The sequence below is a fragment of the Homo sapiens genome, chromosome 3, assembly GCF_000001405.40.
Source record: "Homo sapiens chromosome 3, GRCh38.p14 Primary Assembly".
In the NCBI taxonomy this organism is placed as follows: Eukaryota; Metazoa; Chordata; class Mammalia; order Primates; family Hominidae; genus Homo; species Homo sapiens.
In genome coordinates this window covers 148,685,094-148,757,182 of record NC_000003.12, presented here as the reverse complement: position 1 = coordinate 148,757,182, position 72,089 = coordinate 148,685,094, and the positions used below count along the sequence as shown (strand labels likewise).

The 72,089-nt window shown below is 37.9% G+C and overlaps 1 protein-coding gene and 1 pseudogene across 7 annotated transcripts, besides 1 other annotated feature; one reads left to right on the top strand and one right to left on the bottom strand.

The window, feature by feature from the left end:
• Nucleotides 1,618–2,119: an enhancer, noted in NCBI's record as "NANOG hESC enhancer chr3:148472851-148473352 (GRCh37/hg19 assembly coordinates)". NCBI's record gives its function as "activates a minimal SCP1, AML or CMV promoter by ChIP-STARR-seq in naive H9 embryonic stem cells {active_cell/tissue: H9 hESC(naive)}" and the evidence as "EXISTENCE:reporter gene assay evidence [ECO:0000049][PMID:30033119]".
• AGTR1 (angiotensin II receptor type 1) lies at nt 14,180–59,280 on the bottom strand. Of its 7 annotated transcripts, none has more exons than NM_031850.4 (4): nt 59,056–59,280; nt 49,156–49,239; nt 26,946–27,003; nt 14,180–16,194 (listed from the first exon to the last, which is right to left on the bottom strand). In NM_031850.4, exon 4 carries the CDS (start codon nt 16,145–16,147, stop codon nt 15,068–15,070), a length of 1,080 nt encoding a protein of 359 aa, NP_114038.5. In that variant the 5' UTR covers nt 16,148–16,194; nt 26,946–27,003; nt 49,156–49,239; nt 59,056–59,280; the 3' UTR covers nt 14,180–15,067. The 7 variants fall into 7 exon arrangements, with proteins under 7 accessions (NP_114038.5, NP_114438.3, NP_001369666.1 ...); NM_032049.4 differs by lacking the exon at nt 49,156–49,239 and adding an exon at nt 17,227–17,383; NM_001382737.1 differs by lacking the exon at nt 26,946–27,003 and having other exon boundaries at nt 59,034–59,280.
• Nucleotides 60,935–61,228, top strand: RPL38P1 (RPL38 pseudogene 1; annotated as a pseudogene).

Sequence of the window (72,089 nt, the reverse complement as noted above, 5' to 3'; positions counted from 1 at the left end):
GTAACCCCTGGGGGCAAGTAGGCATTGTCACTGTGAAGAATTAAATAGGACAAGCTGCTATTGAGCTGGGATGGCTTATTACAGCGGCTTCTGCATGAACCTTTAAGCCTCTCCTTCCTAATTACTTGCAAATCTACCTTCCCCTTTTCCCCTTTTTCAGATCCCCTGGGTGGGGGTGATTTGTCATTTTTTTTAATTGCCTTTTTCTATTCTCAGGGCTGGCCTAAGGTGTGATTTTAAGAGCCCTAGAAATATCTTCTGCTCCAAAGTTCTCTCCTCTCTGTCTGATATTTAAGAGTTGGGATTCTATTTCTAAAGGTCTGTTGCTCTTAAAGCGTTGTCCTGTGTTAAAGCAGAAAACCTTCCTCTATGCCTGGGCTCACCTACTGGGGACTTGGTGTCTTATTGGACTTATTTTACTTCATCTGTAAAATAAGGGGGTTGGAGAAGACCTTACCCAGGACTTTTCTTTTCCTAAAATTTATAACATATGAAGGTTTATTTGAGCCTTTTGACGTAACTGAAATCTGACTTGATAAGAGACGGGGGGAAGATTTATGAAATTAAGTTTTATGGTAAGTAAGAGACGGGGGGGAAGATTTATGAAATTAAGTTTTGTGGTAAGTAAGAGATTAGCCAAGAGTTACCTCTTTGGTTAGTGAAGAGATGTGGGGAAAGAGGCCACAGGAAGGAAGGCCAGGAGCCCAATGCAGAGGCAGGCAGTAGGCTGACACCAACAGCAACTGTCATGACTTTCCCATTGTGTCCAGAATGCACTCTCATCATTATCATTTTTTAACTTGTCCTTTCCTTCTTGGTAACAAATGTGTTTTGGAGAGCTCGTTTGTTATTTTTTGGTTGCCCAGCAGCTGAACATGGAATTGGTGCTGCAAAAAAGCCAGCAGGTTTTGGGGAAAATTCTGGGGCTGTCACCATAAACCTACCCTCAGGTCTCTCGGTCCAGCAGTGTCAGTGAGGGCAGGGGATGAGGGAAGAACTCAGTGTCGAGTGCCAACAGTCTGGGTGGCACTTGAGTCAACCATTGATGGCAGGAGTGTCTTCACCAGGCTGTTTAGTCAGGGAGGGTTTAAGCTACATACCTTTTCTTCCTTCCTTAGTGTTGGTACTCACCTACATCAGGTAAACAGGAGACAGAAGAGGTACAAAACAAGGGGAGATGTGAGTGGGCTGAATGTTGGCAGAAATCCGGAATAGTGTAGTATCCATGAAGGCTAGGGAGGAGAGAGTTTTAAGAGAGCCAGTTGTGTCAATACAGAAGACAGATAGATGGATCTTCCTTTTGTTCAGGTTTGTACATAGAAAGTTAAAATGAATGATCTGAGTATGTATTTAGGTCAGGATAACTTCATGACAAGTTTGGTCATGAAACAATACTGATTGTGTGCTTATGTTTTCATGACTTGACAATTTTTCACAATAGGAAAAAAGAATTGCTTGGGGCCTCAAAAAATATTTGGATTATGATTATTTGAAGCCCCCTGTCTCTTTTTTCAATCTATAGGAAACAGGAATATCACTCCAGCACTTTAAATTTCAAGTGTTTTCTATGAAAGGTGAATTCTTTTATAGGAAAGTCTTGTGTTCTTTTTCTTGTGGGCTATGTAGGTTTTCAGGATTTGGAAAAAAAATCTGGGGAAAGCCAACTCATTTTTTCACCTTGCTTAAGAAGAAATTTGGAGATTCTTCCAGCATCCAGAATGGAGAGGAGGAATAGAAAGGAGGAGGGGAAGAGTATGATGCTAGGGAAACGAGAGAGGGCTCCACACTCCAGGATGCGGCACACCTTCCTCCCCTTTTGAGGAGATTGAATGAAACACAAAAGCACTTGATGTGAGTGGGTTTCTTAGGCACAGTGAAGAAAGAGCTGTGTTTTGCCCCAGGGCGATGTGGTGTAGAATGGAAGCAGTTTGTGCTAAAGGAGGAGCCCATGGGGGAGCAGGAGAAGAAAGGAGAAGGGGAAAAAGAGGAGGTGGCGGAGGAGCTAAGCGCTCCTCCAGGCTGTGGGGTGGACACCACAGGGCTCTGCCCAGATCCTTTTTTCAGTGCTGAGACACTCATCCCTCAGGGGCTGGGAGGATTTGTGGCCCACAGCTGAGAGCCCAGTTTCCTTATCAGGACAGTTGTCCTCTGCTGGAGAGAGCTATCTTGGTGGAATGCGTTCCTGAGGGCAGACCACATCCACAGACTGGTCAATGTGGGGGTAGAAAGATCAGCTCTATTATAAAGGTATAGTGGTTACACCCCAACCTGGTGTAACTGTGCACGGCCATTCCGCCCCAGAACTCCCTGTGGGATTGTCTCAGACCTGCGTTGAGATCATCTCCTCGCAGGCCAAAGTCATCCTCTTCCCAGTCCCGTTTCCTTTATTCTCCCCCAGATGTTGATCCTGGGAGCATCAAGGGGAACTCCATCTGTGAAACCTGGAGGTCCCCTCAGGATTTGCAGAGATCTAGGGGAAAAGACCCAGACTTTTTTTTTTTTTTTGAGACGGAGTCTCACTCTGTCGCCCAGGCTGGAGTGCAGTGGTGCGATCTCGGCTTACTGCAAGCTCCGCCTCCTGGGTTCACGCCATTCTCCTGCCTCAGCCTCCCGAGTAGCTGGGACTACAGGCGCCTGCTACCACGCCCGGCTAATTTTTTTGTATTTCTTTAGTAGATACGGGGTTTCACCGTGTTAGCCAGGATGGTCTCGATCTCCTGACCTCATGATCCACCCGCCTCGGCCTCCCAAAGTGCTGGGAATTACAGGTGTGAGCCACCGCGCCCGGCCAGACCTTTATGGATTTTAGGGTTGATGAGGTGGAGTCACAGCAGTTTTACCTGGATCTAATGAGAGTGGCAGAAGACTCCAGGTGTTAGTTATTTACATAATTCTAACCTGGTGTTTTTCTCCAGGCAACCTTTGGAATGAGCCCCAAATGCGTGTAGGTAGTATATCCTATACTTACTCCTGAATTTGCTTAGAGCAATATTCCAGAATCCTTCCCAATATAGTCACCAGATCATGGTGCTGGGTTCAGGTAAAAAAAAAAAAAAAAAATTACAGATCTCTTTTCTTGAAGTAGAACACCTTGGGTTTATATCTTGAATAAGAAAATAACAAGGACTTTTTGGAAAAAGGATTCAGAGAATAATTTCAAATTTAATTTGGAGTCATAACTTTTCTGGAAGGCATTGAATACGGAGAGGGAAAATAAGGGGGAGCAATACTGGGTTCTCTCATCTAAAGAGCGGGTTCTGGGCTCTCATCAGAAAAATATACTTTTTGATGCAAGTTTTTGATATTCTTAAGTAAAAAAAAATCTAGATAAGCACAGGGTGTGGATTGCATCCTTTACATTATTGCTTCTAACAACATCTGGATATGGCTGTTACTATTAGAAGTTATAAAAATAACATATACGTTAAATATGAATTCTGAATTTCTCTTCAAAGAATTAATATGTCAGTATGTTCAATTCTTTGCCTTCTACTTTTAAACTTAACTTCCTCGTAAAGTAACCTTTTTCTATTACCTACTCCACCCTGATTCATTCCGATTACCTACTCCACCCTGACTCATTCCAATCACCTGCTCCACCCAGACTCATTCCAATCACCTGCTCCACCCTGACTCATTATTCTCCACCCTGCATAACCATTTTTTTCCTGCCAAAGCACTCACCCCATCACTCTCTTTAAATTAGCTAATCGGAATTAGTTTAGCCTGTGCAGTCTAACCCTAGCCAACAGGGGAACAACACAGCAGCAGGGGCCATGTGCGTCAGGGATAAGAATCCCTTTTCCTCCCTTGTCCAGATGTGCGCTCACCATTGCTCCATCTGTAAGGGCTCACCCTTCTATAGAAGTAACTTGCCTTGCTGAGAATTAAAAAGAAAATTTTATATTCAAGTGCTATTTCTTTGGTGGCACCGAAATTTTATACATAACATATAGTTCAAAGGAACAAAAGTTAATTTTTAATATCTGTAAAATTAGTCACCTACCCCCAGTAGTTTTAAAAAATGCGTGGTTATATGAATAACATTGACAATTTTTACGCCTGTATGTGTAAATAGAGAAAGTGGTTATTTAGAATGTGTAATTATATGTATTAAGCACATAATGATTTACATTTTACAATGAAGATATTGTTTTAAATTTTACAAAATCTGTGGATATGAGAACATAAAAACTAAGTCCAGTGATGTGTTAATTGAATTTGATAAGAAAAAAGTTGAGAAGGTTGTTGGACTTAAAAACATCCATTGGATGAGCCCCATGAGCATGCCTTCAGGGTGAATGCTCACACAGGGCACAGGGGCCCTGCCACACGTGAACCATTGGGTCGTCCCTGTCAAATAGAAGCAGCAGGAGGTGATGCATCAGATAGGCAGGAAAACATGGGGTTTGATGGAGCAAGGATTCTTAATAAATCAAAATATGAAGACACTTCATTCCTTGAGGAATTTTTTGCTTCCCACCATTAGCACTGGGTACTACTATTTGAGAACCATTGGATTGATAGTGACGAGGTGAAGAATTCATTATCTGCATAGTGTGGCCTGGAATTTCTCTAAGAAAATATCCTGAAAGTCTGTTTGTGGGAGAAGAGGAAACTTTGCAGGAAAGAAAGGATGTGTGACATTCAGAAGGGAGTAGTTAATGAGACGAATGGCTAGGGTGCTAGGGGTGAGGAAATACAAAGTGGATTTACTTCTTCAAGGGAGTTGGTGATAAAAAAGGAAAGGATGCAGAGAAGGAAGGGAATGATCTGTGAGATGGAGTGAAGTCTGGGACTGCATGGAGTCCAGAGGAGAAATGTTCCAAGGGACAAAGGACTTTTTGAATCAAAGGTAATCCCTAATGACATAGCATGTTAGTGTGCTGTTGAGTGTGTGTGTGTGTGTGTGTGTGTGTAATTGGAGCTGTTTCACATGGAATACGGCATCTTACAGCCATGGAATAATATGGCATCTTACAGTGTGGAGTAGTGAGATCATAATCTCTAAACTGAACTGGAAAAGCAGATGGCAAAAACTAAAGGAGACCACGAACACATAAGCTCCTCAGGCTTCTGTGGAAATTTCTGGAGATCTTGCACTGTTTCAGGGAGTCTAAGCCTATCTTATCTAAGGTTTCAGTGGACCCAGAGGTCCCCATTGACATCATAAGGACATTGCTGTGCCTGTCAAGTACACCATTGGGTGACTCTTATCTCACAGTGCTGGATACCCTTACATCACCAAGCTTCATTGAATTGGTGTCATGCTCTTGGGTTTTAAGAAGAACATTCCGAGAACAACCAACTAAGAATCAGGCTGAAATAAAAAATGATGCTTACAAACGATCCCTCTGTGACTCTATGTCTCTATCCACAGTCCAACGTGAGAAATTTCCTTAGGAATTCAATGTCGAAAAGACTGCTCCATATGGGGACCTGTTCTGCACTTGTTTTGATAAAAAGAACTGGAGTTTTAGTGATGCCTTTTCAACCTGGCTGCAAGAAGTTGTGAACCCAATATTCTTATCTGTCACAACACCTTTTTGTCTGTACAGTCAATGGTTTTGCTTCTTCCTTTTTGTGATTCATCTGTCTGGTTTCTTTTATATTACCCTGTTTTAATGTGCTTTTCATTGAAAGCCACTCAAATCCCCTATGGAAATATTTAGAGTAAAAATAAAATACACCTTTGATTTTGTTCAATAAAAATTTTCATCAGACTCATAGCAAATGCTAAGATACTGTAGAGTGTCCTGGTGGAGCAGCCAGCAGCACCACATGCTTACATGTTTTATTTCTGCACTTAGTGTCTTCTCTGAGGATTAGTTTCCCACTGGAACCCACACCTTCATTTTGTCTCCCATGGAAGTGGGTTATAACCCTTTAGGTTTATCCCATGCTACCAGCTGCCTTTGTTCCTAACGTTAATGAGTGAATAAACTTTTTTTTTTTTTTTTTGCAGAAGCTTAATAGACTTGTCTACTTAGCCCCAGAAATGACACTGCCTGCCCCCCCAATTTTTTTTAACACAATTTCCCCATGAATTAGGTCATTTGGATGAAGTTCACATGTAATGCAATCTGAGAAAGTGAGTGTGAGCACAGGAAAAAGAGAGAGGGAGAGACACTTTAGAGGTTATAAGAACTGGGAGACTGGCACTTCATTATTTAGCACAATTTACTGCAGCATTCACATGGTGCTCTTCCCTTCCTCATCTACCCCAGGGACCTCAGCCTTGGCACAATTGATATTTTGTACCAGATAGTTCTTTGTTGTGTGGGACTGTTCTGTGCATTGCAGGATGTTTGGCAGCATCCCTGGCCTCTACCTACTAAGTGCCAGTGGCACTCTCCTCTTTCAAGTTGCGACAACCAAAAGTGATTCCAGACATGGCCAAATGTCCCCTGGGGATTTGGCCAATCACACTTGGTTGGTTTTCCATTTTTGGGGTTTTTTTTTTTTTTTTTTTTTTTTTGAGACTGAGTCTTGGTCTGTCGCCCAGGCTGGAGTGCAGTGGCACAGTCTTGGCTAACTGCAACCTCCATCTAACAGGTTCAAGTGATTCTCCTGCCTCAGCCTCATGAGTAGCTGGGATTACAGGCGTGAGCCACCACTCCTGGCCCACACTTGGTTGGAAAACACTGATCTATGTCTATGCCCAGCTTTCCTATCATGATAGGCTACATAGCTACTTTCTGATTCATCTTGGCTGCTGGAACTTCCATCATGTTATGATCATTTCCTCAGCCTTTAGCCTAATTGCTTTTTTTTTTTTTTTAACGTTTTGGGTGTAATTGCTCCTTTCTACTTGTTCTGCAGCCAGAAGCAAAAGGTGAAGCAGTAAGCATATTTTATCTTTTCTGTTGCAACTCTCTCCTTACCTCTCAAGGTCTTAAATAGCATCCATGTTGAGGTAGTTTTCAATGATGCTGCTACAACTGTCCTTAGGACTCATGGTATGATCATAACATCTTTATCCTCTGGGTCTCTGTGCACAGTTGAAATAAGTCATACTTTTAATTATTCCAGTTCTATTCTTCACCAAAATCTGTTGCCAAACCTGTACTGCACACCTTAAAAGGAAATTTTTCTCAGAATATAATGTAGTTTCTTTAAAACATATATATTTTAAAGAACATCATTCTGTTAGGCTGTAAGAAGTTAAAACTTTGATATGAAAATAAATTTAGGAATTTCCTTTCCCCTCCCATTTAGTAAGTGCTATCTAAATTCCTGGCTGCAGAAAGGACCAGAGCATTTAACTAATTACTATGACAGTTAACAGTTGTAGCCTGTTTATTTGCTAGACCCAATATAAGCTCATCCAAAATCACATTACAATAAATGTAAAATCCAGTGTTATGCTTTTTAAGGTCAATTAGTGCTTTCCATTAGTGAGCCCAATTTTCAAGGACAAAGACTATTAAAATTCTATCTTGAAATCCAGTGAGATCGGTTTCAGACAAAGTAAAATATTACTGTATTGATTTTGAATAAATAGGCTTGGATAATATATTGGAAAGTACCTACATGACTCATATTTTGTAATGCCATTTTTGGGGGGTCAGGGGAGAGGTGAGGAGCAGAGGAAAGCAACATAGCTTAGCAAATAAGAGCACAGATTCTGGAGTCAGAATGCCTGATTTCAAATGTCAACACCAACATTTACCAGTCATGTTACATTGGACTGATTATGTAAAATCTGTGTTTTTTTTTTTTGTCTCATAGGATAATAACAGAAATAGCATGACTGGGTGTTGTGAGGATTAAATAATATAATGCATATAAGCAGAGAATTCTATGCCTGTCCTATAATCAGAACTCAATAAATGATAACTATAATAATTTTGCAGAAGATTAAATTCTCGTGGATAATTTTGACAGAAAACCCATCCCCAACTGCTTAAGATAGGGAGATCTGGAGGACAGTGCAAATTTCTAGCACAAAAAGTCAACTCTCCAATGATGTCATAAGGACTTGATTCATTTCCATTCTTTGTCCAGTCTTTCACTATGTTGGCTCCATACTTATGGTATAAGTACACACTGTGACAACTTCTGGAAACACCACCTCTCCTTTGGAGTGACAAATGGCTACAACAACTCCTCACATCCACTATAGAGTGGGAAAGAACAAGCTTTTTGTCTGATAGCTCCTGGCAAAACCAGGAAATTCACCATAATTGTGTTCATTTAGGTTATGTGCCCAACTCATTGCAGCCAGAGGAATGTGATGGATTGATTTGCTGAAGTCTTCTCACATCCATGGTCCAAATCATATAGTTGGCAATAATGAGAGTTGAGCCCCTATACAAATTCTGCAGCAAGAGTGGGCATGCAAATTGTAATAGGGGACTATTTCTTGAAGAAGGTGGAAAAGATAGGGAGACTCAAGAAATAGCTATAAAGGTGATATCATCAGTGGAAAGGTATTTTTTTTTTCCTCCTACCATCCACTTACTACAAGAATTACTGAGAATAATGATTGCTTATTTGAAGAATTGCCTATATAGCCTCTACTTAGTTTTGTGTGCATTGAGTACTGCTTAGAAACTTCTCTGTAACAGCAATGGCCAGAAGAAAGCCACCAGTCAGGACGAATCCGCATCTGTGGGTTCTTGTGTCACATGGCGCTGGCTGATTCTCAGCAGATCTGCTGTGGCATCTGCAGACATGATGCTCTCCTCTCTGTGGTGAGCTCTAGGAGGCTTATCTCTGTTGAGTAACACCAGCTGCTTTCTATCTGCCATTTTGGAGAATTGAAGCTTATTTTTGGAAAATTATCATTTAGCAACTGTACATGTCCATATGGCACAGCAGAACTTCATCAAGCTTGGGAAAAAGTTCCATGAGATAAATCCCAACTCACTGGGAGGTTGAGCCAGGATCCCTATTTCTCATCTTGTTCAATTTTTCTAAAGAATCTTTATAGGACGTGGAATGAATCAAGAACTGGGCTCAGGGGCATATTTGGCTCATCATCATTTGGATACTTGAAGCAAAATAATCATAATAGCAAACTGGCTTTTAATAGTTTTAAAATTAACATCATTTTTTCATCAAATTTACGTCTCTTGTGCATATAGATAAATATTTTCCTATTACACTGCTTGAAGGGTAAATCTCATGGTCTTTAAACTCTTAAAGGATTATTATACAAAGCTTCCTAGTATAGGAATGATTTAGAATTAAATATTACTAAAGCTAACTTCTCTTATTCTCAGCTTCTGGAAAAAAAAAACAGTCTGATTTCTAATTCTGGCTCTTCCTGATTGCTGAAATGCATCTTTTCAACTTCAGTTATATAATTTCTCATGTAAGTTGTGTTAGCTTGGTAAATGAAGGCCTTTTCCATTGGATTTCGGCAGGTTTGGATGCTGTGCTCACTGGCTCTATGATACCCAGAGAACTCCCAGGTCACTGTCAAGTAAAGAGAGCCCAGGCAACATGCAAGCCATGCATTTGGGCCCTCAAGTGGTGAGGAGCACTAATTTCCTCTCTCTGCTTATGATTTCATGGTCTAAATCATATTTTTTATAATTGCTCATGCAACAGAAGTGTATTTTACCCCTGTGCCATCTCAGGGAGAGACTTCAGTTTACAATAATTTGCAATAGTAGATAGTGTAGTAGCCTCAGCCCCCTCTCACTATTGGTACGTCTATATCTCCACACCTCTTCCCCCTTAACACACACTATTGAATGTCCTGGCTGTTACCATCTCACAAGGAGACATATGGAAGTGGGGTAGCACTTGTGACCCCTTATTAAGATAGGGACCAATAAGTTTTGGGATGTAGACGGTATCACTTCTGCTGGGTGGCCAATGGATGATGTGCTGGACACTACAAAAGGGAAATTCTTATTGATCATAAGCGGGAAGAAACACTTGCAGATCTTAGCTATAGATCACTGTATTCTGGTCCCTTGATTAGAGAGGAGTGGGCAGGGATTTAGCTGGACATAAGACGCAGGTAGAATCAAGGACTCAAGCACCTTCAGGGCTCTCTTGCCTTTTCTGTTTACTTCACTCTGTTGCAGACTAGCTTCTTCCACGTGGTGAGAGATGTGGCTGGTGTTGAGCTTACGTCTCAGAAATGCCAACACTGGGGCCAGCTCTTCATCAGCGCCTGTTTGAAAAATCCTCATGAAAAACTGTGATTGGTCCACTTCAAGCCTGGACCAATTAACTGTGGCCTGGGGATGGAGTTAGGTAGGAAAATGGTTCATTCTGAGGTGGTGCTGTCCCTGAGTGGGGCAGAACTATTCCTGCGATGAGGGGAGAATGGACACTGTTCAGATGGTTCCATGAGTGTTCACTACACAAGTAGACAAGACTGGATATAGTTACAGATGTCATATGTTAACTGACTCAGTCAAGATTTTGAATTTGGAAAATTTGACTCTCTGATTAGCTCCAATATACAGTCATACAGCCTGAACTATATAAAATCCATATGGTTAAGGGCTTGCCCCATACCATTCTGTCTACTGTTTATGACTTGCTTCCCACCCTAATATTTGGGTTCCCTCTTCCTCTGGTTGGTCTGGGTCCAGTGGATCCAACATGGTCCTGGGGCCCTGACTGTATGTATCTCTCCTGTGAGGTCTGAACCCTGGCCTTGGGGGCAGTGTGTGACTGCTTCCAGCCTCCTGTCCACTCAGTCTCTCTGTATCTCTCTTACTCTTGATTTACTTTCTTTACCCTCAGATATCTCACTCTTCATACCAAGTATCCGAAATTCCTTGAAACTTGTTTTCTTCATTCACACTTTTGTGACCTGCTTCAATCTATTTTCTCTTCTTGGGCTTCCTAGATTGGCACATATTGTTGGAAAAAAATGCACCAGTATACAGAGTTATGAAACTGAAAAACCTGTGGTATCAAAACTCTGAGAGCCTTTCTGTGATTTGCAATCAAGCTGCTTCTCACTTGGCTCTCCTTCACACTGCTCACAGCAGCTGAGCAACAAGTTTATCCTACATGCTAAGCTGCTATATGTTACACAGCACTTGTTACCCAGCACAGAGTAGGGAAACAATACAACACTTATTAAATCCATGAATGAGTGAATTATTAACTAAATAGAAGCCTTCACGCTGGGCGCGGTGGCTCACGCCTATAATCCCGGCACTTTGGGAGGCCGAGGCAGATGGATCACCTGAGGTCAGGAGTTCGAGACCAGCCTGGCCAATATGATGAAACCCTCTCTACTAAAAATACAAAAAGTTAGCTGGGTGTGGTGGCAGGCACCTGTAATCCCAGCTACATGGGAGGCTGAAGCAGGAGAATTGCTTGAACCCAGGAGGTGGAGGTTGCAGTGAGCCTAGATCATGCCATTGCACTCCAGCCTGGGCAACAAGAGTGAAACTCCATCTCAAAAATAAAATAAAATAAAATAAAATATAAAATATAAAAGCCTTCTTTCACCAAGCCAACTCACCATACTTGAAAAATGATGTAACTGATGTCCAAAAAGATGAATTTCCACAATGAGAAAGAGCCAGCATTAGAAATGACTAGCCTTTTTTTCCCCAAAAGCTTAGAATGAGGTAAATTTTAATATTGTGTATATTGAAATTTACACCTCAGAAATGGGTGTAAATGGGTGTATATTGAAATATATATTTCAATATAAATGTAGCTTTTGCATTCTGTTGGGCACCTAGATCTCTATGGTAAATATTCTTTTCTGTATGTATTTTTTAAATGTACCAAAAATAAGGAGTCTACCTAACCTGTAAATATTTTCATGAAGAATACATAATGGCATCCTATCCTAACATTTTGGTAAGTAGGGTCTCAACTCCAAGATTATGTTGATCTCACTGAAAAAGAAAGAATAATCATCAAGGTTAGTAACATCTATTTCACAAGTGAGATGGGGTAAAATCCCAATATAATTTGATGAATGGAACATGTTATTAACACCATTAATAAATACATGATATAGGGGATATCTAAATACAATTATCTATCAGAAATCTTGCCAACTATAACCTATGAAATAGTTCAGCAAGTTTAAAATGCTTACAATCACTTGGATTAAAATGACTATTGAGTAGGGCATGGTGGCTCACACCTGTAATCCCAGCATTTTGGGAGGCTGAGGCGGGCAGATCACCTGAAGTCAGGAGTTTAAGACCAGCCTGGCCAACCTAGTGAAAACCCATCTCTACTAAAAATACAAAATTAGCCAGGTGTGGTGATGCGTGCCTGTAATCCCAGTTACTTGGGAGGCTGAGGCAGGAAAATCGCTTGAACCTGGGAGGCGGAGGTTGCAGTGGACTGAGATCACACTACTGCACTCCAGACTGGGCAACAGAACGAGACTCTGTCTCAAAAAACAAAACAAAACAAAACAGAACAGAACAGAACAGAACAAAACAACAACAAAAACAAACACACACAAAAAATCCTCAACTACTGAAAAAAAAAAAAAACAGTTATAAAGCTGACCTGGAGGCCTGGAGGGATTTTATATAGGATATTTATGCTATCACTTGGGATAAGGTAAAATTTATTTTTTTGAGGTGATCCTTTGTGAAAATAGTAGAAGACCTTTGGGGTGAGTGGCTGGCATTACATTAATGAAATTAAAAATAATATAAAAATAATATAAATATTATAAGGCATATGGAACCATATTTGTTCACAAAAACTTTATATTTGGGAATGTGAAGGTAATATAGTCTGCTTTGTGGAAATTCTGCCCAGTGGCCAAGGCCTCTCTCTGAGATGACACCCCCTTGCCCACAGCAACCATCAATTATTTTACGCATAACTCCAACCCTTTGGCCACAGTTTATTTGACCAGAATGAGCACTTCGGTCTGCCCTGTATGAACTTCAGAAGCACTGAAATCCTTTAAATAGAAGAATGAAGCAACTGTCCGATGGGAGCAGAAATGTTAAAAGTACAATTTTCAGGCACAGTTGCATCCTGGCCCTTGCATGTGGCAGCTGGATCCTTACGGTAAATCTTTCTTTTCTGCTTAAATTTAGGCTGGGTGTGGTGGCTCATGCCTGTAATTCCAGCATTTTAGGAGGCCAAGGTGGGAAGAACACTTGAGGCCAGGAGTTTTGAGACCAGCTTAGGGAGTATAGTGAGACCTCCATCTCTGTAAAAAAGTAAAAAATATTAGCCAAGAGTGGTGGAGCAGGCCTGTAGTCCCAGCTATTCAGGAGGCTGAGGTGGGAGGATTGCCTGAATCTAGCAGTGGGAGGTTGCAGTGAGCCGAGATCACACCACTGCACTCCAGCCTGGGGGACAGAGTGAGACCCTGTCTGAAAAAAAAAAAATTTAGTAAATACCCCATTCTGAGGTTATGGTGATATATATTCATACCTAGTTGGTGGTATTGTAAATTGTTATGTTTTCTGGGAAATATTTGATAACAGGTAGTTAGACTATTAAAAAATGTTCATACGTGTATTTCAGTTGCACCACTTCTAGGAGTATGGGAAATTTCTCAGATTCACATACTTGAATGCTCATCTCAGTGTAATTTATGATACTAAAAAAATCAGAAAAAGCTCAATTTTCCAATTTGGTGACTAGTTAACTATATCAGCGTATGTCCATATTTTGTAGTATTATACAAATATTAAAATGTTTTAGAAAAATATTTAATTGGGTAGGAAACTACTATGCTATGACATTAAGTGAAAGATCTGTATACAAAGTACTATACACATCATGACTTCAGTATCAGGATTGACACATATATGTGTGTATAATGAATGAAAAAAGTAGAAAATAAAGTTCCCAAATGTTAAAATAATGATTTTTGACCGGGGAAGCTAAACATGACTTTTATTTTTATGTTATTCTATATCTTCTAACTTTCCTACAATGATAATGTATACAATTAGAAAAATTCTGTTATTAAATTACTTGTAAAATAATGTATTATTCTAGCATTATAGCAAGAGTTAATTTTTTTCTTTGTTATGTGAAAAACTGAAAAATTCAAAACGATGTGTTTATTCCATGACATGCAGTAGAACAAAATGTTTTTTCTTTAACTTTTCAATGTCAGGATAAAAAATCTATAACCAATAGTATTAAACTATCAGTTGTATCAAAATTTAAATAAAAATATATTCATACTCATTCAAGGTAGTCTTATTTTAAAATAAATTAGCATCTATTTTAAGTAATGAAGATAAATACATTGCAATAAAATTATTTTATTTTAAAGTAAATATAACTTTGCCAGATTTTAATCAATTAACAGCAGTTTAGAGATATAGATATACATATACATATATGTGTAGAATATATACTTTTTTTAAACAGGAAGGCATACTTTATGATATATAATCTTTTTACCACAAACTATATACACTTCTCAGATATTAAATCAAACTAATATACTAGGAAGACACTACTACTTGGGACCAGTGCAGCACCTTTACAAGTAGTTTAACTTTTATATGTGACTTTAGTAACACCATTATACAAATAAGCCATCTTACGGGCATTGTTTTGGCAGTGGAAACCTATAAGACACAGGTTGAATTTCACAAAAAGATCTGCAACTTGACGACTACTGCTTAGCATATCTTTGTACAAAATGTGCAGTACCAGGTGCAAGTGTAGCACAGTTGCTAATAGCTGAAAACCGGCACGAAAACTTTACTGCCCTTTGGAAACTGGACAGAACAATCTGGAACTCTCATCTCCTGTTGCTCCTCTAACGATTTAATATATTCTAAATACCTTTATGTGGAAATAAAAAATAACAGGACAAAAGCAGGCTAGGGAGATTGCATTTCTGTCAGTAAAATTTCTCAAATCAACACATTCATCGAGTTTCTGACATTGTTCTTCGAGCAGCCGTCATCTGTCTAATGCAAAATGTGGCTTTGCTTTGTCTTGTTGCAAAAGGAAAGAAAAGCTTTTGTTCAGAGCTTTAGAAAAGTCGGTTCAGTCCACATAATGCATTTTCTCCTTCAATTCTGAAAAGTAGCTAATGCTCATTTGGTAGTGAAGTGCTGCAGAGGAATGTTCTCTTGCTCCTTCTTTCACAAAATTACTTTATGGACAGGTTTCGAACATGTCACTCAACCTCAAAACATGGTGCAGGCTTCTTGGTGGATGAGCTTACATTATCTGAGGGGCGGTAGGAAAGCGTGCTCATTTTTGTTGAAAGGTTTGAGTGGGATTTGGCTTTTGGGGGAATATATTTTAGAAGCTGGAGAAAATATCTTTTAAATTTTTTCCCCAGAAAGCCATAAAAAAGAGGATTCAGGCAATTGTTAAAATAAGCTATACAAATGGTGATAGGCATGGCCGTGTCCACAATATCTGCAATTCTACAGTCACGTATGATGCCTAGTTGAATCAATACATCCAGAAAAGTGAATATTTGGTGGGGAATCCAGGAAAAGAAAAAGAAAAGCACAATTGCCATAATTATCTTAAAAATATCATCATTTCTTGGTTTGTTCTTCTGAATTTCATAAGCCTTCTTTAGGGCCTTCCAAATAAGAGTATAACTTGTAAGAATGATCAGAAAAGGAAACAGGAAACCCAGTATATTTTTGGTCAGGCCCAGCCCTATCGGGAGGGTTGAATTTTGGGACTCATAATGGAAAGCACAAACTGTAATATTGGTGTTCTCAATGAAAAATACATTTCGATGGATTATAGCTGGCAAACTGGCCAAGCCTGCCAGCAGCCAAATGATGATGCAGGTGACTTTGGCTACAAGCATTGTGCGTCGAAGGCGGGACTTCATTGGGTGAACAATAGCCAGGTATCGATCAATGCTGAGACACGTGAGTAGAAACACACTAGCGTACAGGTTGAAACTGACGCTGGCTGAAGCAATCTTACATAGGTAATTGCCAAAGGGCCAGCGGTATTCCATAGCTGTGTAGACAGCCCATAGTGGCAAAGTCAGTAAAAAGCATAAGTCAGCCAGTGCTAAATTCAAAAGAAAAACACTGGCCACAGTCTTCAGCTTCATATAAAAGTAAATGACTATCACCACCAAGCTGTTTCCAAATATTCCCACCACAAAGATGATACTGTATAAAGTAGGAATCATGACAAATATGTAATTATGCCTTCCAGCTTTGGGACAATCATCTTGGATTCTTTTAATACCATCTTCAGTAGAAGAGTTGAGAATCATTTTGATCACCTGGGTCGAATTTGTTGCAAACACTATATCAAATACACCTGGGGAAAATAAAAATAAAATGGTAAAGAAAAAATTCTTATTGTAAACAAACAAACTAACAAACATTCATTTCTCAGTCATAAACGTAGTAACTCAACTTTAGTCTTAGGAAAAAATACTGGATCATATTTCTTAAGGAAACACTGTGAACTGATAAAGCCTAAGAAAGCACACTTAAATTTTAGAACATAATTGCTTTTGTAGAAAATGGTATCATCCAGAGAAGTGAAATTGGGATTCTATGTGAATAAACCTATCTAGGTCCTTTTCCTTTTTTTCTATAAGTAAATCTTGGTTTCCAAATTGATTAAAAACATAACCTAAATCTTAGAAAATACTACTGAATTAAATTAGTTTTTCAGAAAGACTTGAAAGTTTTTCCTGAGGTAAGCAGGACCAATTCATTTATCATTAACCTCAGAAGTGTGACACATTCATATTCTTTAAACCATTTCTTTCCTCTCACAATCTTTACTTAGGTATAAAGATTATAAGTATTCTCCCTTAAGTGGTCAGGATAGCTGCCTTTAGGTGACTGACAAATTGGTCACTGTGGCAATTGATTTAAGAGGCGTAGGAGGTAGGGCTCGACTTTGAGGAATAGGATTTTTTCCATGGTTTTCCAGGCCTCTGCAGTCAGTAACTACTTACTCTTTAACTTCCAATTCAGTCTAGCAAAAGTGCATGAATCTTCTAACCTTCATACCTGCCAGCCATTTCTGAAGTTAACTCTGTGGTTAACCATTTGTGTAACAAAGATGTCAAATGAATAGGTTTGGCTAGGATTATCAAGAAAGCATGTCTTTACTGAGGGCTTGAGAAAGCAGCAGGTTTTTTAGAATTCTGGGGAGAATCAGATGCTCAAGAATGGGCTGCACAAAGCCATGCAAATATTTGCTCTGATTTTCTACATAATCAACAGTCAAGCTATTCATTTATGTGATTTAGAAAATCAACACATTCTGCCCTGGATAACAGTCCATCAGGAAGTCCCAGGAAGGAGGCTGAAGGTTCAGTGAGAGTGACATCACCGAATGTGGTACAGCCACACTCTGAGGTGAAGGTCAGCATTGGGCACAGGCCAGGACAGCTAGGTGGGCAGTGGTGCTGGGCACACAGATCCTATTGCTCTACCAGGAGCAGGTCCCCAGATGAACATGGCTGAGCATTCTCTTGCAATGGCATGCCCTGGGGAAAAAGAGGAGCAGAAATAAGACACCACTGCCATGCCAAGCATGGTTGTGCTTGGCATTCAGGAGAGCTGAACACATGTTCTTAGAGTAGTGTTCACTTTGGTGCAAAGGGATGCTGTGCAAGGGATACAACTCCAGTAGTCAGCTTTTAAGACATAACACATGTGAAGGAGTTCTTAAGTGGTCTCTTTGCCTTCCCTGAGTAAGTAAAGTTGTTCTCCCTATGTAAGTTTTTGGTTGCATGTCCTCATTATTGTTCCTTTTTGCATCCAGCTTATATAATGTACATCCTTTTCTTCTTTGACTCACCAGGACATTAGTATCCACAAACAGGTGTTATCTACCCTAAATGTCACATCTTTGGTGAAGCCTTCCCAACTTTTTTGAGCACTTTGACATTTTGGATGTAGGTTTGACACTTTTTTTTTTTTTTTCTGAGACAGAGTGTCACTGTATTGCCCAGGCTGGAGTGCAGTGGTGCGATCTTGGCTCACTGCGATCTCTACCTCCCAGGTTCAAGTGATTCTCATGCCTCAGCTTCCCTAGTAGCTGGGACTACCAGTGTGTACCATCATGCCCAGCTAATTTTTTTATTTTTAGTAGAGACGGGGTTTTGCCATGTTGGCCAGGCTGCTCTTGAACTCCTGACTTCGGGTGATCCACCCGCCTTGGCCTCCCAAAATGTTGGAATTACAGGCGTGAGCCACCGCACCCGGCCTTGAAACTTTATTGTAATCATCTGTTGACATATCTGTCTTCTCCACTGGTCTGTCAGTTGCTTGTGGGGAGAGCCTGTTTAAAGTTTACTAGTGTTTACTTGTTTCCTTGTTTTCTGGTGTAGGCCCTGGTATGTTCCAGGAGGCAGATGATAAATGTCTCATGAATGAGTGACTGAATGGACAAATGAATGGGTGAGCAGCATAGAACTTACAGCCATGAATATAGTGTATCGAGACTAATTTCTGTGAAATCACATGTTGCTCCTTGCAGAGTTTCACAGAGAATACTCAGTGTCAACTTGGGCCTCACCTTGGACAAAAAAACAGAAACAAAAACAAAACGAAATAAACAGGTAGAAAATTCCTTGGTGCTTTTAGAAACTTGTGGTTTAGAAAACAGAAGATGAAAAGAAGAAATAATGTAACAGAAACTAGGGCTAGGCTTTTAGGGAGGTATGACTAGTTCTTCCTCACCCAGAGGATTTCCCTATACCTTGTAGATTTTCCAGTTCATCTTACTATTTTTTCTGAACTTATGCCAACTTAGAAGTATAAATTCATTTATATAGACACATATTCTTTATTAAAAATTAATTAGTCATTAAAGGGTTAGGGCTAGCAGTCATTTGTGGCTTAATGTGGATTAATTTACCTATTTACTATCCTTTTAACCATCTAGTAGAGATCAGCTGGATTTTGCTTAGAAAAAGAATTAATAATGTAAAGGTTAAGGAACCTCGAAGGTTGAAAAGGGCCTGAGTGAACTCCATAACTGAAAATGAGGGCAGAGGTAAATATTTGGTTCAGCTTGGGAATAAGGGCAGTAAAAAATAGAAGGGAGTACACTTTACGCTCTAGAATCCCTTGGGTGCCCTGAGCTATGAGAACAGGGAGGAAATTTTCTTCTCCTTCTCTCTCCTCTTGACTCGACTTTGACAGCACACAACTCATGTGGGTTCCATTAATCCTATGTTTGGAGTGAGTAGAATTTTATTAACTAGTCTCAAACTATAACTAGCATTCATAATACAATTTCTGTGGGAAAAAGTCTGCCTTTGTGAGGATCAATTTATAGGCATAGTTTTGTACTCCAACTCCTTCACAAGCTATCAGCCTTTTTTTCAGTTACCATTGATTCATATTGACTGGTATTTAATATATAAAAGGTAGCTTTGAACAGCTAGGGGATCATCCCTGGAAACTTCGGTGAGGTATTATTACCTTAATGAGAATTCGCTTGAAAGAATCTGGACATAGCATGGAATATGCCAATTAGAAGAACATTTTACATAAATGTATAATGACCAGAACTCCCTGCCCAATAAAGAAACAAATTTTTTCCTACTCGAGGGTGGAGGAAAAAGGGAGAAGAATTTTAGGCGATAGAAACAGTGGAAGGAAGCACAAGGAAGTAGCAATGCAAATAGCACATTCAGTGGGTATTCACCAACTCATCACATATTCACTGAACACCTACCATGTGTGGGTGTCCAGGATGCAAGGGGAATAAAGTCACAGTTCTCCTCCTCTACACAGTTTAAGTCTAGCCAGGGGGACAGGAGCCTTAAAGGCAGTATTATCTTTAGTGTGTCGAATGTTACATCATATCAGAGGCATGTGGAATACTCTGTGTTTATCACTGACCCAGATTGGTGGGGAGTGTGGGGTTTGGGGGAAGGATGGTGAGAGGGCAGTGGGGGTGGGGAGAGGGATCAGGAGATGGCACCTGGAAACCAGCCAGGTGGAGTAGAGATGGTGTCATCACTTGAACTTTGCCCTCCTTACTAATGCCTGCAGCATCATCTATGGGAAACAGCTCTCATAAATTAACAGATATTGCACAACGCTCTTGGGGGTGTGGGATCTGGATGTGCACTGGGCATTTCTAGATGGGAGGGTGACATAGGCCATTTCCCAGTCTGCACTTCTGCTACTGATAAGCTTCCCTAGAGAAATTTGTTTCTAAGGAAAGAAATAAAGATGGGACTTTTGTGATTGGCAGTTACTTTAGATTGATGATAAATGAGTGGGAAACAGTAGGGCTCTTTTTTCTTTGAAGCTGAACGGATGCTGGTTTGGTGAGAAGCCGAAGGAGAGAGAGATGTGATTGACTAGAAAAGCCAGATTTGTGAGATCTAGAAAGCAGCTATGTTTCAGTCACATCCTGCTTCTTTTCCCAGAAGAGTTACAGGTAGATAGAACCCTGATTAAAAACATAGGAGGATCCACCTCTTCCTACTTTTCCTATTTTTGGTCTTACTATTCCTTTTATCCAAGCTCTGTGGCTTACATGAATTCCATAGCACCATTTCCCCTTAGAGAAAGGAAGATGAATTTGGGGTTGAAAGACTTGAAATGGAATCCTCCTTTGCCACGTACAAATCTGTGTGGCTCTGGGTAAGTCATCCAATTTCTCTGAACATGACCCTCAGTTTTTTTTCATCTGTAGGAAACATGAACAGTGATATTTATTGCACATGATCTTTGTAGGAATAAAGTGAGATAATGTTAAAGCACTTGGTATATCTTTCAAATAGTGCTTAATGAATATGTTTTACTTGAATCTTTACTATTATTTTTTGAATGCAAGGCAAACATTGACTCAGAACAGCCATGGGTTAAGAAAGCGTGAGAGTAAAGAAAAATGTTTATCATAGGTAAGTTCCTTCCATTGCCATTAAAAGTCTAAAAATTCCAGGCTGTTGTTCTTTCGAAGTATGAGTAAAAAATAATCTTAAGCAGCTGAATAAATTTGCCATGAGTGAGGTGGGAATCTAAGTCTGTGGCAAACATAGGTGTTGGCTCATTGTGGCCAAACCACGTTTATTTTACAATTGCTTTTGTAAGAGTTACCTTATATCCTTTGACAGCTTTCCTGGTTCTTAAAGCATAAGAATGAAGATTTTCTTTCCTTTTTTTATTCTAAGAATGCTTTCCCAAGACTTTTGATTAGAATATTAATACCTTCTTAAGCTTTTAGGCAAGCCAAAACCAATCTAATTAAATTGTTCATTACAAGCTCTTTTTAAAACTAGTTTGCAATCTAAAGAAAAAAAAATTCCCCATAGTTTCCTATGATAATAAAGAGAGAACTAAATGACCAAGTAATTATATTTTGGAATAATCTTCTATCAAAGTATCTCTCTCAAGCATCAAAAAGAGTAGGAAAATGTTTGTAAGCCATTTGCTTATAGTGCTGGACAGCTCAATAAACCATCCTGTTCAATAAACTGTTGTCTTTATTGTTCCTATTTTATAAGTCAGACTTAGAAAGGAACTGTTTCTGCTCCTATGTTGCTTCCCCCACCTCTCTCTGCCAAGTAAGGCCACAGGAAATAACTGTTAGCTATTCACTTGTGAAATCATTGACCCATAGAAATTGGCACTAATATTTCTAGGCTTTTTACTCGTTTCTTTTTCAGATCTACTTGTTCTTATTTCTTAGCCCTCTGTTCCTATTTTACGAAGTCTACTTCTTCTTTTATTTTCCTTAACATTTTGAATATCTGTCTGTTAAGAGCCCCTACCCAATTGCTTTACTATTTATAGTTCCTCAGGTATAAATTATATTTATTGCACTTGTGGACACTGTTTCTTGATAATGGACTTCTGCTTAGGTTTTGTAATCTTTGACTGTGTTCATTTTTGGTGGGAATTAACTTGCTTGGGAAGACTGAGTGCCTGGATGATGGTAGCCTATGAAACCTCAGCTTGGGGGTACAGCACTCCCTTGATCTGGAAAAGTTTTTAATGCTCATTTCTGAGCTTAGTTTTCAACCTTATATATATATTTGCAGATACTATATATTTGCAGTATTTAGTAGATTAGTAACTATACCACTCTGAAACTCTGTCTGGTCTTCAGAAGTTTTCTAGTCTTTCATCATGAATAGGTAGTGATTTTTCAGTCCCTGGCTTTAATCAGGAAACACAGCTTAAATTGCCTTCAGTATATGTGCCTACTGGTCCTGACTTTCACACTGCCAAAGTCACTGGAACTTTATCTCAGCTGTGTATCTAGTGTTAGTCCTGATCTGGCCCAATGTGGTCTTAACTTTTATTCAGAGCTGTGATCTGGCATTCTGTATTTAAGGCAGGAAGGGCAGTTTCCATGCCTGCTTCGTCCATTTCATCTCTACTGAGGTTGCCCTACATGTTATTTGAAGGTGATAATTTCCAAATAAGTTGCTTAAACCTAATAGCTTTGGATTATAGTCATGGCTTTTGATGAAGCGTTTGAGCCTTTACAGGTTGTATTTGCCTCTATACCGGGAATCCTGGCAGCCACGAAGAGGGAAGCATGGCAGACCACCTGGCACCATGGGGCAAGAGACAAGTATTGCTTTTAAGTCAGATACATGGGAGAATGCCATGCTCTTGGTTGGTAATCCTAGACTAACTTCATGTTAAATGATTTCTTTGGAGATGATTTTGTTCACCCCTGCTATTTCTGAGTGAATAGTTCTCTCAATGCAAAACATTTTATTAAAATTATTAATGTCATTCTAATTAAGTACTTAAGATCCAATCTCCTCAAACTTAATAAATGGCTCTCTGATATATGTACATGGTAAATAGTGGCTTCTGGCCATCTTCCCAAGTCAATATCATCCACTGTCATCTGACCTCACAAGAAATAAAAACAAGGCAAGCTGCTTTATTAATTCTGCATGTACCAATTGTGACTAACTGTGGTGACAGTGGTTAAATGTTCCATCATTTCCAACTAGCCCTCCCCTTGTTTCATCCAAAATAACTAAGAACCCAAAGAACCCAGTTTTATGAAAGGAAATTCAGAAACTTTATAATTTATATTAACATTTATATTTAGGATATGAATTACAATGAAAGTAAAATGTTAATCCCACATTTTAGCTTCTTGGGAATTGTTTAAGACTACTGTCTAATAATGAAACTCTAAACTACAATTAAACTTCTCTCAACTCTAAAAGTTCCCACTTACTATAAATTAAACAACTCAGTTGTGATGAATGCCCCAATCCCTCCCACCCACATCACTATCCAAAATTCTTAGCTGTTTTTGTCGTTTTTATTTTATTCCAAAAAGTAGAGAAACAGGTGCCAATGAAACATATATGATCAAGTCTAATTCACATGCTTTAAACATCTTCCTTCGACATGTTAGTGTTAGTATTAAATACTCTTATGTTAAATATGAAAGGCCATGAATGGCTTTCCAGGGTGTCTGGAGAGAGGAGACTCCAGAGACTAGGAGAAAAGGAAAATAAAACCTAACTTGGAAGAAGGCCTGTAAGTAAATGAACCCCTGTCCTCTTACACTTCTAAATTCTTCAAACTTATAGACTCATAGAATTTTCTCACAAGAATTATCGCCACATTTCAATGGATTAGTATCTCAGCCATCATGGGGAGGAAACATCATTTTTAATAATATGGCTCTTGGAGACTACTCACAAGCTTTTCTTTTCAACAGAGAAAAGGGCAGCACCAATATGGGCTTAGTCAATAACAATTGCTTCATCCAATTTGTGAAAAAAACTACAGATTTTGTATATGAAGCCACCTCACTTTTATTTCTTTGAAACTTTAATTCAGCAGCAGCAACTGTTTATCTCATTTCAAATTCCATTTTAAGGGGTGTGAGGAAAGTTATTGGGCAGGAAAAGAGGTACTAATTAATTTGTACCCTTAAGAAATTATGATAATATTAGAGAATTTATATGCATTATGAGTATTATGTTGGGGTTATTGGCCACATGGCAATTCATTTTAGATTAAAGCTTTTAACATTATACAAGCCACATAACCATAAATTTTAAATGAAGCTAGAATATTCGATATACTGTACACGTTTTTCCAAATTGCTCAATGTTCTGATTGCAGAAGAAATATTCTTTAACGATAGCCTGCAAATTGGTGGAAAATGTGGGAGCGGACTGAGGTTCTAATTTTAGCTTTCCCACTCACTGGCTGGGTGACCTTGAAGCAGTCATTTAGCTTCCCTGGACCCCTGTATCCTCGGGGAGTTGGTTATACTCTTAAAAAAATTTTCCGGGCCGGGCGCGGTGGCTCACGCCTGTAATCCCAGCACTTTGGGAGGCCGAGGCGGGCGGATCACGAGGTCAGGAGATCGAGACCATCCCGGCTAAAACGGTGAAACCCCGTCTCTACTAAAAATACAAAAAATTAGCCGGGCGTAGTGGCGGGCGCCTGTAGTCCCAGCTACTTGGGAGGCTGAGGCAGGAGAATGGCGTGAACCCGGGAGGCAGAGCTTGCAGTGAGCCGAGATCCCGCCACTGCACTCCAGCCTGGGCGACAGAGCGAGACTCCGTCTCAAAAAAAAAAAAAAAAAAAAAAAAAAAATTTTCCGAAGCATGAACTTTTATAATCCTTCCATTGAACAGGTATGCATCATTTGACGAGAAGGGCAAAATTGCTTGACAAGTAGAGTAATAACAATTTCAAGAATTATAACAAGGCAGTTGATTAATGCTATCACATATTGTTAAATCAGCTATCTAAATATTTTTAATCCCACACTAATTTAATAATATTCTATATTAAACACAAGAACTCTTTGTATTGAAACAACAAAGTGAAAAAAATTTACTGTTTACTCAAGATGAATAAAGAAACTCAACATAAGATTATCATAGTCACAGGTTTTTTTCTTTCTTTTAAAAAATTAACTATTACTCAAAGAAATATTTCCCAGGCACATTTGGATAGCTGGTTGTGGTTCTAGACTAACGAGGTCAATGTTATGAGTTTGAGCCCTATCTGGACTACTTTGTTTCATTCCATTTATGGCCAAAGGCTGTAAGCCTGTCAGACATCCCTTACGTTATTTATTGACACTACCAAGTCAAAGAGTACAGTTTGGAACATGGTTGAAAATCAAAATTAAAAGCTTGCCATGAAGTTAGAGAGTCAAGATTACATGGTCCTGTGAAGAGGGGGGCGCAATGTGATACTGTTAAAATAACATAGAAAATCAACCCTATTCTCAGATTCTTTGTAAGAAAATACAACTTTTTAAAGTTTAGCAATTAGTTAATGTGGTCTAATTGCCCAGATAAAAACACAGAGGTGAGGGCAGAGTATTATAAGAGAACTTCAAGAGAAGGTTTCAACATTCTGAAGTTAAAGGGCCTCTGTTCTAAGAAAACTAAAGCTATAAGGGTCATATTTATTTGATTTTATCACATAGTTTCCTTTTCTTCCATCACAGTTTTGTATGCATTATAGTTCTTTACTTTTTATTTATTGATTGATTAACATAAAAATGCTGTAAAAATTGAGGAAGAGCAGAACAGCCTGGAAGAGAAAGCACTGGACTGCTGTCCTGGCAAAGAGTCTGCTCTGCCAGTAACCGGCAACACAATCTTACATGGCAATTTAATCTTTCACTTTGGTTTCCTTTAAATATTACAAGATATTTAGAATGAGAATACCAACACCTGTTCTCACCTCTATTTCATGGACTGCTAAAAATAAAAAGTTCTTTGGAAGACATAAAAGCATTTTTAAAAATATAATTGTTCTATAATACAAGGGTAAGTAAAATGAATTAAATAAAGCTCAGACTTTCAAAATATTACTAAATTTTTTTATTCGGAAGTTCAGCAGAAATATTTTTCATTATTATAATAATGTTTTTAGTTTGAAGAATTATAACAAGGCACTTGATTAACCCTGAAAGAAAAGTAAAATAGTAGATATTGGATTGCTTCTACATTTACTACTTGTGGCAGCAAATGTTTGGGTACAAACTGACCCCTCAGGGCAAATCTGAACAACGTATATATTTTCTTTGGTCCTCAGAGTATTTACAGCTTTTGGGACTTGAATTTTCTGTAGTTCACTAATACACCCCTCTATTTTCTGGTTCTTTAGTTCAGTGCTGTCCAAAAGAAATAGAAAGTGAGACACATATATAATTGTAATTTTTCTATTAAAAACATTTGACATGTAAAAAGGAACAGGTAAAATTAATTTTGATAAAATATTTAATCCAATATATCCAAACTATTGTCATTTCAACATGTAATCCATATAAAATTATTAAGATATTTTACATTTTTTGTACCATGTCTTCAAAACCCAGGGTATAATGTATGCTTCCAGGACACCTCAGTTACACTAGCGACATTTCAAGTGCTCATCACACTGGGGCTGGCTGCTGTACTGGAAGCACAGTGTAGGTGCTTTTACTCACAGACGTCCCCTAGTTGGCCCCTCTAGCAATGGTTCTGAAAGTGTGGTCCCTGAAACAACAGCATCAGCATCACCCAGAAATTTGTTAGAGATGTAAATCTCTGGCCCCACCACAGACCTACTGAATCAGAAACTCTGTGGGTGGGGTTCGGCAAGCTGTTTTTAATGAGCCCTCCAGGTAATTCTGATACACACTAATATTTGAAAAGCACTGCCCTGTAGGCAACTTAATTTGCAACTCTGGCTTAAATGCTGATAATCCTGATGAACAGGCAAAACCAATCCAACAAACAACAAAAGTACCCTCAGCTAAAATGTTTTCATTTAACATTTATGAAGCATCAAAAACTGAATATGAGAAACTTACTCATTAAACTGCAGATTTCTATTACACATTCAGGACTGGCGTAAAGTGTGCCCAGCAGGATGTCATCTAGTAAAATCCCCTTTGCAGCTGCTCACAGATATCTGAAATTCCTATAATTCAGGTAGGGTGGAATACCCACCTTCATACCTTCTCAGGAAGAACTAAGATCTACCTGAGAAGAAACACAATGGCTCAGGTGACAACCAGAGTTAAGACAGTGGGAAGAGCATAGTGATGGGAGCCAAAAGTTCTGAATTAAGCACATGATTTACCTCCTCTGAGCTGTGGAGCCTTTGGACTGTCAGTTGACTTGTGATTCATTTTCTTCATCTGGAAAATGATGATAATAATAATAATGTTCACGATGAGGATGATGAAGTAGCAAGCATGTGTCCAGTTTGGTGCAAAACATTGTTGGAAACACCGAATGAGATCATGGATCTGGAGGTGCTATGAGACCCTAGAGCTTTGGAACTTTTGTTGGTGTTATTAAGTTCACACTGTGGTGTAAATGGCTAATTTAATTTATTTTTTTCCCTGCGAGCAAATTTGGGTAAGAGAAATTGGGAAACTACACGTGGTGCTAGAAGTGGAAGAAACTAAAGTACCAGCAAGGGGTGGAAAGACTCAGAGAGGGGAGGCTGAAAGGCACTGCTGAGAGGCTGCTTGGACCAGACTGTTTCGCCAGCTCTGAGAATTCCTTTTGAGTATTACATAATTTTTAAACATAAATTACAGTGATATTACATCACTGTAATAAAAATATTTAGACCATTCTATCTACTATTATCTACCACTCCATTTCTTTTCTATGTTAGGCTACTTGCGTTTTCTAATTAAATATCCTGTGATAAGAGACACCGATGCCAGGCCAATAAAAGGTAAACAACACTTTGCCAACTGAAAAATAAGATGAGCTACTGGTGACTGCTGCTTCCTGTGAAAACTTCATTAGCAATAAATGAGTTACCAGATGTCACACATCAGATTTGAAATTAAAATATATTCCCAGTAGTTGTGTGCTGTCTGAGCAGAAGTTAAAAACGAACTCTTTCCAAGAGAATTGCAAAAAATAATGCACCAGTTTTTGCCTTCTGGTTGTTTGTTCCTCCTCTAAATGTAAAATAAAATGCACGTTCTGGGTTGTGAAGTGGAAATATAGCATTTCTGCATAGAAGGCTATGTAGGGAAGTGGCACATTACTCAAATAGCAGTAACTCCTTAAGGACAGGAGAATTTTTTTAACATCCTGTGCCACACCAAGACCATCATCTCCTCTTGTTTTTAACTTTGCCATCGCAAGTTCTCCTCTGCTCACCTTCACGTTCAGCACGTGACTTCTGCTTTTATTACCAGCAACAAAACTGTTCAAGTCAGAAACTGTCAACTTTGACTCCACTTGTCCTGAACTATAATAACCGTGTTAGTGCTTTTCTTTCTTCAGGAGATATTAAAACTCTCCTCTGGTTCTTCCAGCTAGCTAAGCTGAGGCTCTTGTTCTCAAAGTTACAAGTCTCCAATCCAAAAGCAATTGTGGTTAGGGAAGGAACCCCGCAGTAGGAAATAGAAGAATACAATTTCATTTGAGCCAGCAGAAATTTCAAATAAGCCAATGTGATAGAAATATCTAACACTCTCTAGTTTTTATAAACAAATAATTTTGGCTGAACTTCTTCAGCCCAGTTGCTTTGCAGTTTCAACTGGTTCCAGCTGAAGATCATGGTCACTTGAAATCATTTATTTTTTTTCTCCTCAGTTAACTTTGGTTCTTATCTCCTGCCAGATAGGTGAAGCTTATAAATCAAATTCAGAGGGTAAAAGTGAATTATCATTCTCCATCCACCTCTCGGAGAAATATTTACATGGAACTTCTCTATACACAGAAATTCCCTGAAGCACCTAACAGTTTATTTCTGGATCATTAACTACTTATCAGATGCTGGGTATGTGGAAACTGCTGGCCTTTGGCTTTCACAAGGAAGATGGAGCATTTTTGAGATGATTTCTATCAATGGGGAAAATGTCAATTCAATCTTTTCAGCTTCATAACTTTAGCACAAAATGACATACAAGTGTTTAAGTTCATTTAATGTACCATTATTTTATACTTCTTTTTGTTTCTGCTGATTAACAGAAAGGACTTATAATAGTGGCTTAATATTAGCAATAGTAACACTGATCACTTATTATTCATTGGATGCTTACTATGTGCCAAGTGTTGCATTAATTGCTTTCATTTCTACAAGAGACCTATGAGGGAAGGCATCATTATTCCCATTGCTCAGGTTAAGAAACAGGAATAGAGAGCAGGTCCTTACGTTTTTGACATTCTGTAAGTAATGTTTCAAGGCTCTATTATTATTATTTTTACTTTTTGGCATGGTCATCTCTTTATACTCCAGTCTAGTGCCTCTCAATTAGACTGATTTTGTACTCCAGGGATATTTGGCAATGTCTCGAGACATTTTTGATTTTCCCAATGTGGGAGAGGGAGGTGTGGGGGGTATTACTAGCATCTAGCAGGCAGACAAGTGATACTGCTAACCATTTTACAATGCGTGGGACAGTCTCCCACACCAAAAAATTATCTAATCCAAAATGTCAATAGAGTTGCTACTGAAAAACCCTGCTCTGGTTCCTACTTTTTGTTTTAACCTTTGATAATTTATATCTCTCACCTTTTATGAAATAAATTAACTGTATACTGAATTTTATTGGAGGCTTTTATTTCATGCATTATATCTTCCGGGGAAAACTACAGATCCCTCACAAAAGATAAAATCCTATTGGGTGACCAAAGTCTAAAGCTGTGTTGGGTGCTTAGTAGGAGCTCTCAAACAGGGAGTTTACTAAATATCTGCTGTGTTAGATCATTCTAGAAATTACCTTCTGTAAGCATTTTTCATAACTTCAGGATTCTGCACAGATAAGGCTGAAGAGGGAATTTGAGCTCAGATTCATCATTAGGGTTTCAAGAGATTGATGGCTGTTGTCGTGGCCCCAAGGTCTGCACTGAAGGGAGGAAGCCACCTAGTCCGGAAGTCAAACCCTGCCCTCTTGTGGTATCACTGCCATAGACACTTCGGGGAATCTGACAGGATCAGAGGGCATCGATCTGTATCCTTCCGGTCTGAACTGACTGCAATATTTAAGTGTAAATTCAGCTTGCATTCACATTAGGCCTTTTCTTCTTTGTGGAACAGTACATTAAATATAACATGTAATCAAGGCTTTCATTAGAAACCAAGTGGAGAGAAGAGAGAAAGAGAGAGGACAAAGATACCATACTTAGTTACAAATGTTACTTTCTGGAAGTTTGACAATTACAGAGTTTCACTTACTTAGCTTGATTCTCTGTTACTTGCCTTCTCTACAAAACTGCTTTTCTGACTAATAAAGGCATGGAGTAGTTTTTGTAGGCAAGGAGAAACAATTCTGGGAAAAAGCTTTGTAAGGAGCAATATTAATAGACATCTATGCCCAAAATTTGATTCCTGTGGTATTTTCCCTACAAATTTCTTATAGGCTAGTTCAAGGAGAAAAGCATCATAAAGTTTGAAAGACCAGCTAAATCAGTGGAAATTATACTCTCCCCTTTCCCATTAAGAACTCTATTCTCTTACTATGAAAACACCACTGTTCTTTCTTATCTCAGAGTGCAGCCTTTTCTGTATACTGATGCCAAATGGGTAACATTTTAGTGAGACATTTGAAGTTGTGATATGCAACTCGGTGGGGGACAAACAAGGTCATTTAAAAGGTCTCTTCATTGAGAACATCAGAGCTTTCAAAAGAGGCACACAGCCTTTCCCGCATAATTGGGGGTAAATGAAGAAAAAGCCCATAAAGTACAAAAATTAAAAAAACGGACGGAAACACTCAGAATTAAGAGTGAAAAGATATCATGAATGCTGATGCTGAATCTTAACACACAAAACCAAAGGCAATGAGTAAAAGAGCAATTTAACTTAAGAAGGTGATGAACATAAATCAGTTGACTGCAGGCCAGGCATGTTGGCTCACGCCTGTAATCCCAGCACTTTGGGAGGCCAAGGTGGGCGGATCACAAGGTCAGGAGCTCGAGACCAGCCTGGCCAGCATGGTGAAACCCCGTCTCTACTAAAAATACAAAAATTAGCCAGGCATGGTGGCATGCACCTGTAATCCCATCTACTCGGGAGGCTGATGTAGGAGAATCACTTGAACCCAGGAGGTGGAAGTTGCAGTGAGCTGAGATCATGCCATTGCACTCCAGCCTGGGCAACAGAGCGAGACTCCGTCTAAAAAAAAAAAAATCAGTAGACTGCAGGATTTAGCAAGGGAAAAAAGAAACTTAGAACTAGAATTGGGGGATTCTTCTTCGCTTCTCTAGAAATTGAGATCTTGGACAAATCATTAAACCTTCATTGATCTGACAAATGGAAATAATATTATGAAGCCTCTACCTTGCCCTTGGAAGAGTGTTTTAAGATTATGTGTACAAAATAACTTTTTCAAAAGACAGTATATTATACCCATTCAGTATGAATACACTAGATACAATAAAAAACAAGTTTGCTAAATAGCTGAAGTGCGAAGCTAATTTATAGACCAAGAGATATATATTCAGCACCTAGAATCTTAAAAAGGAATATTAATTTAATTAATGTTAGCAGAGTCTATTATCTGGCTGGACTCATAGGAAACACCACCTTTGCAGTCTCACAGGTCAGGGAGAACCTGTCTCCGGCCGGGTGTGGTGGCTCATGCATGTAATCCCAGCACTTTGGGAGGCTGAGGCGGGTGGATCATTTGAGGTCAAGAGTTTGAGACCAGCCTGGCCAACATGGTGAAACCCCGTCTCTAATAAAAATACAAAAATTAGCTGGGCATGGTGGCGGATGCCTGTAATCCCAGCTACTTGGGAGTCTGAGGCAGGAGAATCGCTTGAACCCAGGAGGAGGCGAAGGTTGCAGTGAGCCAAGATCGCGCCACTGCACTCCAGCCTGGGCAGCAGAATGAGACTTATACATATACTAAGTAAATTGCGTCATAAAATTTTACTTTACAGATGTAATTTGTTGCATTATTATATATGGCCAATAAATTGATTATAATGAAGTTAGAAGCCCTAATAATACAAAAATATATAATGATATAATTTGTTATTAATCCCATAAAGCAATTTAAAGAATTACTTTTGGGGAAGAAGTGAAAGAATAAACACATAAAGTACAAATGACTTTAAGTTAACTTTATGTTGGAGGAAGAAAATATATCACACTATAGACCTTTGGTTGGTGAATCAAACCTCAACTAATTAAATGACAGAAACTTCCTTCAAAATGCAGGATTCAGAGAAAAATTTTGTTGCCTACAGCTCCCCTAGTATTCATATAAGTCTCTTCTGTGAATTATCTGACTTAACATGTGGTAATTGTTGTTTTTTAATAGAATTTCATGAGTTCACTTTCTAATAATTATACAACACTGTATTGTTTCTGGCAATAACATTTTTGGTATTACTTTATTACTATATAAAATAATGGAAAAACAAATTAGGCTAAATATTTTTTGTACTCAGAATAGAGCAGGCAGATTTGTGAAGTTCATTAGGACTTTGTGAGAATAACATAATATGCTAATAATTTTGGATATTTTGATATGAAAAAGATTCTAATTCAGAGAAAATATATTTTTGGAATCAGTCTATTCCAGTAGCTATAGTTGTGTAAATAAGTCAATGATCAGCTTAGAGTCATTCCCTAGATAAATTACATGGTTTCTTTATATCTTATCAGAAACTAGTATGTTCTCTTTACATAAAAAGTCATTCTGCAACTTACGGACTTTTGATTTAGGTTTGGAGGGTAGCTGTATCTCCTGTGAGTCAGGAAGTCACAAAAATGTCTGCTATAGAAAGAAATTCATGGGTCAAATTTATTGATTTTCTTCTTAAGAGAAATACAAGAATATACATGTATACCCTTTGTCTGGTAAACATACACAATTACTATATTATCAAAGATGTTTTGGTTGTCAGGTTATCCAAGTAAAGTCTATTTTAACCTAAAATGTGGTTGAACTACTATTCTCTACAGTCTTTTGTTTTCCTTGTAAGTCAGAGATTCATAAGAGAGTCCTTGTAAGTCAGAGATTCATAAGAGAGTCCTTGTAAGTCAGAGATTCATAGCATTCTATTGTTGTTATGGTCCCTAGACATTATGCATTCCAGGGTTCACATATTCAAATACATATATAGGCTGGGAGAAATAGGTGAAGTGGACATGGTGGTGAATGGAGGGCCCTCCCCCTTTCTTGGAGGGGGGCCACGGGGTCACTTCTCAGCTATAGTCAACTGTGCCAATTGTAATGAGGTGGGGGAAAACAGCTAACTTTAAAATATAAACTTAAAATTTCAAATTTCATGTGAAAGATCCTATTTTAAAATGTTTTCAACTAATATATATATATATTTTAAAACCCAACACTGTGGAACCTAACAGAACTCTTCTAGATTAGATTTAGTTAAAAAGGCTGCCAATTTGAAACTTAGGATCCAGGCCAACCATCTCATTTTAGAACTGAGACGAGACTCCAAGCCCCAGAAAGATGTTGCAGACCCTCATTCCAATGTTTTAACTAGACTGAAGACTTGAAGTATGTCTCTGTTTGTTAGACATTCCCCCTTCCATTCCACATGCAGCGATTCATGGCTGAATAGTTGGAGGTTACGGTAAAACACAGAGATGTGACAGGATGAGTCAACTGTCTACCCTTGATCTCACACAGCCAGCTTGCATAGTCTGCACTTCGTGAGATGTGCCTGACTCAGTCTGAGGAAGCTTTCAGAATGGCAGCCTGAACTTCACCCCTACCCCTCATTGTTCTTGCTAGCAACTTATTTTTCCCTTTTCGTTCTTCTATCCTGGAAAGCATACTGTTACATCTCTTAGAGCTGTTGCTGCTCTGAAGTGCTCCAAAGTGAAGTCTCTATGTGAGTGAATACAGCATAGAATCCATGATTTGGGTATTCTTATACTATTTTGACATTTACTCGACAAATATTATCTTGTGTTCAAAAGGTCATCAGTAGTGAAAGGGACTGAAGCTATTTCATAGAGCCACACTCAGTGGCCCTGGCTAGATGACTGGTGAGGAGTTTACATTTTAAAATATTTTAAATAAATACTGAAAATATTTATTTTTGAATAGTTCTTATCAAGTGTTTCTGAAGTGAACTTTGCTACAAATAGGAAATTATCTGTACATTTATGTTTTAAGGCTACATTTGTCCTTTTGATACTAATGTATTTCCTAAATACATTCACTGCAGATTTGGGAATACACACACATAAAAAAAGTGCAGGAAGAGAACACATTGCTACACTGACTGAGGGAGTTACACAGGATTAATCCTGGATGAATATGGAGTATTTCTGATTAATAGTAACACTTGGCTAGCACATTCATTGTTTGGGATTCTATCCCTAATAAAACTTCCTGGACAAGCAAGTTGATTTTTCAGATTTACTGAAAAATAGTTTAATTCTCATGAGCATATTTCAAACTCTGTACAAGGACAACATGGACATGTATACTTTGGTTAATTGCTTGGTTGGCTGGAAGAACATAGTTCATGATTTCATACACAGCTCCTTGGATGTGAAGCGTTGGGAGATGCAAAAATGCTGACTTCCATATTAATTGTATTTCATGTGAAGAGATAATATTTCATGAGTTTTAACTAGAGTTTTGGGGTAAGTCAGAAAACAGAGACGGAAAATGGTGGTCTGATGATGCAAACTCTTGTAACTGACTCAGAAGGTGCCATGTTGATGACTGCGGATGGCTTGATGGCTACCTCATGAAGAGGCTCAGTCTAGAGTGGAGTATCAGTGCATGAAGGGAGTGGAATCTGTTCCAGGCCAGCAGGGACCAGAGTGAGATGAGAAAGGGGCTACAGAGTGGCACCCTCCCGCCTCTTCTTAGAATGAAGGACTTTTTCTGAGAGTTCAGCATTAAGAAAGGATGAAGCATGAAGTATTCAGCTGCTGGGAGGAAACTCAGCGTCCAGGGAAGAATGTTGTGGGGATGTGAAACAAATGTAGTCTTAGCATCTGAAGTCTCAGTTTAAGTTTTCATCTCAGACATTGTAGTTTTCATCTCTAGAAGTTCAATTTCAGTCTTTTTTATATCTCCCATGTCTTCATTTAATATGTTCAAACTTCCATCAAGCATTTTGAACATATGAAATAGTCATAATAACCATTTAATGTAATAGTGTAATAATCCTATCATCTGTGTCATTACTGACTGGGTCTGTTTCTATTCATTTTTTTCTTTTTATGGGTTGTACTTTCCAGCTTCTTCGCATGCCTGGTGATTTTATAATGGATGCTAAACATTGTGAATTTTACTTTGTTGGATATTGGATGCTTTTGTATTCCTACAAAATTTCTCCAGTTGTTTTCTGAAAAGCAGTTGAGTTACTTGCAAATAATTTAATTCTTTTGAGTCTGACTTTTACGGTTTCTTAGGTGGTACCAGAGCAGCAATTAGTCTAGGGCTAAATTTTTCCCATTCCTGAGGCAAGAACCTACTGAGTATGCTACCTGATGCTCCATGAATTATGAGACTTTCCACTGTGGCTGGTGGAAATAGCAACTATTTTCTAGCTCTTGATGACCTCTGGGGCTTGTTCTCTCTAATACGTTTGGGTGATTATTTGCCCACATGCACTGAAGCACAAGGGGTACCATTTGCAGATCTCTGGGTTCTCTGTGCAGCTCTCAACTCTCTGGTACTCTGAACTCTAGCCTCCTTGGCCTCTCTGGACTCCCAGCTCTGTGTCCTTAACTCAGAGAGGACCTCGAGTTCTGCCTGGGTGTACCATCCCTGTATCATGCCTGCAAACTCCCTCCAGGCAGTGGGCTGGGACAATCCCAGGTCATTTGTTTCCTATCCTCCAGGGATCACTGCCCTTTGTTATCTGATGTCCACTCTCTTGAAAACCATTGTTTCATATGTATGTCCAGTTTTTAAAATTGTTTTAGGTGGGGAGGTAAATCTAGTCCCTGTTATTCCATCTTGGCTGGAAGCAGAAGTCTCTGGATTTGAGTTTTGCTCCTACATCTTACATGCTACTTGATTTTGGAAGAACTACTCGGCTTCATCCTCCTCTTTGCCCATTTATGAAGTGGGGATAATACTGCAATGATTAATCGATGGAGTCATATAGGGGAAAACATGTTATAGTCTACATGATTAGGCAAAGGAACACTCATACACTGAGAGTGGGCTTTTACCAAAAGGACTGGAGCTGAATGAACATTTTCTCTCCCGAGCAAGATAACCTGAGCCACTTTTTCTTGACCACACAGGGATAACTACCTTCTTTGTTGCCCTCTAGCCAATTAATGACCTTGCCCTTTTACCTTTCTGAACCTTATAGGACAAACAGACAACTCACCTCGTCCCAGAACCCATGGGGCAAAAAACAAGCTTATCTGAAATGTTTTGCCAAAGCTATACCTACACAGGATTATAGCACCACCAACAAATTCTGTGTGATTTGTAGTAATAAAAATCTCATTTGTTCTTATTTACACCTTAATTTAAAATAATCCTTTTCACTAAACTGTGAAGTAGAATGAATAAAACTATTAATTGAGAACATCTGCCCACAATTATAAATATATGGAATTCACTTAGTTATAATCAGTACATTAACATTTGAAAAGAAAATGATTTTTTAATGCAAAGATATCTTTCTTCTGACATATTAAAATTCCAACACACTAAAGTAGTAACGTGAGTAAAAAAATAATAAAATCCTATGGCTTTTTTATTGCATGTTTATTTAGGCCAAACCGGTACGAGGCAGCTAGATTAATTACTTTTATACTGTTAAGTACTGTACATAGTTAATTATTTCATCTAAGTTGTGTGTGAGCCAAACCTGTGAATTACTATTCATGCAGGGCAATGATGATAATTTATGTACTCCCTCTATGCTACAGCTTGTTAATATATTATTTTTGATTTGAAACTAGATGTTAAAAGTTTGCAAGAGGCTTTTAGACTACCCCACGACATAAGTTCTAAAATTATGGATTTGAAAAATGAGGTCGACAACATGCTATGATAGGAAGTTATTTAGATGATGGAATTTTAATAATTTGGTATGAAAAAATACATTCTCCCATGTTTTCTTCTGATCTGTTGACACTTATGCTTTGAGCCTCTGTGTGTGTGTGTGGTGTGTGTGTGTTTCTGCTTGATTTTATGATGTGGTTGTTTTTTGGGTCCTTAGCTTCCTACACATCTACCACATGCACAAAACCTGTTTTCACCCACTCTCCCAATATGGCTAATCAGATATTTAATTGTAGCTACCTCTAACCCAATAGCTTCAAGTGGTTAGAGAGATGCTCACAACTACCATGAACTTTTCAAGATAAAGAGATGACACTGAATCTATTTTTAAAATGTGAGATCAACTTCTCAAAACTTCAATAACAGATTCCCAGAGATACTTGTACATAGTGAAGTGAAAGAGAACTTTAAATGTTTTACAGATCCAAATATTAAAAATTTAACAGAAGTTATTAAAGTAAAAGAGCAAACAAAGAAGAAATGAGTAAAAACAAAATATGTAACTAAAAAATAAAGAGAGCTGTCATAGAACCGGCTTGCTGCTCTGGGTGGCCCTGGATGGGCAGCGTTAGCATCAACTGGGAGTTTACGAACAAGACAGCCTCAGGCCCCACCCCAGACCGAGATAGAATCTGCATTTCAAGCAGATTCCCCAGATGACTTGGGTGTTCATTAGAGTTTGAGAAGCACTAGTCTAGAGGCACATGGAGTTTCCCTCTCATGTAGACTAAAAAGCCATCCAATCGCTGAGCTCACTGAAGTGTGGCTCCCCATGGACAGAACCTGAGAACAGCACAGGCAAGTTGAGGTGGCTGCAGATTGTTTTCATGGGGAGCCTCTGGAGTACAAAGGAAGCAAAGCCCCAGTGAGGCAAAACTGTGTACAAAAATATATGTTTCATATAATACAGAGATCTAGCAGCTCTGTTCACAAGATCTTTTAGAGAAAAATAATACAGATCCAGACTTCTTACTGTGACTTTGGCCAGAGAGTTTTTGCTTATTTAGAGGAATTGAGGAACATCTAAAAGGATGGGAAGTGTGCCACCTTCCCTTGAAGCCCATTCTGGCTTTTTTTTTCCTATGAAATATGTGAATTTTATCATCTGAATAATTTTAACTAACTTTTCCCCTTAAAATGCAGGCACTTTCTGCGCAATTTCCTTTTCTTGCAGAGGCTTTCAAACTGTTCAACCACTAGAGGTCTGTATTACCTATTTTAAAAAACCATTACTAGCTGGCTGAGACTTCCAGCTTTCAACTTCAATACCTAATTGCATGTTTTAAGATTTAAAATCTCAAGACATAACACCAGGGAATAAAAAAATCACAACACTTTAAGAAATGAAGGAGAAAACCGAATAGGAGCCCTTCCATTTGAAACAAGACTGAGTCTCCCCTGTTATTTCTAGTAGACAGCTGAGCACACCTTCATAATCTTAAACACGGAAATCAATGGCCAATCACAAATCACGAGAACAAAATTTATTTTCTTCAAAATGCCTATGCAAAATAGTTTTTATCTCAATATATTTAAAACCCATGTTTCAACTTCAAATTTTAAAGCATTTATTTTCCTATTGGAACAAAAGAAAAATTAAAGTGGTTGAATTCCCATTTGGTTTATTTAAAACACCAATTTTACTACTTTTATGAGGGCTTTAAAATAAAATTTCATTTAATTAGGTCATAATATATAGGTTTAAAAACTAATGTCCTTTCAGTCTTAGAAGGCTCTGTTGCAATTTTATAAACTAATGCATGAGACTGAGCTTGCCTGGTTAAAGTTATAATAGAGGTGACACTTGCTGGTGGCCTATACTGCAAGTTGGATACCCCAGGTTTTCACTGCGTTCCATGTTCACCTGGAGATTTTCACTAGAGTAGTCCATTTGGGTCTACCCTCTGCCAGTAGAAGCCCAGGCTCTGAGCCTTCCAGAAACCTGAACATGAGGCATCCCATTTACAGAGCCATCCTGATTAGAAATGATGAAACCTTTCCCTAGCATATGCAGCAGGCCTCCTAAAGAACTCCACACTCATGTATTCACATATTTAAGTAGAATGGTTGAAAATATTACAGACATAAAAGCTGTAATTTACTGAGTATTGCATAGAGGTTTGGGATTCTGATGCTAGATTTTCATAGATTCTAATTACGCCTGCATTTCAGTAAGTGGCTACATTTGTTGCCAGGCAAGGTGTAATACTAGGAAGCTCACTTCTTTTAAAAGGCATTATTGCATAATGTTCCTGCCCTGTAAGGCCTCTAAAAGCATAAGGACGTCTAGTGTGGCTTCCCTCTCAGTCTGTCACTTTATTAAAACACAACAATTTCCAAGTGTTATTTGGCAGATCAGCTGGGTTCATTTCAAAGGCTAATATTTAACAGAGGGGAAAATAACTCATCCCAATCCTTTTAAAAATTGTTTTCTATGTATTTGCAGGCAAATTGCCTAGTGTTTTATATAGATCTCAAAGGTAGGATTCAAGAATAATTTTAGTAATGTCTTACACTGCTTGGCTACATAATCAAAATGATCAATTCTACAGCAGAAGGAAACTAATTCACGGCACAATAATTTGTACTACAGACCACTGTATTTAAAGTAATTAAGTTTTTCTTCATTTCCTGTTACATTTCTGCCGATGGCTGGTGGCATATGAATTAACAATTTTCCTCACTGAAATGAGACATTAAAATATCTGCTTTATTCTATCCTGAACATTCCTCTCAGAGCTCCTGACTCTTCTACTATAATTCAAAATGGTGTTAGCTTATACTTGTACCCAGTATCAGTATAAAGCTATAATTAAATACTAGCACAGTGCTCATTTATATTTTTTTAAAATGCTGCAATTGTAGCAGTTAATTAAACAGTAACAGTAAGATCTTAGACTCTGGTGAATTTGGTGGGTTATTTCTGGGAGAAAAATGGTTGGAACCTAGGTGTCGGAATTACTCCCAAATTTGAGTTGCTGGCCCTGGCATTGGTTAGCCATTTGGGAAATTTAGGCTCAGTTTCTGTAAAGAAAATTGAGCCAATAAGATAATTTAGCCTATTTTTTTTTGTTGGATTAAATAAGAAAATACAGTGCCTGACACAGTGCATGACACAGTGCCTGACACCAGTAAGTGTCCAATTAATAGATGTTCACTATTATTTTGTCTGATCTTTTTTGTCTTCCTTTATAAAATGGCAACAACAATACAAAGGCAATAATTCCAGTTATGTCTAAGTGTGTGAGCAATAGATAAGAAAAACCACGTGTGTGAAACAGTACTGGGCACCAGTTGCTCCCCCAACAGTTTCCCCAAAGTTTTTGCCCTTAAAACTAGATCACTTGGGAGAGTCTCAAAGATGATTCATTGTTGGACTTGAGATTTATTTTTATTTTTATTTTTTGAATAAGGAGACTGTGCCATTGAGATTAATTCATCTCTCTCTTTTATTTTTTCTGATCTGAATGACAGCTTAACTCTGTGACTCTACCAGACAAAATAACTGCATTGAAACAAGAGTCCACCAGGGACAGAAACCATTTTCAGAGCAGTTAAAAAACTAAGGTTAAGAAACTATTCAAATTCAGAGAACTCAAAGAAAAAACCATAATCTTGCTTAAAATGCAACTTTGATTATTCCACTCCTTGTGACTTAGAGATGTTTGTTTTCTCTAAAATGCCGTATAATATCTCTTTTCAGGAGAGAAATCAGTGGCAGAAGGATTTGAAGGAAGTTGTGATGAACTAGCTTATTTTTTTTAATTAGGAATGAAAACTTCTTGTTTAAGGTTATGTATTGCATATTCTCAAAATGTTCTAGTTCCTTACATGGCTGGTTTTATGGGATGTTAGTAATATAGAAGGTACTGGGAAATAAATTCCTGTATAGTTATAAATAAATAACTGTATTTGCACTAGTTATAAATAAATAACTGTATTTGTACTATTAACCAGCCTTAGGACCTGAAATTTAACCAGGCTTAGGACCTGAAATTCTACTAGATCTTGTTCTCTTTGGATTATATTTCAGTTTAAAGAGCCACACATCTCTGTCAACTCAACACAACCCCATTTCTAGGAGCCTCCTTTTTAGTTCTGTGAGACCAGGGCTTCCATGAGAGAAGTATGGTTCCGTTGTGGGATAGGGTAGACTAGGAAAGGGAGTATAGCTGAGGAGCTCTGCCCAGGAGGACAAGGGCACTGGTGGAGTGCTCTGAAAAGGGCCTTGCTGAGGACTACTTTACCCCTTCCCTAATGTTGCTTAGACCTGTGGATCTCTGAACACAATTCAGTTTAATTTGCTAAAAAGGCATTTCCATAGGATACGGTTTGGGGGTAAGTGCCACTGTTGCATAGCATTTAAGTATGCAGCTGTGATCTGGGTTAACAAAATTCTGGATTTCCATCAGGGTACTAGTTGTTTGAAAGTTATCCAAGTCACAAACTCTCTAACGGTCAGAGAAATATGAAGATTAAATTAAATTAATTAATATAGTCACAGGTTCTCACTAAATGATAACAATTTTTAGCACAAAGCACATGTATATATGAATACAAGGGTAAACTAACTTTCTTATGGTCCAATTTTTCTGATATTAAAATACTTTCTAATGATAGCATTTAATTACCAATTTACTTAGATTTAGAACAATTTGAAATATGCTTGCTAAAATCTTATTTGACTAAAACAGTGACAATAAGCAAGAATAATGGCATTTATTTTTATCAGAAATTGCATTATTTTCAAAGCCCTTTAGGCCACAGCATTGAGCTACTATTGTTTTTCTCAGATAAAGGAAGCTGCATTTTTTTCTCATTCTACTCATGATTATTTCTTATTTCTTACTCTGGGGGATGTCTCTAATGGAGGCTGGTGAGGCAGCTACCCGTTTGGGGGAGACATGACATCACAGATGCTTGTCTTTTCCTTGGCTCCCATCTATTGGAAATAGTAACTAAGTCCTCTGCCTAAGCTGGTAGGAGAGGAGCTGTAGAAAATCAAATTAACAGGAGAGAAACTATTAGTCTTCATTTTCTTGTTTTCAACCTGCGAACACAGATTGTTAAATATGCCTATTCCCTAATCCTCATTAGGAAATCTTAAAGAATAGCAGGACATGAAAAAAGCATGGGGATTATGAGAAAATGCTACCATTGAAAAATAACACAAAGTGAGGATAGTTTTCTCTCATCCAGATTATCTGTACATTTTTAGAGTTAGCCTATTTGAAATTTTCCATTAAATAATTTTATTCCTACTTACATGTGGATGGATGATACACACACAATCCCAAATATATAATTTTATTTAGAATTTTCTTATTAGACTTGAAGATAAAATAATTTAAATGGAATAACTAGTACATGACATTTTGCACTCAGTGGTATCCCTAGGACTTGTTTGAATACATTGCTGTATTTATCTAAAAGGGCAAAGCTTTCATTAAAAATAATCTAGTGGCAATGTTGCACAGCCCTAATTCTCTACTACATGAAAAGTTATATTTTCAGGCCCAGAGACACAGGATTACAGGTCAGTGATAGGCAATGCATATTTGAAGTATACCAAAAGCACCAAATAATGTAGCTGAGTATCCAGAAGGAACTGACATAAAATGCAGGGGTCTAATTACTAGAGTCATTGCCACAGAACCAGTCATCGATGACTAAATTATGCACCTGGTTTCCTGGGAAAATCTGCAGTTTGGGGAACATTTCACTACACTTCAGAGCATTTTAAGTCTTTAAATCATTTAGCTTTTAAAATCCCACCCATTTCTCCTGTTCTGGCATCCATTCTAAATATGTCTCTAGTTCCTGTCAGTTCATACTCTTCAATACTTGATTTCACTTTTGTTATCCACTCTTCTCTGTGGTTTCTGAAGACCCTGGCATACTCGCTGTGCCTTGACCATGCCAGCACATTGCTGCCTCAAGGAATTTGCATTTGCTCTACCCTCTGCCTGGAGCGATCTTCTCCCAGATGTCCACATAGCTTCCTCCTTCTTCCTAAGAAGACCTTCCCTAAACACTCTTTTTAACCTGAAGCCTCCCTTCCACTTTATTTCCATTTTCCATGCCATCCAACATATTATAAATTTTACGTGATTGTTCTCATCTTTATGCACTGGAATGTAAGTTTTATGAGGCCAAGCATTTTTGTCTACCTTGCTCACGACTTTGTGCTCAATGCTGAGAATAGTGTCTGGCATGTAGGTGTCCAAAAACACTTATTGACTGAAACACAATAGAATCTGCTGCAAACTGTAGCCCTAAGTAGGAATACCTAGTGTTTAATATCCTCTTTCAGTAGTATTCCTATCATCATGACATTTCTTTGATATTCTTATTCTAGAGGCAAAGGGAAGAAACTTTAAGTTACCTCATAACTGTTCAATAACTAACTTCTAGGTCATGATAGTTGCAAACTGAAGTGCCATTGGGATTTGGGCAGTTAAATAACTGTGTGAAACACCCAGTATAAGGCATTAAAGAGTGCTAGAATCTGTGACAAATAGGAAAGTTTATATATTGCCCTACGTAAAACCATTCAGATTTGAAAGAGAAATCTAAAACATAGCCCTGTCTGAACAAAACCTGTCTACCTGTGGCTTCAAAGCCCTTTTTGGCTGCCAGTTGTGGCCAATAGGACCACAAGGACATTTTCTAAGTCATACTGGGTTTTTTTCTACCTCTTTTCAAATATATTCTCAGGCTTGGGTATGTGACTGACTCCACATCAGGACAGGAATACTCAATTGATCAAATCTAATTACATTTGCTTCCCAACTAAATTGTGTATCACCTTCCCCTCTTGTGAGAGGAATGGTTCCTCTTGGGTCCTCGGCATCTGATTATTGCAAACCTAATTGATTTGCGACATTTCATTAATAAAGTTAACTAAAACTAATTATACATATTGAGTAAAACTTGCCTGTGAAATGAATTTTTCTATTTAGCTTAAGGGTTCTTAATTGTTAGACTGAATTGCTGAGGAAGATTGCAGAATTACTTTCTCTTGGGAGACATACATATATATATATATATATTCCCCCCCTCCAACCAATATGGATTGATGGATGGTGATACCATAGAAACCAAAAAAGAAAAAAAATGATTAAATATGAAAGTTAAAGATACTGAAGCATTGTCCTAAGAAAATAAAACTGCAAAATAGGTCACACAGATCTCTTTAAGATGTTAAATTAGGCCTGTTGTATTTGTCACATTATCTTAAGGGGTTTGAAATTCAAATTTTCAAATGTATCCACATTTATTGTTTTATTCATAGTGTAGATTTTTCCTTCACTTAATTGGTGAATATTGTATTTCTCACTCTTTCAGAGAGTATGTTTTGTCTAATTCATCCATCTATTTAAATCTAAATTCCAGCAGAAGTCCAGGGGGCGCCTCCTACTACCTCAGTTGCCCCAAACTCAGCTGATACATTGTGAGCCAGTATTTTTCACAGGATCATTTCCAGCGCTCCTTCTTTGTTTAGTCATGTATAGATAAACATTCTGTAAGTGAAAGGAAGACTAGCTAGCATTCATTAATGGTTCAGTGTTGAATAAAATACGGCTGACCCATTACTGCTATACAATAATTTTGTATATCACATGAGATGCTCTTATGATTAATAATCTGAATTTGCATTGCTTTCACTTTCCCAAAGCAGACTGGATTTCTTGCTTTGCATTGTTAAGGAAGATACTTAGCTGTTTTATCTTCCCACTCTGTTCACTGACCAGGCTGGAGGGACCAGGAGGCAGCCAACTGCCCATCTTATTTTTCCTTTTTGACCTGGGAGTATTACTGAGGAGCAAAGGTGCAAGCTCTAGATCAAAAGACAGCTCTTACCCCCTGACTGGTTTCATCTACAGTGGCTCTGTTTTTTTCTGGTGTCTATACTGTGTGCAGAAGTATTTTGGCCTTGCCTAGAGGTGGGGAGGAAGAACGCTGCTTTGGATTGGATTTTGGACTTGCAATACCTTGTTCCTGTTGTCCCAGTTCTCTGGGTGAGATGAACATTTGTTTAGATTCAGGAAAGGCACTGAGGCCCAGTTTCAGATAAATAATTATTTTCCACCAGGTCTGCACTGTATTATTACATTTATGAGATATACTAGATCTTTCTGGGATTTAAAAAATGACTCATACATTTAAATCTTAAAAGTCTTAAAAGGAATGACTAATTGAAGGGAAAAGACAACAGCACTCTTGATTCCAGCTAAAAGCCTTTCCTGTCAGCAAAACAGGGCCTCTAAATTTAAAACCTATTTCTTTGAGCTCTTTCAATTGTTAAAAATATTAATATTGGTTGGGTGCAGTGGTTCATGCCTGTAATCTTAGCATTTTGGGAGGCTGAGGCAGGAGGATCACTTGAGGCTGGGGGTTCATGAGCAACCTAGGCAATGTAGCAAGACGACATCTCTACAAAAAATTAAAAAAATAATTAGCTGGGCATAGTGCATGTGCCTGTAGTCCTAGATACTTGGGAGGATGAGATAGGAGGATGGCTTGAGCCCAGGAGTTTAAGGCTGCAGTGAGCTATGATCATGCCACTACACTCTAGCCTAGAGGACAAAGTGAGACTTTGTCTCAAAAATATCTGTCTATCTGTCTGTCTGTCTATCTATCTCTATTTAAATCTAATTTAAATTATTATTTTCTATAGAGTTATGTGCTAAGCACATCTGGCTGTATTATTTAAGCAAAGAAAGAATGTTACTGAGAATTGTGTGAATAGTAGGTTATTTGGAGTACACATGTTTCCTAAAGCAAGCTTCATTTCTGTTTATTGAAAAAAAAACTCAGGCACAAATGACTAGCATTTATCTTGCTTTTGTTTTCTGTTAGTAAGATTCTGCGATTAATATTTAAAAATTCCAAACTGGTTCCAAACTTATTTTATTTATGCTTTCATTGAAAAATGATACTATTAAATGTGTAAAGGAAATATCAGCTGGATATTTATATCCCTTTTTCACAGCTAGTTATATAGCTATTTCAAACCCTTGATGCTTTGATGACTCAAAGACAAATTTGTTTTTAATTTTTTGCCTTATATAACACATGATCATTAGTCCAGGAACTAAATGTTATTGAACTGCTAGGTATAAGTGACTGGAAAGTAACTGAGACTCAAATTTTATTAATGTTATCGTATTAGTGACAAATAGTGATTAAGAACTTTAAGAATACAGCAGGATCATTATATTGATGAAAAATGAAAAACTACTGTTATCCGTGACTGTGTTGGTCTATTCTTGTGTTGCTATAAAGGAATACCTGAAACTGGGTAATTTATAAAGAAAAGAGCTTTAACTGACTCCTGGTTCTGCAGGCTTACAAGGAAGCATGGTGTTAGCTTCTGCTTCTGGTGAGGCCACAGGATGCTTACAATCATGGCAGAAGGTGATAGGGAACCAGCATGTCACATGGCGAGAGCAGGAGCAAGAGAGAGAGGGGGGAGGTGTCACAGTTTCAGAGCAAGAACTCTTTCATTAACATGGGGAGGGCACCAAGCCATTCATGAGAGATCCGCCTGCAGGATCCAAACACCTCCCACCAGGCCCCACCTCCAACACAGGGGATCACATTTCAACATGAGATTTGGAGGGGCAAATATCCAAACCTTATCAGTGACATACAATTTAAATAAAAATAAAGGCTTCTAATATGTACATTTTTATTAAAAAATAAAATAAGAAGTATTCTACCCCTTATTTTGTTTGGCTCTCCAACTGCTTAAAAAATCAATTAATTATGTCTATGCAATGGTGAAATGTTTATCATTACTGGAAAACTAAAGAAAATCTTACAGAATTTTACAGAAGGTAATGAGTAAGGAAGAAAATATTGGCCTTTAAAAATGATCCTACATCTTTTTTACTTTTGCTTACTTGGAGCTGTCAGCAATGTTGGTAACCAAGCCAACAGCCATATATTTTAGTTCTTAATATAACTGTGGGTACTTCTTTTCACAATTTTAAGAAATCAAGAACTGCAACTTTAGAAAAGCACGTGAAACATTGAATCCTATATATTTTAATATGCAAACAAACAGGAAAAACAAAAAATGGTCTGTGAGAGCTGTATATCAGATAATCTAACACTGAGGAAATCATAATTTCAAAAGTATTAAAAACTTCCCAAATAAGTTTAAAAGAGCAGAAAACTTTCTTACCAAGTGGCCAAGAAAGTCTGCTGCATTATTAATAAGTGTGTTTACAGCAGTACTGTCCAGTAGTACTTCCTATGATAGAAATGTTCTAAATCTGTGTTGTCCACTAACCACATGTGTCTACTGAGCACTTGAGATGGGGGTAATGCAACAGAGGGGCTGAATTTTTAGTTTAATTTTAATACGTTTATATTTAAATGTAAATAGCCACATATAGTAAATGGCTACCATAATGGATGATGCAGGTCTATAAATTTTAAGCCATTGAATACGGTTCTTTATTTATTCATTTAAATGTGCTAATCAGGGTTTTCCCATTTGTCATGAGTAGATTTCAGCATAAATTTTTTGGTCCTGTGAAACAAGCTCTGAAGTGCTGTTTACATATCACTAGTTTAAATCAATAAGAGATCAGAGTTCTGTAGTTTTAAGTTGGTAAAAGTTTTAAAGGGAGATTGCAAAGTTCAGAAGGTCCTTTTGTGAACACTTTTTGTATTTCAGTATACTGCCCACAGATTGAGATAGGGCCTTGGAGATTATTTTACAGGAAAACCAGGGCAAAGTTGCTAATTAATATTAGAACTGGTATAACATCAGTTCTTTGACAAACAAAAAATAGCTTCTTAGACTTAAGTATGTTTTGCTTATTCATCTGAAACTTAAAGGTTTGAAAAAGTTTAAAATTTCACAGAATGTTTTCTTCCATGTTTTGTTATTCCTAAGCAAAACATCATAGTTATTTTGGAAGCTTTGCTACAAATGTGTGAATGTTAGAAACCAAAGACTTCCCAAATAGAGTAGAAGGAAGGCTGATTCCAAGAATCATTTCCAGCAGGAACCCCCTGGGTAAGTGTCCTGCTTTTCCTGCTAGTGGGCTGATGGGATATCATGGACAAAACTCCTTCTGTTCAATACTTTTAAGATGTAAAATAAAGCATACTGTCTTTGTGTCATCCTAGGATATGCATCTTAATACACTCTTTCCAGAGCTGGATTTTTGCAGAAAATCTGCACAGTCCAGATTCCCAAGCTTCGCTATACCTGAAAAAAACAAAATCAGAAAAAAAACCTCCCAAAACAAAACATCCCTAAAGATATCCATTGACAGAACTCTGTAAAGTGTTACTATTTTTATCTCCAAGATTAAAGGCATTCTAAATAGTTTTCTAACACCACCACTGTGGAGTACCTTCCAGAAAATGATTCCTACTTGCCAATCTGTTACAGCAAAGAAGAAGCATCCCTCTAATATTTATCTACCCACCCAGCACCTACGTATCTATCCTCTACTTTGATAAAATGGGAGCACAACATATTCAGAATAGGACAAGCTACTCTTCATTTTCCCTGGAGGGGACTAGGAGAAGCTGAGGGCTTGTTCTTTGAACTGAGTTTTTGTAAGGAGGGGCGTGGGGAAATCTTATTAGTTAGGTAAATCCCGGACTCTTGTTATGAAAAATATCACATAGGCCCATGTAAGAAGAGTTAGATAGACAAAACAGTCCTGGCTAACCCTGCTGAGCTCCACAACAGGTTGTGAGAGAGTTTAATGCCCTGCCATGTGACTCATGCCTGTAAAGAGGCTAAGAGGGCACCTCCATCTCCAATTTCACATTGTCTTTTTTCCTATATCTCATCATTGGAGGAAGGTGGAAGTTTGTGAGAATGAAACTCCGAGACATTTGGGTTTTCTGAAGGTGAGAAGGTCAACTGTTAAGGTTTATGGTCTTAACACTTCCGAAAGTGAGCACTGGGGTATCAAAGAACCCAAATCGCCCAGGAAGTAGCTGACAAGAGAGTACAATCATTTCCCTTCTGGTCCTCTTAAGCCCTATACAGGAAGAACACTGCTCAAAGGAATCACCTGTGGCCATGTGGAGTCCTTGCCAAAGGACTTTCTCACATGATTCATTATCAGTACATGAATGGAAATAGCTTAGTAATTCTGATGTTATTTATGTTTAAAACCATATAAATACAAACGCTCTTAATCTGTATATTGGAGGGGATGTGGTAACACTGGGATTTCATTATTTTCTGCTTCCTCTACTTCTTTCACAAGATAATGGTGTGTGTGGGTTTTTGCGCTCTCCCCACTGCTGACACATTAAAGAAAACTGCTGACAGACCCACTGCTGTAGATGTAAGGCATTTACCTGGTGCCGACTTTCTGGGATGGCATCAGTGAGTTATTCAGATAAAAACCCAGCCATTTTAGATCAATTTGTCAAATATCAAACCTAAAAAGAAAAAAATGATTAACGCATTCCACTGAATATAGTCAGGTTTTTATTTTTTAATTTACAGAGTAAGCTTCCACACTGCATCTTAAGAGTGTTTTTGAAGGGAGTGAAACCATCTGGTTCACATCAAGAACATATTTTTCCTTATATAGAGCTAGACTGCATTAAGTGGTGGGCACAGGATCTCATCATCTTCCTGCCTGTGGTCAACATCTTCCCCAATGCCCTTGTAGATATACATTAGGCAAAGAGAAAAAGAACGTTTTAGGGTAAAATAGTGCAGTCTCATTCCTAGCCATTTCTTTCTATAGACATGTAAGAAATGTCTATAAATGTAAGAATATGAAAATAGATTGGATTTTTACTTGTGAATCTACAGCTAAACTTAAATGATTCTATTACTTAGTATAAAGCTTATGCACATTTTATTGTACCATAATTTAAAAAATACCTTTTTAAAAGATTACCTTTTCTGTTTTTCTTTTTCCCAGAAGTAATGCTAACGCGTCGTATAAATGTCAAGTTACAGAAGGATGTAAAATAAAAGTAAACATATCCTTACCCTCTATTACTTTTCTCTGCATTTACTTCCCAGAGGTACTACTAATAGTTACCTATGTCTCCTTCTAGGACTTGTATACACATGCATATAAATATGTATATTCATAAAAAATGCATACACATGCATATAAATATGTATATCTATAGTTTTTTCTTTTTGTACATCATAGTATTTTCTTCTTTGTTTCATTTATTTTACTTATGATGGCTAGCAGATTTCCTACATCAGCATATATAAATCTACCTCATTCATTTTGATGGCTGTACAATATTTCATTCATTGTACTCACACATAGTTTATTTAACCAGTCTGCTATTAATGAGCCTTAATCTTTTTTTTCAGTTTTCCTTTTGGCTGCTACAAAAATGTCCCAATAATAATATTTACATATATGCACTTTTGTACTTATATGAATGTATCTATATAATAAATTCTAACAGACTGTTGAACCAAATTGTTTGTATATGCTAAGTTTTTGATAGATATTCATAAAATGTCCTCCGTTAAGGTTATACCAATTTATAATACCAAGAATCTGGGTTTTATCAAATCATTTTTTCTTTATCTGATAAGTAAAAGGTATATCTTTGTTTTGACTTGCATTTCGTTAATTATGAATGAGGTTGAACTTCTTTTCATTTTCTTATTGTTTCCATAGTAATTCTTCTACGAGTTTTCTCAGCCATGGCTTTTGCTCATGTTTCAATTAGGTTGTTTATTGTTTCTCACATTAAAGAGCTCATGTTATGTTAAGGAAACTTAAATTTTACATGTAATGGCTGGCAAATAGCTTTCCCAGGTTTCTTGTTTAGATGATAACTTTGTTTATGGTACTTTTTACTGTATAAGCATTTATTTTTATGTAGTCAAATTCATCAGTATTTTTAATTATATATAGGAGGATTTTTTAAATAAGAAATTTATTTAAAGTTGAAGAGTTATTCAAGAAGATTGTATATAGGTTAATTTTTAAACCAACTTTAGCATACCAAGTTTAGCATTTAGGCATACCAACTTTAGCACTGTTATACAGAATAATGTTAGCATTGGAAGGATCTATTAACAAAAGAAAGTTCCCATAAAATGATTTCTTCTATAAAATATCATGACCGTGTGAATTCTGTGGACTCTTTGTGAGACACTAGTGTACCACAGGAAAAAAAAATGACAGAAAGGGTCAGATTTATAGTACCATTCTCCAGAGAGTTAATAGTAGTTGTCTAGTACCTAAAATCTAGAGTGAATTATAAATAAAGTAATAGAAATTCCAAGACAAATAGAAAGTAAAAAATATAAAATCAATAGAGATCCATTATAGAAAATTTTGTAGGTACATACAAAAGAAAGAAAGAAAAAAAATCATCCTCAAAAGCTCTTAAGATTTGTTGTATATTGTTCCTAATTTTTCTTATTGGCTCCACAGATATGCATGCATTTAAAAAACATGTAAGTGATTTTACTAACAAATCAATCCTAACATAATTAAATGAATTTCATTAAGATGCCAATAACCCAAGACCTTAATGGCACCTTGACAAGCATCTACCAGGTATACACATACATGGGATCACACTTACGATTCATATGTTATACAGTGATTTTTTCACTTACTACTATCTTTACTTGCCACTAAATATTTTAAAATATATAAATTATATATTACATTTTATATTTATACAAAATATATAACAACTGTAATGTTCTATCATATGGCTTAAGTTAATGGAAATTAAAAGGAATAGGAATAACTGTGTGTTCTCTCAAAAATCCACTCTGGTAACTCAGTAGATAATAGACCAGGACATACTCAAGAAATCATTACCCAAGAATCACATCTTTTTCATTCATGATAAAGTGGCAGCAATTAACTGTGTAACTGAGGGCTGGGAGACATCATGATAAAATGTGTTTTATATGAAGTGACATCATTTGAATGGGAGAGTTAGATTATTAAAGCTGGGTTAATGGAAAATTCTCATTCTAAGGGCAGGAGCATTTGAATTGATGGCAAGAAGAATTTGAGTCAAAAAGTAAAGTATATGTGTTGATGAAATTGTAAGTGTGAAGGAAAATATATGTGCTGATAAAGTTGTTAAGTATATGAAATTTACTAGAAAAAAATGCTATGCTACGAGAATTTTTCCAACTGTTAAAAAGAAAAAAATGCTATGCTATGAGATTTTTTCCAACTGTTAAAAAGAAAACCTTGTGCAGATTGCATTCAGCCACAGCCACAAATATTGGGGCTTAGTGAAACCAGGGGACTCTTAGGGGCTATAGAGGGTGATCACTGGTACTTTATTTTTTATTAGTACTAAGAAACTCTGCCTGCTATGTGTAAGATATCTTTTGGGTATTTCTCCTTCTTTCAAACTTCCACTACTTGTCATGATGGCAGCCCTGGATTGATTTTGCCCTAACCCATAACTTACAAATTAGATGTTGTAATGTCAGTGCTACCTGAATATCTACAGTTCTAGATTCAAGGAGCTGGTGAAATTTTATCTCCTACAAATTTTCTCAATACCATTGAAAAAGTGGCTGCTCAGTCCTGTTGGCACAGGTTTCCCCTCAAACATGATCCCAGGGAACCCATACACACCTGTCTTTTGACCAACATCAATAAGCCCCTGTCAAAACAGGAGATATTCGGACAGATCCAACTGATGGCTGTCAGAGAATCTACCTGCACTGGGTGAAACAGCTCAGGGACTGAATCATTTGGGGAGTCACTGGCTTGAGCATTGACTGGTTAGTAACTATATTTTACTACATTTTTGTAAACCATGCTTGTAGTAAATAAGCATTTATATTAAAAGCTGAAAAAGTAATATGTAATTTGAGTTGGAATGCTGAACAGTCTATGTGTATGTAGAAAACAGAAAATAACTTGTCCAATCCAAGGGAGAATTTACTTTATAGCATGAGAGCACCAAAAAGTAAACAGAAAATTTTGGATTTTTATGGGAAAAAATAGAGATATCAAAAGTTGTTATTATTATTATTATTATTCGAGACAGGGTCTTTCTCTGTTGCTCAGGCTGGAGTGCAGTGGTGTGATCATGGCTCACTGCAGCCTTCACCTCCCAGACTCAAGCAATCCTCCCAACTCAGTCTCCTGAGTAGTTGGGACTACAGGTCCCAACTACTACATGGTGTGCGCCACCATGCTCTGGCAATTTTTTATTTTTTGTAGAGATGGGGGTCTCAGTTTGTTGCCTCAGCTGGTCTCAAACTCCTGGCCTCAAGTGATCCTCCCAAAGTGCTGGGATTACAGGTCTGAGCCACCATACCTGGGCTCCAAAGTTAATTTTTAAAAGTATGTCATCTACTATTTTTTTAAAAAGCTTTATTGAAGTATAATTGATATACAAAAAGCATGCATATAAAAATATATTTTAGTGGATTTGGACAGGCTGTCATAGTTTTGGTATTTTTTCAAACAGTTAAAGAAGGAATTTCTAGAATTTCCCATTATTGCACTTAAAGGTAAGGTGACAGGAAAACATTAGATCAAAATGGAATAGATCTTGTTTGCTTTTTTTAAAAAAAATTTATGAGGGAAACAGATTTTGATCTCAAATTAAAACTTTAAATAAATTTTCAAATAATTAGTTGGCCTTAAAAAGTAGGTAGCCCAGTATAGAGCAGACACTGTAGGTAACAGCTAAGAGAACAGGCAATGAAATTAGAATTCTTATGTTTACATCTCGACTGTATCAGTTACAGCTTTTGGGTAAACTACTTATCTCATTATTACTTGGTATCCCAATCTATAAAATAAGGATAAAACAGAAACTATCTCACAGGGTTGTTGTGAGGATTAAATAAAAAAAATTTAAAGAAAGACTGAACGTTGTGTTTGGCACATTTATGTACTCAATAAATATTAGCTTTATTAAAAACGTTAGTTAAGAGCCAAGAAAACACCTCTTCATAATTATTCTAAACAAGCCACAGGTACGGTACACTGTGTTTCTTTTCCCTTAATGTGCATTTGAATCACCTGAGGATTTTGCTAAAATGCAGATTCTTATGCAATCAATGGGTCTGGACAGGGTCTGAGATTCTGCAGTTCCAACAAACTCTCAGGTGATACTCATGATGCTAATATGGGAACTGGGATACGTGAGATAATTTTAGATGGTTTCCTCCTAATTTGTAATACAATGTGTCTCAACAGGGGGAATGAGGACAGGGGGAGAAAAGAAGGTGTGGATGAAATGTACAGATTTCATATGCCCCCTGGGTGATTCCAGTATTCTTGTCTCACCTGCCTCTGTCATCTTAAGAACCACCGATTTGATATTTCAACCTTTTATTCTTTTTAATTTTTTCTTTCCTTACTCTTTTCTCCACTTTACCCTTGTCATTGCTGCTGTAGACTGAAAAACTGTATTCATGCTTAGCTCTTCAATTAGCAAGACAAAAGCATCAAATTTGTCATTGTGTGTAATAGGACAGTGTATCTAAATGAGATTAGAAAAATTATTTATTTCTTAACATTTCTTTTTTAAAATATAAAGGTCTGAAAATGTATTTAACATTTTCTGTAGTTTTAGCCAAAAACAAACAAATAAGCAACAAACAGGCAAGCAAGTGACTCCGTGGAACATTTAGTAAAAGAAAACAAGGATGCGTTAGGTGCCATCCATACTGTCAAAGGAGTTATAATCTCACGAGGAGGGGAAAGGAGCAGTGGTTATTACAGAAGTGGCCAGAACCAAACAGTGTGACCACTTTAGACACACCATCTGGTCTGAAAGGCAGGACAGAAGGAGGGGCCATTTTTAAATGGCTTCCCACCCTACTAGCATTAGGCTATTAGAGACCCATGCCAAAATATGTGCTTAGCTTGACTACTATCTCTCTACGGCAAAGACCATTTTTATACTTTGGCTTGTATCCTCAGGGCCTAATATCACTCAGATCCACAGTATTTCCTCTGTAAGTACCTGCAGCTGTTGTTGATATATTTTATAGACATAATTCTTCATTTTCCAAAGTAGATAAGAGGAGCTTTGACTAATATAGAATCAGAAAATATCTAAATAAACTTAGCAAATTAGCAACAACAAATTCTCTTTAAAAGTACAAAATCAGGCCAGGTGAGGTGGCTCATGTCTGTAATCCCAGCACTTTGGGAGGCCGAGGCAGGGAGATCACTTGAGGTCAGAAGTTTGAGACCAGCCTGGCCAACATGGCGAACCTCTTCTCTACTAAAAATACAAAAATTAGCTGGGCGTGGCGGCATGCACCTGTAATCCCAGCTACTAAGGAGGCTGAGGCAGGAAAATCATTTGAACCTGGGAGGCAGAGGTTGCAGTGAGCCGAGATCATGCCACTGCACGCCAGCCTGGGCAACAGAGCAAGACTCTGTCTCAAAAAAAAAAAAAAAAAAGGTACACAATCATATGTGTATTTCTCAATATTCTTATTTTGTACTTAAGCATACAGAGTACTTAAATCCATTGAACTAAATAAAATTTCTACATTATTTGGTGAAGATGAAGGCATCTATGTGTGTATAAGTGGACAAGAAATCACACAAAAGTTGACTTAAACTGAAAGATTATTAATTCTATGATTTTAAGTTTTAAGGAAATCTAGAATTGGGACTTGAAATAGGAAGGCACATTGTAATAATAGGAAACAAGGCACACTCATTTTTTACCCATTTTCCAAACTTTTAAATGTTAAAAAAATTACATGTGAGATTAACAACACAATAAAAACATTCTTGGTAATAGGAAGGAGACTGATAATCACTGAGAGATTCTAGACATTTGTTTCTACTTAAGACAGTTAGAGAATGCACCTATCGAAGAAACAAACACAAACAAAACAAAAACAAATTCAAACCCTTCTAAATTAACTATAAGAATAATGTAATCATACAGCATTTATACTACATAATGAATTTTTTGTTACTTAAATATTTTGGAAGACAATTTTGATTTTCATATGCAAGAAAGTTTTTCCTCATCTGAGCATCTGCTTTGATAAGAAGAAAAATCCCATAGCAAATATTTTAATGTTAATACAACCACAGCTAGCAGCAATAGTCACTAGTCCTTTTATGACTGTTCCAAACATATACTCTGTTTTCTATTTCCAGTTGTCTAATTTGTCACTAACGTAATAACTAGGGAAACATCTGGCAATTTATAGTTCTTTAAATTATAAGATTTTTTTTCTGTGATTGAAATATTGCATTTTAGAGCTTTAATAGGATAATGGTAGTCACTTGCCAATTTAGTTGAATATTACCTTAAGTCCCTATAGATATTCCTTGATTTAAGATGGCTTTATATATTAAGCTATTAAAAAGTTGATTTTTAGAAGCTAAAGTTCATATTATGAATAAAACAAAATGTAAAGTGATAGCTAAATTTAGGATACAAATCGATCAAATTTACTGTTGCTTATCAGAGATTGAGTATACTGCTTTAACAAGCAGCTACAGTGAAAAGAAACACAAACCACATAATCCAATGATCTTAGGCAATTTTGAAAAAGAAACATTAGGAGAATTTTGAAGGAAACTAATAGCATTTTCCAATCATCACGTGTTGGAAAGCTGATTTGTCAGTTTGCTAGATAACATGGGAGAAAAGTGTTCCTAAGCTGGGCTTGGACACTTGGTCACATTGTGTTGCTCTGGCTCCATATTTGTTTATTGACACAGCATATCTTCAAAACAACGTTTTAATCTTTACAACACTTGGACTGACTTCAAACTTCTAAACACAATTCTTAATTTGGTAGCCTACTTGGGAGACTCTTTGGCATTCTCCAGTCATGACTGACCAGAAAAAGGGCTAGGTAAACTAATAAGCATGCGGCTAGAGGGCAGGAGCTCGCATTAAGCAGCCAAAACACCTAAATGTGAGGGGTCACTATTTTTGTCCCTGTAACAAATTCGAAAGCAAAATACAGCAACTCTCAGTTATCTGCTTGAAAGGACACTGTGGCAGCACAGATAAAATGACAGCAGACATGCATCATGCATTTAAACTATGAGTTTTAAATTCCTTCTCAGCTAAGCATTTTACCTGGGCTTTGGGTAAGTAGCAGAGTAAACTTTTCTTCCTTATTTTCCCTCTAGCATAGGGGAAAATTAGTCATTAGTATTAATTAGTCATAATTGAAATAATAACAGCAGTCGTAAGTAGCAGCAGGAACAAAAAACCAAAACAAAATTATATACACAAATACTCACACAACTCTGATCCCAAACTAGAAAGAAGAAAAAGAAAAGTGAGAAACCTGAACAACCCACAAATCTGCCCTTTTCTGAATACTGACCCACGATAAGAGAGAGAAAGACTGAAGCTTAGAATGCTGTGGGACAGCAGCATTGCCGCAGCACCTGTGACTGAAAGACATTTTGCAAATCGCAAGGAAGACAAGTCTTCCATTGGCATCAGTGGAACCGGTGGAAGAAAACCAATTTTATTCTGAGTTGGATGATGGAAGAGTTGATTCAGTTTAAGGTCAAAGAAGAGCAGAACCAGAAATCAAGGCCTCAGGATGGGAACAAAGAACAATGAAGTCAGGGGGAAAAAAGGTGGCGGGGAGAGAGAGTGGGTAACAGACTTGAAACTAAGAATCACAAAACTTAAGCAAATGTTGAGACCTAGCAATTATGATGGGCAGTTTCTATAACCTAGCCTTAAGCTTAGACTTTTATTTTAAAGCAATAACCAAAACAAAAGAAATTAAGGAATTATATCACTGGAGGGAACCTTATGGGCAGAGACTTGAGGTTCAGAGTTGTGAAATAATGCTCTTACTATCACACAGCAAGTTAAGTGGGAGTCTCCATTTCCCTTCTCCCCATGCTTTCCTGCCCCTGCACTGTCAGGAAGGGTGGTGGAGAGGAAGGAGAAGGTACCAGGGCACCCGGGAATACATCACAGCCTGAGGACAGGTTATGCAGGTGGGGCCTTTATAGCTAGGGAAACACCGGAGAAGACAAGGGAAGTATGGCAGTTTCTTCCTTAGAGAAGACTTATAAGGGGGTTAAAGCATATGCTATGTGAAATAAACACCTGGAGATCCAAAACCCTCAGGTGGTAACTAATAATAAGAGAATCATGTTGGGATGCAGCATCTTCAGCGGGAAGCACAAGTTGCTCAACAAAGTAATAAAATAGATCAATAGGGTGCCAAATTTCTTGCCTCTATTACTTTCTCTTCTCAGAATGACACAGGAAATAAATGTAGCCAAGTCCCAAATCTGATCCCAGTACCCAAACTTTCATTAAAAGAGGGCTCCTGAAGGGGGGGAGTAGGTTTTTAATACTTAACGAGGCTATCAGCAAACAAAGAGAAGAGGCCCAGGTGGGCTCAATAGCCAGGTCACAAATGGTTGCCCAAAGAAAAAAACGGTGCAGAAGGAGACGCTTTGGGGAAGAATTGCTGAGGTCTTCGGGAGACTATAGCAGGCTGGCACTATGGAGATGTTTACCTGGACATTTAAGAAAATTGGAGGATGGAGTTGGGTGTCGGGCAGTGGCCTGCCAGAGGCTCTGTTTAGTCCTGGAAGCAGGAGACCTTTTGCTAAAATTCTGTCTCAGTTACACACATGCATTGGCTAAGGCTGTAGGGATTGGGGTGTGGAGACATCTTGCTTCTCCTTCCTCAGTTTGATTATTCAAAGGACATCTGGGAACCCTGAGGGTGGGAGAGTTTGGCCAAGGTTGGAGCGATGTCCCGTGTCTAGGACCCACCGCTATGGTTTGCAGGGAGAGAGCTAAAGGGACGTGAGCAGTGCAGGGACATTGACTGGGAAGCAGAGGGCGTGGATGGAGACACTCTTAACTTCACCTCAAAAGTAGCACAACTTTTAAACGAACGCCTTGCAGAGTCATACCGGCTTCCCGCTCAGATGATGGCTAAAATACAAGAGTTAACTAAAAGCCTCAGGAAGAAAGTTTATTGAATTGCATCTTATTTCTGTAGATTTCTTCCTTGCACTCGGAAGAGTTTGGTTAAAATGGATTGAGAATTTCGAGGCACGTGGCAAACAAACCTACCTTGTTCCCTCCCATTCCAGAAGCCCCTCACCTGATTTGGGAAAGTGTGGCCAGCTCCAGGGGCAGGCGCTGACCAGAACTACGGTCGCTCTTTCCTTGGTCCCCGAGAGCTTCCCAGTATAGAGCCAGCAGTTAGGACACCGTGACATGAAACTTAGCACCCCGCCCTTGAAGTCCCCCAAGCATGCCTGGCGGTCCGCGCGGACTCACCCGCGCCCCGGGCGCTGCGTCACGTCCCGCCGAGGGCCGGCTGCGCTGGTGCGGGTCTCCCGCCCGCCGCCTCGGCGTCCCGGCTGTGCGCCCTCACTCGCTGGGTCCGCTCCAGCCGCTCCCCATCGATCACCGCCGCGGCCCGGCAGAGCTGCTAGCGGCGCGCCGGTCCAGACGTCCTGTCACTCGCTGCTGCCTGGGGTCCTGGCTGTCAGGCGCTGGAATCATTGGCGAGGAGGCAGCTCCGAATTTATAGTGAGGGGCGTTGCTGCTTCTTGGGTTCCGGGGACGAGGCTCTGTTTTGCATTCCCTCCTCCTCCGCCCCGCCCCGGGAGACCCTCCCGGCCCAACCTCCTCCCTCTCGGGATATTGACGGCAGCAAGGATGATGCCACAGTCGTCCCGTGTCAACTATCAGATCAGCGTTCACCTGGTCCCGAACCCCGCCTAGCGAGGGGTCGTGAGGGAGAGCGAGCTGGGGGTACAGGAGTATCATTTCCTGCGGAGATTCGTGTTCTTCAACATTTTTTTTTTCTGAACTTGGAAAACTTTTAAGGACGAATTAGAGAACTTCTTTCTCTTTCCTATGAGTAACTCGAACTTTGGTAATACAGTTGTGGATCATAGATTACATGGATTAATTCCAGGGTTATGAAATTCAAGGGTGGACACTCATTTGTTCCTATTGGACATGCTACCCAAGTTGCATTTTAAAAATGTATTTTAAAAACCCAATAAATATTTAAAGAAGAAATAATATCAATTCTTCACAAACTCTTCCAAAAAATAGAAGAGTAAGGATGATCTCCCAACTCATGCTATGAGGCCAGTATCACCCTGATAACAAAACCAGATAAAGACATCACGAGACTACAGATCAATATTTCTTAAGAGTATAGATAAAAATTCTCAACAAAATGTAGGCAAATTGAATCCAATAACATATGAAAGGGACTATACACCATGGTCAAGTGAGGTTGATGCCAGAAAGCAAGATTAGATTAGTTTACCAAAAATCAATTAATGTTAGATAGGTGAGTAGGGTGACTGTAGTTTACAGTAATCTATTGTATATTTCAGAGTAGCTAGGAGAAAATAACTTGAATGTTTCTAGCATGAAGAAAAGACAAATATTTAAGGTGATGGATATGCCAATTGCACTGATTTGATCTTTATATGAATGCATTAAATTATTGCATGTACCTAAAAAGTCCTGTCACTCGCTGCTGCCTGGGGTCCTGGCTGTCAGGCGCTGGAATCATCGGCGAGGAGGCAGCTCCGAATTTATAGTGAGGGGCATTAAATTATTGCATGTACCTAAAAAGTGTACATCTATTGTGTATCAATAAAAATAAATTTAAAGAAGTAAAAAATGGACAAAGCCTACATGATTGTCTAAAAAAATTTTTAAAAACTATTGGACAAAATTCAACACTTTTTCATGCTAACACTCAACAAACTAGGAATAGGAACTTCCTCAAACTGTGAAGTTTATTTATGAAAAACTTAACTAATATCACACATAATAACGGAAGACAACGTTTTTATGTCTAAGATCAGGAACAAGACAAAATGTCTAGTCTTCCCATTTCTATTTAACTTTGTACTAAAGGTTCTAGTGAGGGCAATTGGACAAGAAAAAAAGATAAATGGCATCCAGATTAGAAAGAAAGTAAAACAATTTCTATTTGTAGATGACATGATCTTGTATTAAAAAGCCCTAAGGAATCAATTAATTAACTATTAGAACTAAGAAACAAGTTGAGCAAGTTTTTAGAATACAAGATCAATATACAAAAATCAGTTGTATTTCTATACACTAGCAATAAACAATCAACAAATGGAATTAAGAAAACAATTCCACTGTTGGCTTCTCACCACTTGCTGTGTGGGTCTGTGTCCTCTCCCTGCCTCACATGCTGCCATGCCTCAAAAAGTTAAGGAGATCAAGGACTTTCTGCTTACAGCCAGGTGAAAAGATGCCAGATCTGTCAAGGTCAAGAGAAATAAGGATAATGTGAAGTTTAAAGTTTGATGCAGCAGATACCTTCATACATTAGTCATCATAGACAAAGAGAAGGCAGAGAAACTGAAGCAGTTCTGGCACCCTGGTTTGTTAGAGAAGGAGATGAAATCAGACACACTGATTTGAACTGTGTTAAAAATTTAAAAATTCAAAGATAAAAACAATTTTACTTACTATAGATCAAAAGAGTAAAAATACTAAGAAATGACCTGGTGTAGTGGCTCACTCCTGTAATCTCAGCACTTTGGGAGGCCGAGGTGGGTGAATCACAAGGTCAGGGATTCGAGACCAGGCTGGCCAACATCGTGAAACCCTGTCTCTACTAAAAATGCAAAAGAAAAAAAAAAAAAAAAAGCCAGGCGTGGTGGTGCATGCCTGTAGTTCCAGCTACTCAGGAGGAGGAGGCTGAGGCAGAAGAATCGCTTGAACCCAGGAGGTAGAGGTTGCTGTGAGCTGAGATTGTGCCACTGCACTCCAGCCTGGGTGACAGAGTGAGACTCCATCTCAAAACAAACCAACCAACCAACAAAACAAAACAAAACAAAAAAAACCCTAAGAAATAAATTTAACAAAAGGATCTAAAACTTGTAGTCTGAAAACAAACAAAAAGAATTGTTGAAATAAGGTAGACCTAAATAAATGGAATGACATTCCATGTTCTTGGATTGAAAGATTTAATATCGTTACAATGGCATTAATCTTCAAATGATCTACAGGTTAAACAAAATCTCTATCAAAACCCAGCAAGCTTTTATTGCAGAAATGAATGGAGTTATCCTAAAAACATGTAGCAGTGCGAGGGGCCCAGAATAGTCAAGACAATTCTGAAAAAGAACAAACTTACCAATTTCAAAATTTACTGCAAAATTACAATAAACAAGACAATGTGGTACTGGCATAGCAATAGATAGAAAGATCAATGGAACAGAATTGTGTCCACAAACTAAACCCTTACATTTATGAGCCACTAGATTTTGAAAAGGGTTGAAAAAATGCAGAATGAGTAATCTTTATTACAAATGGTACTGGAATAATTGGATATCTGCATGCAGAAGAATGAAGTTGGACTCCTTATAATACCACATGTAAAAATTAAGTCAAAATGGATCATAGACCCAAGCTTAAGAGAAAAATTATAAAACTAAATAGAAAACGTAGGAGTAAACCTTTGTTACCTTGGGTTATGCAAAGCCATCTTAGATACAACTCCAAAAGCATAAGAAATACAAGAAAAAGTAGGTAAATTAATTTGATTTCATCAATATTAACAGCATCTATACTTCCAAGGGTATCAAGAAAGTGAAAAGAAAAAGCCAAGAATGTGCAAAGATATTTGCAAATTATATACCTGATAAGGACTTGTGTATAGAACATATAAAGATAATAAAGCACACACAAAGATAATAAAAACACCATTAAAAATGGTCAAAGGATCTTAATATACATTTCTCTAAAGAAGGTAGACAAACACATAAAAAAACTCAACATTATTAGCCAGCAGGAAAATGCAACTCAAAGGAACAATTAGTTATGATTTTAGGCCTACTAGGATAGCTATAATCAAAAAGTCAGATAGTAACAAGTGTTGTCCAGAATGTGGAGAAATTGGATCCCTCATATATTGTTGGTGGGAATATAAAATAGTGCAGCCATTTTGGAAAACAGTGGCAATTCTTCAAAATGCTAAGCATAGATAGAGTTACCATATGGCTCAGCAATTCCATTCCTAGGTATATACTCATTAGAAATGAAAACATATGTCCACACAAAAATGTAGACGTGAAAATTCATAGCAGCATTATTCATAATAGCCCCAAAGCAGAAATAAGTCAAATATCTATCAACTGATGAATAGATAAAATGTGATATCTCCATACCATAGGATATTGTTTGGCAATAAAAGGGAATAAAGTACATGTTACACATGGAAGTGCCTTGAAAACCTTGTGCTAATTGAAAGAAGCCAGTCACAGAAGAAGACATATTATATGATTTCATTTATATGAAATATTCAGGAGTGACATAACTGTAGAGAATTTTGATTGCCTAGGCTGAGAGTGGAGGGGTAGGAGGGAATGGTAGTGTCTGCTAATTGGACGATGATAAAAAATTGTACATTTGATTATGGTGATCATTACACAACTTTTGTATGTTTGAAAACATACAAAAAACATTGAACTGTACATCTTTGTTAAAAGACAAACCTAGTCAAATTAAATTTAACAGTGCTTAATTGAGCAAAGAGTGATGTGCAAATCGGGCAGCCACTGAACTGCAATAGGTTCAGAGAGACTCCAGCACTGCCTCGTGGTTGAAAAAGATTTATGGGCAGAAAAAGGAAAGTGATGTAAAGAAGACAAAAATGAGGTACAGAAATAGAATTGGTTATAATTTGGCATTTGCCTTATTTGAACACAGTTTGAACAACTGACCACCTTAGATATGCTGAAACTCTGTGATTGGCACAAGAGTAGGTTTCAGTCTTTTCAGCATCCAGTTAGGTTACAGTTCACTACATGCTGAGAAACTTTTAGGCCAAATTTAAAATACGTAAGGAAGCAGCTTTAGGATAAACTTAATTCTTTAAATGGGTGAACTGTATAGTATGTAGAGTATATATAAGTAAAGCTATTTTAAAAAGGTAAAATATGAAATTTGTGTAGATGAGTAAAGACATGAATGTCTGACTTTTGTTTCTTGCTTCCAAGTTTCTGAAGAGAGAAGAGGGGCTCAGTTCCTATCTTTCATGCAATGGCTAACACCTCTGTGCTAGACCACATTGTGGATCAGGAAAGTAATATAAATTATTAATAATTAAAACCTATTTTTAAAATAAAGGTTTTTATTTAGCAACATACCATATGTTGAAATGACTTACATGTTTTGAATTTTCATTAAATTAAAAATGGCAAATTTACTTAAATATAATCAAGCATGTAGTAAGCATAGGTTTCTGCAGGAGAACTTTCTCAGAATGCAAACCTGAGGAAGACATGGTTCCTGAGTCCTGAGTATGGTGACCCAGGAGGGTTAGCATTCCCTTCTCCACTGGATTGTGCCTCTGCGACAGGGCTCTGTCTTATCAGTTCACTGTATTCCTGGGTTAAGAAGTTCTTTGAAACCAATGAGAACAAAGACACAACATAACAGAATCTCTGGGACACATTCAAAGCAGTGTGTAGAGGGAAATTTATAGCACTCAATGCCCACAAGAGAAAGCAGGGAAGATCCAAAATTGACACCCTACCATCACAATTAAAAGAACTAGAAAAGCAAGAGCAAACACATTCAAAAGCTAGCAGAAGGCAAGAAATAACTAAAATCAGAGCAGAACTGAAGGAAATAGAGACACAAAAAACCCTTCAAAGAATTAATGAATCCAGGAGCTGCTTTTTGAAAGGATCAACAAAATTGATAGACCGCTAGCAAGACTAATAAAGAAGAAAAGAGAGAAGAATCAAATAGACGCAATAAAAAATGATAAAGGGGATATCACCACCGATCCTACAGAAATACAAACTACCATCAGAGAATACTACAAACACCTCTATGCAAATAAACTAGAAAATCTGGAAGAAATGTATAAATTCCTCGACACATACACCCTCCCAAGACTAAACCAGGAAGAAATTGACTCTCTGAATAGACGAATAACAGGCTCTGAAATTGTGGCAATAATCAATAGCTTACCAACAAAAAAGAGTCCAGGACCAGATGGATTCACAGCCGAATTCAACCAGAGGTACAAGGAGGAACTGGTACCATTCCTTCTGAAACTACTCCAATCAATAGAAAAAGAGGGAACCCTCCGTAACTCATTTTATGAGGCCAGCATCATCCTGATACCAAAGCCAGGCAGAGACTCAACCAAAAAAGAGAATTTTAGACCAATATCCTTGATGAGCATTGATGCAAAAATCCTCAATAAAATACTGGCAAACCGAATCCAGCAGCACATCAAAAAGCTTATCCACCATGATCAAGTGGGCTTCATCCCTGGGATGCAAGGCTGATTCAATATACACAAATCAAAAAATGTAGTCCAGCATATAAACAGAACCAAAGACAAAAACCACATGATTATCTCAATAGATGCAGAAAAGGCCTTCGACAAAATTCAACAACCCTTCATGCTAAAAACTGTCAATAAATTAGGTATTGATGGGACGTATCTCAAAATAATAAGAGCTATCTATGACAAACCCACAGCCAATATCATACTGAATGGGCAAAAACTGGAAGCATCCCCTTTGAAAAGTGGCACAAGACGGATGCCCTCTCTCACCACTCCTATTCAACATAGTGTTGGAAGTTCTGGCCAGGGCAATTAGGCAGGAGAAGGAAATAAAGGGTATTCAATTAGGAAAAGAGGAAGTCAAATTGTCCCTGTTTGCAGATGACATGACTGTATATCTAGAAAACCCCATTGTCTCAGCCCAAAATCTCCTTAAGCTGATAAGCAACTTCAGCAAGTCTCAGGATACAAAATCAATGTACAAAAATCACAAGCATTCTTATACACCAAGAACAGACAAACAGAGAGCCAAATCATGAGTGAACTCCCATTCACAGTTGCTTCAAAGACAATAAAATACCTAGGAATCCAACTTACAAGGGATGTGAAGGACCTCTTCAAGGAGAACTACAAACCACTGCTGAATGAAATAAAAGAGGATACAAACAAATGGAAGAACATTCCATGCTCAAGGGTAGGAAGAATCAATATCGTGAAAATGGCCATACTGCCCAAGGGAATTTATAGACTCAATGCCATCCCCATCAAGCTACCAATGACTTTCTTCACAGAATTGGAAAAAACTACTTTAAAGTTCATATGGAACCAAAAAGGAGCCCACATCACCAAGTCAATTCTAAGCCAAAAGAACAAAGCTGGAGGCATCATGCTACCTGACTTCAAACTATACTACAAGGCTACAGTAACCAAAACAGCATGGTACTGGTACTAAACAGAGATATAGATCAATGGAACAGAACAGAGCCCTCAGAAATAATGTCGCATATCTACAACTCTCTGATCTTTGACAAACCTGAGAAAAACAAGCAATGGGGAAAGGATTCCCTATTTAATAAATCGTGCCAGGAAAACTGGCTAGCCATATGTAGAAAGCTGAAACTGGATCCCTTCCTTACACCTTATACAAAAATCAATTCCAGATGGATTAAAGACTTAAACGTTAGACGTAAAACCATAAAAACCCTAGAAGAATACCTAGGCATTACCATTCAGGACATAGGCATGGGCAAGGACTTCACGTCTAAAACACCAAAAGCAATAAAGCAATGGCAACAAAAGCCAAAATTGACAAATGGGATCTAATTAAACTGAAGAGCTTCTGCACAGCAAAAGAAACTACCAACAGAATGAACAGGCAACCTACAAAATGGGAGAAAATTTTCGCAACCTACTCATCTGACAAAGGGCTAATATCCAGAATCTACGATGAACTCAAACAAATTTATAAGAAAAAAAAACCCCATCAAAAAGTGGGTGAAGGACATGAACAGACACTTCTCAAAATAAGACATTTATGCAGCCAAAAAACACATGAAAAAATGCTCACCATCACTGGCCATCAGAGAAATGCAAATCAAAACCACAATGAGATACCATCTCACACCAGTTAGAATGGCAATCATTAAAAAGTCAGGAAACAACAGGTGCTGGAGAGGATGTGGAGAAATAGGAACACTTTTACACTGTTGGTGGGACTGTAAACTAGTTCAACCCTTGTGGAAGTCAGTGTGGCGATTCCTCAGGGATCTAGAACTAGAAATACCATTTGACCCAGCCATCTTATTACTGGGTATATACCCAAAGGACTATAAATCATGCTGCTATAAAGACACATGCACACGTATGTTTATTGCAGCACTATTCACAATAGCAAAGACTTGGAACCAACCCAAATGTCCAACAATGATAGACTGGATTAAGAAAATGTGGCACATATACACCACGGAATACTATGCAGCCATAAAAAATGATGAGTTCGTGTCCTTTGTAGGGACATGGATGAAACTGGAAATCATCATTCTCAGTAAACTATCGCAAAAACAAAAAACCAAACACCGCATATTCTCACTCATAGGTGGGAATTGAACAATGAGAACACATGGACACAGGAGGGGAACATCACACTCTGGGGACTGTTGTGGGGTGGGGGAAGGGGGAAGGGATAGCTTTAGGAGATATACCTAATGCTAAATGATGAGTTAATGGGTGCAGCACACCAGCATGGCACATGTATACATATGTAACTAACCTGCACATTGTGCACATGTACCCTAAAACTTAAAGTATAAAAAAATAAAATCAGGTAAGTAGATTTTAGAACTGGGAGAGTAAGTTAAATAGGGCGTAAGAAAATAACTATTTATTTATGTACATACGTATATGATGGCTGTACAACTCTATAAATTTACTAAAAATCATTGGTTTGTACACATAAAATGAGTGACTTTTATGGCATGTGGAATATATTTCAATGAACCTGTTCTTTTTTTAAAGAAGAAGAAGAAAAAAAAGAATTCCCACAAATGCAAACAAATTGCTCCGATGTAAGACTGACTTTTAGTTCATATGTGAACTCTATCTTGGAGGAAATGTTGTTTGAAATGGGTCCTGAAGAATAAATAGCATTATTTGAACTAGGAACAAGGAAACAGCCATGTAAAAGTACCATGGCAACGAAGTGTCATTTGTGTGGGAACAGATTGTTACTGAATTTTTCTGGAGTACATAATTAATAATGAGTTATTATTTACTGGATGCTTGCTATATACATCAGGCATCTTATTAAGCCCTTCATATCTATTAACCTAATTAATCATTATAGCAAATCTGTATATAAAAGTTACAGATTTTACAGATGAGGAAGGTAAGGTACAGAAATTAAGCAAGTTACCCAAGGTTACATGACTTGTAAGAGGCAGAGACAAGAGTCCAGGTTCTCTGGCATAAAAGGCCATATATTTGCTATAAGAGGGAGTGGTAGAAAGAGCTAGAAAGATGGATTATCATGAATGTGGAGCTCAGAAGTTTGTAGAGAGGTTTGAACTTAATTTGGTTCTTGAGGAATGGCTGAGGCTTATGAATGAGGAGAGGCGTGATGTGTAAGGTGCATTAGGGTGTGGAGATGTTAGAAATAGGGATAACAGTGGACTAGGCTAGGGTTAACACACACACAAAAACCCACACCAGTGAAATTAGGATGAGAGACAGTGTCAAGACAGAATACAGAGAACTTACGAAAATAACTGGGGATTTGGGGTGGGGGTTCATCGAGCTTTTAAGAGGCAGCTGATCGGCTTCATCTACTGAAGAACCTTACGCAGATGTCACACTAGCCATTATAATTGGAAGAGAGATGGGCCTCCTTTGGAGAGCTTCAAGGTATTTACTTTGTTGTTGATTTTTTTCTTGGTGAGAATGCTTGGTTTTTAGTTTAAATGGCTAGAAAAGATATACACAGGTTTTGATGGCTTTTAAAGATTTGCATTTATATTCAAGACCAGGGTAACCAGGAATTAGATGTGAAAGTCTCCTGATAAGGGAAAGAGCACTGGAATCAGGAGATGAGTGGCATGGTAGGGAACTGACAAGGAGGCAGGGGTGGCTGCAGGAATGAACCTTCCAAGAAGCTTGACAGTGAAGAGAGGGCATGATGGAATCAGGAAATAGAGAAAGGATGAAGCTACAGCGAGATTTTATGAACTTTTTATAGGATTCTGGGCATTTTTCTCACCTTTCAGCATTGATGTCCAAGCCTTGGAGTATTCCATTTTAAATAGACAACACTTTCTTGGATGTGACATCCCCCTTCGTAACATGCCTGCTAGCAGTCAAGAACCCACAGTGGTACTGTTTCTTTTTGTTTTATGTAACATCTTCCTGTGTATAAAGTTTTCAGTTTTCTCTCCTGGGTTATTTACTTAGCAGATGTTTACTGATCTTCTCTGTATTTCATGCTATGCTAAATGATGAGGGAACGGAGATAAAAGTCACTGCTGGTCTGCACTGAGACGAGACTCAGAACATCCAACTCTCCTACATGGTGTAAAGCTTGTCCTAGGCATTCATTTATTTCTCTGATCAGTTTTGAAATTGGACTCTTTGTGAGACTTACCTCATACCGTCACAGATATTTGGAGCCATTATCACAAGTCCTTTGTAGAAAAGCCAGAAGTGAGTGACAACCAAAATCTAGAATCTGTGATTGAAAATAGAAAATACTCCTCTGAGTATTAAGATTCAGGGGATCTTTATATTTTTGAATCTATTTACTGCTGAAAATCACTAACCATAGTCACTTCTGTACTAAATTCCAGCTTGGTTTTAGAAATAACCATAGTAGGCCAGGCATGGTGCCTCATGCCTGTGATCCCAGCACTTTGGGAGGCTGAGGCAGGCGGATCATGAGGTGAGGAGATCAAGACCATCTTGACCAACATGGTGAAACTCTGTCTCTACTAAAATACAAAAAAAATTAGCTGGGCATGGTGGCACACACCTGTAGTCTCAGCTACTCAGGAGGCTGAGGCAGGAGAATCACTTGAACCTGAGAGGCAGAGGTTGCAGTGAGCCGAAATCGTGCCACTGCACTCCAGCCTGGGCGACAGAGTGAGATTCCACCTCAACTCATTAAAAAAAAAAAAATTACCACAGTATAGTTTTTAAGACTGTAAATTTCTTAGAGAGTCAACTGTGTTGGTAAAACTTCTTGAAAGGGTGGGGTTTGATCTCAGGGATATTATATCATCAGAAACAAGCAGATGAGAAGAAAATGATGGTATCATTACTATTGTAATGAATTGGCTGAGTAATGGTATGTTTTAAACCCTGGGGTTTTCTACTGTGGTTACACGTTGGTCCTACACAAAAGGGTGTGCCTTAGAATTGTGACTAGAGGCAGGGATTTGAAGTTCAACTTTGCTATTGTTCACCCAGTACACTTAGACAAGTTACCCCTCTGATATGGATTTTAATATAAAGGGCAATAATGTTCCCTAAACATTTGTCAGGGCTAAGGAAAAGAGTATATGTGAAAGCTTCAGACACTGTCTGGCACATAGTAAGTGCTTAATGGATACTAGCCAGTTTCATTGAGAAGCAGGCAATTTTGCAGCCAGAACAGGAATATACTGGCTTTTTGATACTTTTTAAAAAGGGATAAAACATCTTGATATCTTTCTGATTAATTTGTTTCTCGTATCAAAATTTTGAAATTTTGATATAATTGCAGTCCTGATGGTATGGACTCAAGTACAGTCTTTTTCTTACTCTCTCTCCTCTCTTTATGTGCCACGTGAGGCAGGATTGGGTGGTGCTGTCACCGTGTAGCTGGAAGTGTGAACACACAGCTCAAGGGAAGCCAGGCTGTTGAAATGCTAGATGAGGAAAGACAGTACCCCAGAACCCCACTTCTGCTGAGGCCAGGGCTTGGCTGGTATCAGATTCTAGATCACCTACCAAAGGCCCAACTCAAAATATCATTCTGGAGAAAAAACTCGACAGGACATGCAAAAGAAATGCAGTGTATAATAAACATGAAAAAAGTTTACTCTTTTTAATAATGAAAACGTAATTTAAAGTAACAAGGTACAATTATGCATCTATAAAATTGACAAAGATTAAAAAGAAAAGATGATCATACCAGAATTCAGTTTTTGCTGAATGTGGAGAATGTGGGGAAGTTCGTACTCTCATGCACACACATACACACACATGTATATATATGTATACATATGTGTGTATATATACACACGTATACCCCCACACACATATATGTGTGTGTGTATTTGTAGGATTGTTGCATATCCTCATCAACCAGGAACTTATTCTAAATAGTAATAATGGATATGAGCCAAGATTTATATACAAGGATGTTATTTACATTGCTATGTATAATAGCACATAATTGGAAACGAACTTAATATCTCTCAAGTAGAGGGTTGGTTATGATACATCTAGAATAGAACTTAAACATTAAAAGTAATGCAACGGATATTTAATTATATGGGAAGTCTTCATGATATGATAATTAGTGAAAAATCAGTTTATAGAACAATATGTAAACTGTTATCTAAATTATGTAAAACATCACAAACACACATACACATAGAAAAAGATTGGATATATATTTCCTAAAATCCTTACAGTGGTTACTTCTGAATATAGGGATTATAGGTAATTTGAAATTACATTTTCTTTTTCTGCTTGGTTACATTGTCTAAATTTTATCTAGCAGTTATATCACTATAAAACATAAGCAGAATGAACAAGAGGGCAGGGAACTTAACACAGGATCTGTTTGGAAAGCAAGGACCATTGAGGGGAATTTTCGTTGACAGCTTTTGCTGACACTAAACTTGAAGGCCCAATGGCTTTAATCCTGTAAGTGTGCCTGTATCTGTATTTTAGGGCATTCCTCTGGTTTTGAGTATGCAACTGGTTCTCCCAAATTTTATGTCATTTCATAAAATTTCAGCTAGTGTTTAACGTGAGAAAGGGTGTTATATACATATGTAAATATTCATCATGTTCAAGTTTCTTTCTAAGTGGAGTCCATCATAGTCAAGAGATGCTGAGAGAATTGAGCCAGGCTTTTGAGATGGATACTGTGGCAGACAGCAAAGTTAACCTAGCCTATCACTGTGTGTTTTATGGCTTTTTTTTTTTGTCTCAGAGAAAGCAGAGGGTTAGACTGATCATATTATATTATTGTATGCAATATTGTATTATAAGCTACTATGTAGCTTACAAATTAATTCATTACACAGCCATGGGAGATTATAAATGGGAACGCATGCAAATGTCTACTTATATTACTTACGATGAAAAAAGAACATTTTCTATATTTCCTTTAATTTTTTTCTAAGAATATCATTAAGCTTTATGAATTTTAAATTTACAAGGAGAGCTTTATTTTTGATTCCAATTTCCATCACTCTTCCCTGCTTTTAAAATTTTTACCCATATTACTAAATTC

Coding starts and splice junctions, on each gene's coding strand:
- AGTR1 (NM_001382737.1), bottom strand. CDS start 16,147: ATGATTCTCAACTCTTCTACTGAAGATGGTATTAAAAGAATCCAAGAT.